The 58312-nt window shown below is 42.7% G+C and overlaps 1 protein-coding gene across 3 annotated transcripts; it reads left to right on the forward strand.

Annotated features, from left to right (window-relative positions):
• Positions 1-7027: 7027 nt before the first annotated feature.
• On the forward strand, positions 7028-56720 carry LOC141131247 (uncharacterized protein HI_0077-like). Of its 3 annotated transcripts, none has more exons than XM_073618333.1 (12): positions 7028-7303; positions 9250-9335; positions 14082-14200; positions 17216-17318; positions 23624-23724; positions 28956-29105; positions 41578-41745; positions 43415-43484; positions 46495-46573; positions 47708-47861; positions 53104-53208; positions 56363-56720. In XM_073618333.1, the coding sequence occupies exons 1-12, from the start codon at positions 7083-7085 to the stop codon at positions 56432-56434; spliced, it is 1428 nt and encodes a 475-aa protein (XP_073474434.1). In that variant the 5' UTR covers positions 7028-7082; the 3' UTR covers positions 56435-56720. The 3 variants fall into 3 exon arrangements, with proteins under 3 accessions (XP_073474434.1, XP_073474435.1, XP_073474437.1); XM_073618334.1 differs by having other exon boundaries at positions 53148-53208; XM_073618336.1 differs by lacking the exon at positions 53104-53208.
• Positions 56721-58312: the final 1592 nt, after the last annotated feature.

Below are 58312 nucleotides of genomic sequence, written 5' to 3' on the forward strand. Positions count from 1 at the left end.
ACAATAAAGCATGTAAAATATGTATTGCTGACACTAATGCCGACGACTGGAAGTGATGCAAGAACGTGTGCTGACTCTGCCCTATGCGTTTCGTCACTCTGTCATCTGGAGCGTCTCTCTCCACCTCTCTCTCCCCCTTTTGCGCACCCTTTCTCTACCCCTCTCGCTCACCTTCTCTTTCTCCCCCTCTCGCTCACCCTCTCTCCCCCTCTCTCTCTCCCACTCTCCCTCCCCCTCTCTCACAATGTCTTGCTCCCCCTCTCACTCTCTTTCCCTCCCCCTCTTTCTCTCTCCCTCCCCCTATCGCTCACAATCTCTTGCTCTCCCTCTTTCTCCCCTTTTTCTCTCTCCCCCTCCCTCTCTCTTCCCCTCTTTCTCTCGTTCTCTCTCTCTCCCTTTCCCTCCCCCTCTCTCTCCCCCTGCGCTGTGCTGGGATCCTCCCACTCTACTTCCTCTGTGGATGTGGAATGACTCCGTGACTTCCCCTCCCCATTCTCCCAAGACACAGGAAATTCTTAGAGGGGTTGCCACCTTGCTGGGGTCCCAGATGTTTTATTGGCTGCATATGTCTGATGGGTGAGTAGGGTGCACTGGAAGTGGTGATGAACTGTGTGCTAGATCTTTTTGCAGGCAATTTTATTGCTTGAATTTTTTTTCCCATTACGGGCATAATTGGGGCCTCATGTGTAAGTTTCGCCTAAGGCCTCACAAAGCCTAGAGCCGCCTCTGCTCACAGATACTCTTGTTGAGAGTAGGAACAGGCCCTGCTGTGAAATATTACAGCAAATATTGGAATTGCATGCTCCTGTTAAGACTGGTGGTGGTGCCACAACACTGCAACTCCTCACAGATACTCTAGTTGAACGCAAGAACGAGCCCTGCTGCAAAATATTACAGCAAAAATTATAATTATACACCCCTCTTAAACAGGGGCAGAAAAATTGGGCCTTAGGCACTGGTGGTGGTGCCCTAAAACAAAAATGTTCTTAGAAGCTATCAACATGAACATTAAGGAGGAATAGGATAGTCACTCAGCATAACAGGATAGTCACTCAGCATAGGCAGTCTATGAATGATCTCACATTCATTGAAAAATTAATCAGTTAGATCAGCATCAGGTGCTTGGTAGCTGGTGATCCAAGACGGATTCATTTTTATGAAGGTGAGCTGATTAACTGAGTCTGTGGACAGGCGCACACTGTGATCGGTTACAAAGAAAAGAAATGGCGTTTGGGAACCTGCCACTGAGGTACTGCACATTCCACAAATTCACAAAAGGGGGCAGAGTCTACCAGCTGAAGGCAGCAGTTGGAGTGCTAGCAATTTTTACAATTTTTGATCTAATATTTCACAGCAGGGCCTGCTCCTGTGCTCAACAAAAGTATCTGTGAGGCTTTACAGTTTTGTGCCACCACCACCACCTAAGGCCCAATTTTTATGCCCCTGTTTAACGGGGGCGCGTAATTACAATTTTTGATCTAATATTTCACAGCAGGGCCCGTTCCAGCGCCCACCAAATGTAACTGTGAGGGCTTACAGTGTTCTGGTACCACGAACACCTGAGGCCCAATTTTCCACAGAGTGTATAGGGCAGTCCATATAGTATATACAGGCGGCCCCCTATTTTCAAACATCCGACTTACAAACGACTCCTACTTAGAAAGGGACAGAGGCAACAGGAAGTGAGAGGAAATCTACCCCTAGGAAGGGAAATTCTCTCCTGTAATGCCGTGTACACTAAAAGCTGAATGTCCGACAGAAAAAGTCCAACGGGAGCTTTTCATTGTATATTCCGATCATGTGTATGCCCCATCGGACTTTTTACGTCGAAAATTCTGACGGACCTAGAAAGAGAACATGTTCTAAATTTTTCCGACTGAACCAGTTCCTATCGGGAAAACCGATCGTCTGTATGCTGTTCTGACGTACCAAAAACGACGCATGCTCTGAAGCAAGTATGAGATGGAAGCTATTGGCTACTGGCTATTGAACTTCCGTTTTCTAGTCCCGTCGTACGTGCTGTACATCACCGCGTTCTGAACGGTTGGAATTTGGTGTGATTGTGTGCATGCAAGACAGCTTGAGCAGAATTCCGTCGGAACTCCGTCGGAAAAACCTTCAGAGTTTATTCCGATGGGAAAACCAGTCGTGTGTACAGGGCATAAGAGTTAATATGGGAAAAAGGTGTCTCCACTGATGCTTTATCACCAATCCTTGTTTCCCTAATAACCCCAAATTTTCTAAATCCAATTGTCATTGGGACAGAAAGTGAGGTGAAATCTTATGAACAAGGGCACAAACAGCAAAACAAATGTTACAGGGGCTTGAGCTACACTTACAAAATGTACCTGTTCCAAATTACAAACAGAGTCAACTTAAGAACAAACCTACAGTCCCTATCTTGTTTGTAACTCGGGGACCGCCTGTATACTGCTGCTGTTCAGAGTATATAGGGCATGGGCGCCTTTTTTTTTTAATTTGGGTGCGGGGTTCCCCTTAATATCCATATCAGACCCAAAGGGCCTGGTAATGGGCTGGGGGGGGGGGACAACATTATATTACAGCTGCAAGCAATTTTAAATGATTTTTGTTCCTTTAGAAATGTCATTTTGTGCAGGGACTGTTCTAAACTCGGGAAACATGCGGCCACTTACATACAGGCATACTATAGTCACCCCCCAGGTACGATATTTAAAGGACGATTTCACTTTTATTGTTTCACTTTAGGCATCATTAAAATCACTGCTCCCGAAAAAAAACGGCTGTGTTTAAAACTTTTTTTTGCATTGATCCATGTCCCCGGGGGCAGGACCCGGGTCCCCAAACACTTTTTATGACAATAACTTGCATATAAGCCTTTAAAATGAGCACTTTAGATTTTTCACGTTAGTGTCCCATAGACTTTAACGGTGTTCCGTGGCTTTCGAATTTGCCACGAACACCGTATATTGTTCGGTGTCCGCCGACCGTCCGAACAACCGAACTTATGCTCGGGCTGAACCGTTCGCCCATCTCTGAGCACCGGTTTAAATCACTGTGTACATATCGCACAATGCTTTTATAGCATAGGATGCTTTTGCACTGTTTGTTTCTCTCTTTCAGGTGTTGCTGAGTCTGTGCGTCTTCCTTGGCCAAGGAAAGATAGGGATCTAGCCGGATCACAACACTAAGAATGTGTACATTGTTACCAGTGTAAATATTAGATAAATAGCCAGGGAGCAATGCTATTGCCTTACTGCCTTGAAATGTAAATAATTATTTTTATATCTAAATGTCATACGTGACTATTTCATGTTTGATACTAATGCCTATTCATGTGGTACGCCACATGCATTTGTATACTGTTAACCCTTTCCTGTTTTCCCTGCCCATCCCAGTTTTTGCCAGGACATCCGCTCTCAGGCTTGGGAGCTCAAATTATTTTTTCATGCAAACTCTGAGACGTAGTTTCTTGGGCAGGGGGATGATGTGGCGCCCTGGGGTTTAGTCAGGGAGCTCCTCAGCTACTGTAGTTAATCGCTAGGGATCCTTTGGTCTCTCCCTAAGTTTGGCCTGGCTGTACTTTCCTCTTCTACCACTAGGTGGCCGGGCACTTGCAGATATTAGATTGAGAAGGACAAATCATGGTCAGGTTATAGGTATATGGGGTATCTGCCAATGGGCAGGGATTTTGTTGAATCCCTTGGCCTGCTGGAAGAGCCTATATATTCGGGGGAGGTCAGGTGATCCAGGTTCTTGTGTGCCATGTGTTGGGTGGACATGTGTCATCTGCCCCGGGCTGCTAGGCCAGAGATTGGGCCTATCCCAGGGACGTCAGGCTGCCAGGCCGTGTGAGGGCCTATCTAGAAGTAATAGGGCAGCGCAGGGTTGGGACTGCGGCGAGCAGTCCAACCAAAAAAACAAAAAGTGATGGTTCTGCCGGTCTGAGAATCTGTCAGTGGTCGGAGGCAGAAGGGAAGCTGTTGCCACGAAGGGACCAATCACCTTTACCAGGGACCACAGTGAGTAACTAAAGCAAGTACCGGACCAGCATTCTCACCAAAAGGGCACAGTGGAGAATCGGGAAACTTCAGGCGGTGACCCAGCCAGGGACCCAGCCAGCGGAGGTGATGCTTGCAGAGCAGCCTTGTGTGTCAAGCTAGGGATCGAGCCGGCCAGCAGGGGTGAAGCTTGAAGGTAACCAAAGTGTCAAGCTAGGGACCCAGCAGGGAATCGTGGGTGACGCTTGAGGGAGATACCACACCAAAAGCCTTGAGGAGCTCACGGGATTCAGAGTTAGTGAATCAAAAGGTCCAGTGAGAGACCAGGAGCTCAAGGGGCTGAAGAATTACAAGGAGAAGTTGAAGTACAGCTGAGAGAAATGTTACTTTGGGAATAAAGCCCCCAAAACCAGAAATCTCCTGCCTTTAATATTCCGTGATTATTATTATTATTAATAATATTATTTTAATATAAATAAAAATAATTAATAAAAATAATAATTATTAATAAAAATAAGCATAATACAAATAAAAAAGTATAACAATAATAATAATAATAGACTTCCATGTCTTTATTTGCAGAAGAAACCTTCCAGAACCAGAAATCTCTTCCCTTTAAAATTCATAGATTATTATTATTATTATTAATATTACGAGGAGAATAATAATAGTACAATATTAAAAAGGAAAACATAATAAAAATAATGATAATAGTAACTACAAATAAAATAAATATAATACAATTTGTAAAAGTGTAATAATAACAATAATAATAATCATAATCCAAAAATAATGTAAATAATTAAAAGTTAAGTAAACGTAATACAAATTTTAAAATAATAATAATAACAATAATTATTACTATAATTTAAAATGTTGTACTATATTATTTTTATATTGCATTATAATTATCACTAATATAATAATATAATAATATATAATTAATATATTTATTAATATTAATATAATTAATAATAATAATCTCTGATGATTAAATGAAGGAGATGACTGGTTTTAGGGGTGAGTGGGGTGGGGGTTTATTCTGAAAATAGAGCCTTGAAAGTTTTTAAATATATTATTATTTTAATGAAATCAACATAATAAAAATAAAATAATAATAATAATAATAATTATAATCTCTGAATATTAAAGAGAAGTGATTTCTGGTGGTGGTGGGGGGTGGGGGGAGTTATTCTGCAAATAGAGCCATGTTATTTTAATTAAATCAACATAATAAAAATAAAATAAGAAGAATAAATAAATAACTAAAACTCATCATAAATAAAATACATTAATAATATGTAATAGTAAATAAATAAATGACCATTAAATAAATCACCACCAGTGACTTCTGGTGGTGGTGGTGGGGGGAGTTATTCTGCAAATAGAGCCATGTTATTTTAATTAAATCAACATAATAAAAATAAAATAAGAAGAATAAATAACTAAAAATCATCATAAATAAAATACATTAATAATATGTAATAGTAAATAAATAATTAACCTTAAAAACATTTAATAAATGACCATGAAATAAATCACCACCAGCGATTTCTGGTGGTGGTGGTGGTGGGGAGTTATTCTGCAAATAGAGCCATGTTATTTTAATTAAATCAACATAATAAAAATAAAATAAGAAGAATAAATAAAGGCTTCCATTACTTTATTTGCAGATTAAAGCGGTTGTATACCTTTATTTGTAACTTTTACCTACAGGTAAGCCTATAATAAGGCTTACCTGTAGGTAAAAAAAATATCTCCTAAACCTACAGGTTTAGGAGATATTCCCCTCGCAATGAGCCGCTGACTGCAGCGGCGCATGTGCACAGGGGACTCTCGGCTGACAGCCCGGCAAACTCCGGCGCTTGCCGGGCAGAAGTCTCCCGCGCGCATGCGCGGGAGTGACGACATCGCGGCTCCGGGCCACTCACAGCGCCGGAGCCGCGATACCCGGAAGACATGCTGAGGGGAGATGTCGGCTCCCTCGGTGTGCACCAGGTGAGATGCCAGTGTCTTGCCGAATAAGTTCCTTTGGCGGATAAGTTCCCCCCTGTACTGCGCAGGCGCAGCGCCTGCGCAGTACGAACTCCTGACAGCTGCCGGAGATAGCCGAAGCTCAAGATCGACAATCAGCTGTTCACGGCGCCTGCGCCCTGGGTCCAGGTTCCTTCCCTACCATCCAAGTGGAACTAGAGGGGAAATCTAAAAGAGCCGAGCGAAGCGAGGCCGCGCCCGAAGCGTGGCGAGCGAAGCGAGCCCGCGAGGGGCCCTCTTTCAGCCGCCGTGTACAGCTGATTTTCAGCTATTCCGCTTCGGCTATTTCCACCGGATCCTACTGCGCAGTAGAGGGGGGAACTTATCAGCCGAGAGGAACTTTCTCAGCAGAACACCGGCGCCTCGTTCTAAGGTAAGTATCTCATAATGAGCTAGTATGCGGTGCATACTAGCTCATTATGCCTTTTCCCTTGCAGGTGTAAAAAAAAAAAAAAATGACAGCGGGTATACAACCGCTTTAACCTTCCAGAATCAGAAATAGTCTCCCTTTAGCACTAAGATTACTATTATTTTTACTTATTAATAATAATAGTAACATAATAAAAAAGACAATAAAAGTAAGCATAATAACAATATTCAAATCATAATAAAAATAATAATAATAATAATTTAAAAAAAAGAAAAAAATGATAGTGAGAATAAAAAGATAATAAACATAATACAATGTTTAAAATAATAATAACTATTGTTGATATGATTATAATAATATTGATAATGATAATATTGATGATGATAATATTATTATTGTTGTTATGGTAAAACTAGGTTGATTTTTATTTTTTACATTATTATCTTTTTTTTTTTTTTGTTATAGTATTATTAAAATTTAAAAAAAAAGCCTCTCCTGTCTTTATTTTTAGAATAGCCCCCCCATTCACTTCTCAGAGCCCCCCTTTTCCTCAATGACCTCATTACTCTTCTGTGTGACAATTGAGGGAGATAGAAGGCGGGGAGATGCTGAGGACAGTCCCAGGTACCCGGATGGAGTTGTGGTTGTCAAGGAAGCTCTGTTGCCATGAGGACGGGGAGGGGGCGGGGCCGTCAGCAATGACTCTGAAGGCCCGGAAGGAGGCTCCAGTGAGCAGGCCTCAGCCTCGGTCTGTAGTAGTTCCTCCTGCCGCCCCGGTGCCCCCTGTTAGCGGAGCGGTGAGGGGGGGAGGGATGGAGCGGTTCCCGGAGGAGTTGGTGAGCGCTCTGAAGGAAGTGGTGGAGAACAGCGGATGGCGGTGTGTGGGGGAGAAAGAGAAGTTCCGGGCTCCGTGTACTAAGTAAGAGCAAGCCACGCCCCCAGCCGGGCGCTTAAAGGACATGTCCGCTTTATTATCACCCTGACAGACCTCCTCTACCATCCCCCACCCCTCTTCCTGCACCCTGAGAATGAATGAAGAGGATTGGTTCTCCATGATATCTCATCATTGGGGCTCATTCACATTGTGACGTACCGCGTTGGTGTTGTCGCACATGCGGGTGTTATTACACACGTACCGCATACCATTCATTTCAGTCTGACGCGCCCCCCCCCCTCCCTATCAGCTTTTTTTTTTTTTTTTTAAACACCCAACCCCCCCCAAAAAAAAAAAAAATCATCAATAATATTATTATTATTATTATTTAGTATTAATACTAATTTATTTATTTTTTGTGTTCGGGTTAGGGTGTTTAGTTATTAATAATCTATGAATAAATAAATGTAAAATACACAAATAACTAAAAATCAGCATAAATAAAATAAATGAATAATATGTAATAATAGTAAATAAATAATTAACCTTAAAAAATAATTTAATAAATTATTATTGTTAATAATAATAATAATATTAATACTAATTTATTGATTTATTTTGTGTTCCAGTTAGGGTGTTAAGTTATTAATAATCTATGAATAAATGTAAAATAGATACACAACTAAAAATCTTCATAAATAAAACACATTAATAATATGTAATAGTAAATACTTTAACCGTAAAAAACATGAATACATTATTATTGTTATTATTATTATTAATAATAATATTAATGTTAATACTAATTTATTGATTTATTTTGTGTTCCGGTTAGGGTGTTTAGTTATTAATAATTTATGAATAAATAAAAGGAAAATAAATACACAAATAACTAAAAATCATCATAAATAAAATAAATGAATGATATGTAATAATAGTAAATAATTAACCTTAAAAAACATTTAATAATATTATTATTAATAATACTAATTTATTGATTTATTTTGTGTTCCGGTTAGGGTGTTTAGTTATTAATAATCTATGAATAAATGTAAAATAGATACACAACTAAAAATCTTCATAAATAAAACACATTAATAATATGTAATAATAGTTAATAAGTAATTAACCTTAAAAAAAATGTAATACATTATTATTGATAATAATAATAACCCCTTCAGCTCCGGAAGGATTTCCCCCCTTAATGATCCGGGGCCTTTTTATAATTTGGCACCGCACCGTGTTGCTTTAACTGACAATTGCGCGGTTGTGCAACCTTGCACCCAAATAAAATGTATGTCCTTTTTTTCCCCACAAATAGAGCTTTCTTCTGGTTGTATTTGATCACCTCTTCGATTTTTATTTATTTATTTTTTTGTTTTTTTGCACTATAAATAAAAAAAGCCTGAAAATTTTGAAAAAAAAAAATTATAATTTCTACTTTTTTGTTATATTTAAAAAAAATCCAATAAACTACATTTTAGTTATACATTTAGGCCAAAAAGCATTCAGACACATTTTTTTTTTCTTTATTAGTAATGGCGGCGATCTGCGATTTTTTTTTTTTTTTTTTTTTTTTTTTTTTTTTTTTTATCGGGACTGCGACATTATGTCGGACACTATTTTGGGACCATTGGCAGATATACAGCGATCGGTGCTATAAAAATGCACTGATTACTGTGTAAATGACACTGGCAGGGAAGGGGTTAAACACTAGGTGGCGATGAAGGGGTTAAGTGTGTCCTAGGGAGTGATTCTAAGTGTGTGGGGGGGGAGGGGCTTCAAGTCACATGACATGCGACATAAAATATTCCAACAATCGCCATTTTATTCTCTAGATTCTCTGCTAAAATATATATATATATATATAATGTTTGGGGGCTCTAAGTAATTTTCTAGCAAAAAATACGGATTTTAACTTGTAAACACCAAATTTCAAAAATAGGCTTAGTCATGAAAGGGTTAAATGTAACATTTGTGTTTCCTTACAGATTATATTGCGAGGACGGGGAGCATCTGGTTCTGATCCAGGCGGATGGGAAGTTCTACGCCATGGATTCTGCATGTCCACACGAAGGTCCGACATTTGTGAAATGTGTTCTTGCAGGAAATGTCTGTTGATTTTAGGCAGGCCATACACGGGTCAAATTTCAAACGAATTTTCTTTTCAAAATCAGAAAGTTTTTTTTTTTTTTTTGTTTTTTTTTATTGTGATCCGATGACGCCACCATTGATTTTCGAAATTCGGCCGACCAAGCCTTCAATTTCACCTCATGTTGCTACAGAAAAGAATTTTTGTGGCCGGGAATCTTCTTTTCTCTCCGTAAATTTTCTTTTCTTGCACATGCGCATTTTTTTTTTTTTTTCTTATTACATTTCACGATTCTCCCGTCATTGATTCGAAAATCGTTCGTTTTTCCAAAAAATTTCCAACATGTCCGATTCCTCAAATTTGATGGCCGCACGTAAAATCGGCCGTTGCTGCAGCCCACTAATGGTGCGAAATACGTGCGAAAATTCTTACCCTGTTTCCCCGAAAATAAGACCTAGCGTGATTGTCGGTGATGGCTACAATATAAGCCCTACCCCCCAAATAAGCCCTAGTTAAAGTCTTTGTAGGTCTTATTTTCGGGGGAAACAGGGTAGGGCTTATTTGGGGGGTGGGGCTTATATTGCAGCCATCACCGACAATCACGCTAGGTCTTATTTTCGGGGAAAAAGGGTAGATACGATTTTCGAAAGAAAATTCTTTCGAAATTCGAACCATGTATGGCCGGCATTAGGCTCTCTGCGAGTTGTTGTGCGACTTGGCACACGTGAAGTTGCATGACAAATCAAAATCCATGTATTTCATTGTTCCCCGTTCTAATTGGTGCGACTCAAGTCGCAGCGACTCCAAAAAAAAAAAGGTTTTTGCACTACTTTGTTCCGGCTTCGGTGCAACTTGTTCTCGCATGGTTCTCACCAGTCGCATGACATCGCATCAAAAAAAATTTGCTTTGCAAAGTCGCACTGTAAATTGCACGACTTTGGGGGTCGCAATGGTGGAAACCGAGCCTTAGGCACATAATGCAGAGAATTGATCAAAACTGGAGCAGACAGAATCTGGAGCAGCTGTGCAACCAATCAGCTTCTATCTTCAGTTTGTACCGTTAACCACTTGACTTTCACCCCCCCCTCCTGACCAGGCCATTTTTTGCGATACGGCACTGCGTTACTTTACCTGACAATTGCACGGTCATGCAACACTCTACCCAAATGACATTTATATCACCCCCCCACAAATAGAGATTTCTTTTGGTGGTATTTGATCACCACTGCATTTTTTTTTGTGATATAAACAAAAAAATCCAAAAAATTTGAAAAATAATTTTTTTTTTTTTTTTTTTTTTTTACTTTATGCGAGTTTTATGTTTTGCGCTATAAACAAAATAAAAAGACCGACAATTTTTGAAAAAATTATATATATTTTTTACCTTTTGCTATAAAACACACCTAATAAAATTTTATTTTAAAAAAATCGAAATTTCTTCATCAATTTAGGCCAATATGTATTCTGCTACATATTTTTGGTAAAAAAAAAAAAAAAAAAAAAAATTGGTTTGTGCAAAAGTTATAGCGTCTACAATTTTGGAAAAAAAAACAAACAATATTTTACTTTCTGCTATAAAACATCCAATTAAAAAAATGTAAAAAAATCGAATTTCTTCATCAATTTAGGTATATATATACTAACACTGGTCAACAGAGAAAAAATTGATAAACCTTTAACTGACAATTGTGCGGTCGTGCGACGCTGTACCCAAAAAAATTGATGTCTTTTCCCCCACAAATAGAGCTTTCTTTTGGTGGTATTTAGTTTTTATTTTTTATATAAACAAAAAAAAGACCAAAAAATGTGAACATATTTTTTTTTTTTTTTTTTACTTTCTGCTATAAAACACATCCAATAAAAAAAAATTTAAAAAACAAATTTCTTCATAAATTTTGGCCAAAATGTCTTTGATTGAAAAAAAAAAAAAAATCCCAAGTGTATCTTGATTGGTTTGTGTGAAAGTTATAGTGCCTACAAACTATGGGATATATAATGGAATTTTTTTTTTTTTTTTTTTACTACTAATGGTTAGAGCTGCACGATTCTGGAAAAAATGAGAATCACGATTTTTTTGCTTAGAATAAAGATCACAATTCTCTCACAATTCTCGCTGCGTAACATCATCTTTCACATTATACAAAAAAATTTGGCTAACTTTACGTTTTTTTTTGTTTTTTTGTTTTTTTTAATTCATTAAAGTGTATTTTTTTCCAAAAAAAAATTGCATTTGAAAGACCGCTGAGCAAATACAGCGTGACATAAAATATTGCAACAACCACCATTTTATTCTCTAGGGTCTCTGCTAAAAAAAAAAAATATATATATATATATATATATATATTATAATATAGTGTGTATAAATGTATGTTTTATGTTATTTTCTAGCAATAAATAATGATTTTAACTTGAAACCAACAAGTGTCCGAAAAACATTTAGTCTTTAAAGTATAACTAAAGGCAAAACTTTTCTTTTAGTTTTAGATGGAGTGGGGAGGGATTAGAACACCTGTCAGTTTTTATTGTTGTCTGTGCCCCCCATTATGTAGATTCACCCTCTCTATTTGTCCTGTTTACCATTATCATTGAAAGTTAAAAAAAAAATCCCAAATTTTGGGTTGTCCCCAGAAAAGTAATACAGGAGAAGTCTTCCAATGGGGGACACTAGTTCTGGTGACCTGGGGAGTCCCCAAGGAATTCCTTTAATTTGCAGGGATTTCCTCTCACTTCCTGTTTGGCTATGAGACAGGAAGTGACTGGAAATCTCCGCAATGAGGCACAAATGGCAAGGAAAAAAAAAAATCTGGCAGGGGCTGTAACCCTCCCTTACTCTAAAATGAGAAAGAAAGTTTTGCCTATAGTTCTACTAAGTGGTTAACCTTCCCTCATTTACAGACTGAAGTTCATTCCTTTGATCTAAAGAACAAAACGTTACAATGTTTATAGTTGGCTCAGTGGCTGAGGAATGTTGTGAAACTTGGCAGACTGCTTGCTTGATTTATTTATTTATTTATTTTTTATAGCTGTCGGCTTGAGCAGAGAACTTTGCATAGAATCAGGAAAATGCTCTGTTAAGATCACGAGGGGGAAAGAATCGCAATCTAATTCTTACCGATTTAATCATGCAGCTCTACTAATGGCAGTGATCAGCGATTTATAATGGTACTGCGGCGGTGAATCTGACACTAACTAACGCTGGGGGGGGGAACTGACTGACATTACCAGTGACACTAATACAGTGATCAGTGATAATACTATACACTGTCACTGTACTAATGACACTGGCTGGGAAGGGGTTAACATCTCAGGTAATCAAAGAGTTAAATGTGTGCCTGACTATGTGTAAAGTGGGCTTCTTTTACTAACTGATTGCTGCCTTTGTTCAGAGCTCTGTATTACTTATCAACACAGAGCTCTGGGCTGTGATTGGACACAGCCGATCAGCAGGTCTCAGCCATGAATCATTGGCCAGAACTTGCTTACAGAATCCTGCTGTGTACAAACGTCGGAACAATGGCAGCGGTGGGCAAATGGGCGTACCTGTACGTCCGCTTTAATTGGCGCGGCTAGTGGGCGGGTGCGCACCACGTACAGTGTGCCTGTGGGAGCCGAGGACTCGATGTCCGCCGGTGTCCCTGCGATCGACAGAGCCACAGAATGGGGAAGTGTCCATGTAAACAAGGCATTTCCCCTTTCTGCCTTGTGACATGACAGAGATCACTGCTGCCTGTCATCGGGAGCAGTGATCGCTGTCATGTCAGTGGAAGCCCCTCCCCCCCCACACTTAGAATCACTCCCTAGGACACACTTAACCTCTTGATCGCCCCCTAATGTTTAACCCCTTCCCTGCCAGTGTCATTTACACAGTAATCAGTGTATTTTTATAGCACTGATCGCTGTATAAATGACAATGGTCCAAAAATAGTGTAAAATGTGTCCGCCATAATGTCGCAATCACGATAAAAATCGCAGATCGCCGCCATTACTAATAATACATTTTTAAAAAATGTAATAATAAAAATGCCATAAAACTATCCCCTATTTTGTATTTTGTGACGTTATAACTTTTGCGCAAGCCAATCAATATACGCTTATTGCGATTTTTTTTTTTTTTTTTTTACCAAAAATATGTAGAAGAATACATATCAGCCTAAACTGAGGAAAAAAATTTTTTTTTATATTATTTTTTGGGGATATTTATTATAGCAAAAAAATTTTAAAAATTGCTTTTTTTTTTCAAAATTGTCGCTCTTTTTTTGTTTATAGCGCAAAAAATAAAAAACGCAGAGGTGATCAAATACCACCAAAAGAAATCTCTATTTGTGGGAAAAAAAAGGACGTCAATTTTTGTTTGGGTGCAACGTCACACGACCGCGCAATTGTCAGTTAAAGCGATGCAGTGCCATATAGGAAAAAGTGCTCTGGTCAGGAAGGGGGGGTAAAATCTTCCGGGGCTGAAGCGGTTAAGGTTCATATGGATTTTTTTTTTTTTTTTTTTTTTTTTTTTTACACCGGCTGTATCCAGAGTAGCAGAGTTGCAGGAAATGCACCCTTATGTTATCGCACCGGGTAGATCAATGATTCTAATACATTGTAACCGTTTATAAAATAAGTGTTATGTGTCCTTTTTGGGGTAAGTGAAGAATATTTTACAACTTTGAAGTCCTTTGATAGCTAATAAGAGGTATTCGGTGTTGGGGGGTGTTTATATTATTTGTCTTCATACAATAGGAGGACCGTTGGAGCAGGGGGACATCGAAGAACTGTGCGATGGTCGCTTAGCAGTAACCTGCCCCTGGCATTACTTTGAGTTCTGCTTGGATGATGGATCCTCCTCTTCTGGATTACAGGTCAGGTGCCATCTTTGTTACTGTGGAAGTGGGGTGACTGGGGCGTTGGGTTTTTAGAGATTGTGAACTAACAGCAGAAGTTTAATGTGATTGTAAACCCTTACAACACACTTTTTTCTACAGGTAAGCCTAGAATAAGGTTTACCTGTAGCTACCCCGGATATCCTTTAAACCTGCACGGTTTAGGAGATATCCCCTGTATTTGCATGTGCCGACGTCATCGGCACATGCGCACTGAAGCAACGGCACGTACATGCCGTTGCTTGAGTTAGACTGTGCCGTTACCGGCGGCCCCTGCGCCAGTCTTAATTTCGCTGATTAAAATGACTAAAACATTTTAGTTGACTAAATGAATATTATTTTAGTCGACTAAAATACGACTAAAAGTAAAACAACTGAGATTACTAAAATACTACTAAAACTAAAATGGCATTTTAGTCAAAAGACTAAGATTAAAACTAAATTGAAATTTGACTTCAAAATTTACACTGGTCTGTAGTGCATGTTCATACCACAATGTAATAATAAATAACATATTAGATTTTTTCACTCCAGCAGTATATAATGAGTTTGCAAATTGTAGAGAATTGTTATTTTGTTGTTACGCATTACAGTCGAATTACACCCATTAGATTTTAGACGACTAAAATGAGTTTTAGTCAACTAAAATGTACTGGAGATTTAGTCGACTAAATAAGACTAAAACTAAAACAATTGCAGAAGACTAAAATGGGACTAAAACTAAAATGCCATTTCAGTCCTAAGGCTAAGACTAAAACTAAATCGAAATTTGCTGCCAAAATTAACACTGCCCCGCGCGCAAGGGCGGGAGTAACGTCATTGCGGCTCTGGCCAATCACAGCGCCGGAGCCTGCGATACCCGGAAGTAACTCCGGGAGCGATGTCGCCGGCCGGAGCGGTGAGCGAGGACCGCTGCGGGGGCTTCGATCTAAGGTAAGTAATATATAATGCGCTAGTATGCTATGCATACTAGCGCATTATCCCTTTGTCTTGCAGTTTTTGTCTTGTTTTTGGGTTTACAACCACTTTAATAGGCTGCTGGCCTCCCAGGCTTCCAAAATGCCATCATCTGACACACAAGGCTAAACCGCCAGTATACATAAAGGCTTAAAGTATAAGGTCACCTTTTGTAACATGTTACACCCTTTTTTAGGGTGTAACATGTTACTGTGAAGCAGCCGTTTTACCTTAACTATGACACCGATGGGGGGGTTCCCCTCCCTGCATCTGCTGGCACATTTTAAAAGTCGCGCAGCCATTCCAGGCTCCACCCACACAACCACATCATTTATGCTTGTGCCAACGTCATCAGCGCATGCGCTGCGAAGAAACGGCCCTCCGTGTCGTTTCTTTACTAGCAAGTGCCGCGGGAGTGACGTCACGCGACTCCGGCCAGTCACAGAGCCTGGAGTCCGCGGCCCTGGAAAGAAGAGGGGCAAAGATGGATGCAGCCACCAGCGGGGACAACGCGGGCGGTGCATACTAGTCTATTGTGCTTTTACTTTTCAGGGGAAAGCAGGAGAAAAGAGAGGAAGTAAAACCCACCAGGGTTTACTTCCTCTTCAGCCCACGGAAGGATTTGCCCCCTTAATGAGCGGGCCATTTTTTGCGATACGGCACTGCGTCGCTTTAACTGACAATTGTGCGGTCCTGCGACGCTGTACCCAAACAAAATTGACGTCCTTTTTTACCCAAAAATAGAGCTTTATTTTGGTGGTATTTTTTGCTATTTCTTTCTATAGCTTTCTGCTATAATACATATCAAAAATATACAGTGTATATATATATAAATAAGTGTATATTGATTGCTTTGTGCAAAAGTTATCGCGTATACAAACTACGGGATAGATTTGGGGACTTTTCATTTATTTTCATTGTTTTTACTGGTAATGGCGACGATCTGCGATTTTTAGCGGGACTGCAACATTGCGGCGGACAAATCTGACCCCAAATTACACTTTTTGGGGACCAGTGACATTATTACATTGATCAATGTTATAAAAATGCGCTGATCAATGTATAAATGACACTGGCTGGGAAGAGGTTAACACTAGGGGGCGATCAAGGGGTTAACTGTGTTCCCTAGGTGTGTTCTAACTGTAGGGGGGGATGGGCTCACTGGGACATGACAGAGATCACTATTTTCAATCACTGGGAACAGAAGATCTCTGACATGTGATTAGTCAGAACGGGGGATTGCCTTGTTTATATAGACAGTTCCCGGTTCTGCCTCTGTACCCAGCGATTGCGGGCTCGCCGGCGGACATCGGACCGGCGGCGCACGCTATCCTCCCTGCACGGACCGATGTACAGGTATGTCAGTTCACACAGGAGAGCCGACCTGCCACAGTAAATGTACGTGATCTGGTCGGCCAGTGGTTAAAGACACCATGGTTGATGCCATTGCATTGTTTTCTGAGAATGAAGAACTAATGCCCACCCCGTGATATTTTGGTCTTGAGCTGCCATCTTTGAAAATCTGCGTGTGCAGAGATGTGCTGAAGATCTCTTCCCAGACTTTGGTGCCCAGCTGAGACCTGTGGCACATCTGCACATGTACAGTATGGGGGTTTCCCGTGCATTGCCCCACAATGCTGGTACCTTGATAACTGCCACGTCTGGGCACACACACAGGAAACCACCCACGTGTGTGCCGTAGGTCTCTGCCAGGTCTCAAAGACCCGTGGCCCATACAGAATCCCTCTCATGCGTCATTCAGTAAAGGTGTCTGAGATGTGTACTGTACATACTATCGGGGGGCCCTACATCATTCCCGCCTAGGTGTGAAAGAAGGAAGTGCTGCAATGCAACATTAAAGAGCTTAGACTTTTTTTTTTTTTTAAATTAGGAAATATTCTCCAATTGGAGAGAGAGAGGGGGGGAGGAGCCAGGAAGAAGAGTTATTATAATGGGTGAAGTTCCGCGTTAATGTTATGATTGCTAATCCTGGTTGGCTTTGCCATTTTGGCTGAACTATCTATATAATTCTTTTAGAATCAAGTATATGAAGTGAAGGTCTGTGAAGGGAAGGTATATATCAAGACTCCAAATGCATTGTCCCTTACTCCTTGGAAGAACGATAAATGTGAACGATCAGGTGAGAATCTACATCAGGGATCCTCAAACTACGGCCCTCCAACTGTTACTGAACTACACGTCCCATGAGGCATTGTAAAACTCTGACATTAACAGACATGACTAGGCATGATGGGAATTGTAGTTCTTGGAACAACTGGAGGGCTGTAGTTTGAAGACCCTTGATCTATATCATCTTTATTGAATGTCAACGTTTCTTCTTACTGATATATTAGGTGTTATGATTACAGAGACGGCATTTTCTTCAGTGCAGCTTAGTAAGAGGAGAAATGTTGCAAAAATTTTGAGATCAGTTATAGGAACCTTTTGTAGAATATATTTTTTAAAGCAGTAATGCGTATTCCGTGTCTATCACACTCATTTTTGTTCATTATTTTTTATTATTACTTTTAGTTAGCAACACATACCTTTTTGTATTCATTTATTTTTTTTCTATGTTGGCAGCTTCTCATATTCTTATTTCTAATCTGAGCGATTTTGGTTTTGCGCATTAGTTCTTTTCTCTTTCAATGCATATTCTATCTTTTGTATTAAAAAAAAAAAAAATAATGCACATTTATAATTTTTTGCATTAGAGCCTAGAAAGCATTATAACCGCGATTAATGCAACATTCGTTCATTGCACAAGCTCCTGCAGACTATTCCTTCACCCCCAGGTGCATACTATTGTAGAAAAATCCAGGCCACTCTCTTGTGTGGTGAAAATATAATCCAAGTTTACTGAACGTATACTGTGTGTATATGTGTGTGTGTATGTATATATATATATATATACACAGTGGCTTGCGAAAGTATTCGGCCCCCTTGAACTTTTCAACCTTTTGCCACATTTCAGGCTTCAAACATAAAGATATAAAATTTTAATTTTTTGTGAAGAATCACCAACAAGTGGGACACAATTGTGAAGTGGAGCGAAATCTATTGGATATTTTAAACTTTTTTAGCAATTAAAAAACTGAAAAGTGGTGCGTGCAAAATTATTCGGCCCCTTTAGGGTCGGTTCACACTGGGGCGACTTGGGATCCGACTTGTACGCCCTCAAGTTGCCCCAAGTCGCCCAAGAAATAGATTCAATGGGACTGAACGCTAGCGTCTTAATAGACACTACTGAAGTCGCTCCGACTTCAGAGCGTACTCCCTGTACTACTTTGATCTGACTTGGTAGGCGACCTGTACCATAGAAATCAATGGAAGTCGCCTCCAAGTCGGATCTCTCTGTAAAGTCAAGCGACTTTGCAGGGAAAAACCCCTCCCTCCCCCCTCCCTCCCAGAGAGCTGATTGCCCTGTGATTGGCCACAGCCGAAGTCGCCTGTCATGGAGGCGACTTCAAGTCGCCTTGTAATTTGCTGAAGTCGCGCTGAAGCCGCGTTGAAGTCGCGGTACAAAGTCGCGCTGAAGTCGTGTTGCCCCAGTGTGAACCGACCTTTACTTTCAGTGCAGCAAACTCAGTCCAGAAGTTCAGCGAGGATCTCTGAATGATCCAATGTTGTCCTAAATGACTGATGGTGATAAATAGAATCCACCTGTGTGTAATCAAGTCTCTGTATAAATGCACCTGCTCTGTGATAGTCTCAGTGCCGGTTCACACTACCGCGACTTGGGATCCGACTTGTCAGACCTCAAGTCGCCCCAAGTCGCTTGACATCTGAAAGTCCATGTAAGTGAATGAGAGCCGTCTATATGTACGCTACTGAAGTCGCTCCGACTTCAGAAAAGGTCCCTGTACTACTTCAAGGCGACTTGTAGGCGACTTGTACCCATTGCTTTCAATGTAAGTCGCCTACAAGTCGGATCGTGATCTATACTGAAGCGACTTCACAGGAAGAGAAGATGTTTTTTTCAAGCAAACCCCTCCCTCCCCCAGAGCGGATTGTAGTTTGATTGGCCACTGGAAAGTCGCCTGTCCTGGAGGCGACTTGAAGTCGCCTTGTAAGTCGCCCCAAGTCGCCCCAAGTCGCGCTGTGGTGTCGCCCTCGGGTCGCGTCCAGGTCGCCTCGCAAAGTCGCGGCCAGAGTCGTGTTGCCCCTGTGTGAACCGGCGCTCAGGGTTCTGTTGAAAGCGCAGAGAGCATCATGAAGACCAAGGAACACACCAGGCAGGTCCGTAATACTGTTGTGGAGAAGTTTAAAGCCGGATTTGGATACAAAAAGATTTCCCAAGCTTTAAACATCCCAAGGAGCACTGTGCAAGCGATCATTTTGAAATGGAAGGAGTATCAGACCACTGCAAATCTACCAAGACCCGGCTGTCCCTCTAAACTTTCAGCTCAGACAAGGAGAAGACTGATCAGAGATGCAGCCAAGAGGCCCATGATCACTCTGGATGAACTGCAGAGAACTACAGCTGAGGTGGGAGAGTCTGTCCATAGGACAACAATCAGTCGTACACTGCACATATCTGGCCTTTATGGAAGAGTGGCAAGAAGAAAGCCATTTCTCAAAGATATCCATAAAAAGTCTCGTCTAAAGTTTGCCGCAAGCCACCTGGGAGACACACCAAACATGTGGAAGAAGGTGCTCTGGTCCGATGAAACCAAAATCGAACTTTTTGGCCACAATGCAAAACAATATGTTTGGCGTAAAAGCAACACAGCTCATCACACTCAACACACCATCCCCACTGTCAAACATGGTGGTGGCAGCATCATGGTTTGGGCCTGCTTTTCTTCAGCAGGGACAGGGAAGATGGTTAAAATTGAGGGGAAGATGGATGCAGCCAAATACAGGACCATTCTGGATGAAAACCTGTTGGAGTCTGCAAAAGACCAGAAACTGGGACGGAGATTTATCTTCCAACAAGACAATGATCCCAAACATACAGCAAAATCTACAAAGGAATGGTTCACAAATAAACGTATCCAGGTGTTAGAATGGCCAAGTCAAAGTCCAGACCTGAATCCAATCGAGAATCTGTGGAAAGAGCTGAAAACTGCTGTTCACAAATGCTCTCCATCCAACCTCACTGAGCTCGAACTGTTTTGCAAGGAAGAATGGGCAAGAATTTCAGTCTCTCCATGTGCAAAACTGATAGAGACATACTACAAGCGACTTGCAGCTGTAATCGCAGCAAAAGGTGGCTCTACAAAGTATTAACGCAAGGGGGCCGAATAATTTTGCACGCCCCACTTTTCATTTTTTTATTAGTTAAAAAAGTTTCAAAAATCCAAAAGATTTCGTTCCACTTCACAATTGTGTCCCACTTGTTGGTGATTCTTCACAAAAAATAAAAATTTTATATCTTTATGTTTGAAGCCTGAAATGTGGCAAAAGGTTGAAAAGTTCAAGGGGGCCGAATACTTTTCGCAATATATATATATATATATAGTATATGTGTGTGTGTATATAATGTGGCGCTAATATATATAACATAACCCCCATTAACCACTTCAGCCCCAGCAACATACCAATACGTTGCATGGGGTTTAAATGGTTAAACCCGGGGTGATGCCTGCGGCATCGGGGAGACCGGGAATGAAGCCGGCGGTTCCACCTGATTGACCATAGAGTGACAAGGACCGGAACATCCCCCATCATTTCTCTGGTCTAAGAAACCAGAAGCGAGGAGTATTTAGTCCCTTCCTGTTTTGCTGGATGTAAACAAATCATTACTGGCTTAGGAAAGCATTGGATCAAACCAATCTTGGTTTGATATGATACTTTTAAAGCTGAGTTCCGGCGATAATTGATCCTAGCATTATTACTAATGAAATACAAAAACGAGTAGTATTGGAGAGGTGCATGCTGGGTAACCTCGAGCATGCGCGATTCACCGGCCATAGCGCCGAATGTTTCTAAAGTTGCCATAACAACGGGCGGCGACGGAGGAAGATCCCGCCCCGTTGTTATGGCAACATCACAGTACTGCCCACAGACTCCTTTCCCAGGAGCACAGGTGAGGGAGGAAGTGACGAGGAGCTCCGCCAACCAGGAAGTGGCAGATTAGGAGGACTACATAACAACAGGGCGATTCTGGTAGGTATAAAAAAATGTTTTCCTTCACATGTTTTTTAATAGGTTTAGAGGAGTCCGATTCTGAAAAAAAAATTTCAGGGTGGAATGGACAAAAGAGAGATTTGGGGTCTTATAGTACCTGTCACTGACCATGCTATCACAAGGAATGTTGTTCATCCCTTGTGATAGCAATAAAGTTAACTACTTGCCGCCCGCGCTATAGCCGAAAGACGGCTACAGCGCAGGCCTTAATTGCCGAGAGGGCGTCCATGGATGTCCTCCCTTGCATGAGCTGCCTGCGTGTCCCTGTGGGTCACGCACGGCACGCTCTGTGATCACCGGCCCCCTTACCACATAATCAGCTGTCAGCCAATGACAGCTGATCATGTAATGTAAACAGAAGATCGGTAATCTATCTTTTTTTTTCCTCACATTGTCAGCGTGAGGGGAAAAAAAAGCCGATCACGGCTTCTGTCAAAGGGACATGTCCTTCACACAGAGAGCCGCGGCTGCCTCATCAGTTCCACCTACCAGTGCCCACAGTGCCACCTACCTTTGCCCATCAGTGCCTCATCATCAGTGCCAACCAGCAGTGCCAGCTCTCAGTGCCGCTTCCATTGGTGAGTCGGAGAACAGATCCGCAGGCCCCGGATGTTTACCATAGAGATTTCCGGTGGACCAGATGGTCGCCGGAGTCTCTAAGATCGTTCGGAGGCCGGGCGCGATGTTATGACGTCACGCCTGGCCTCTGCATTCAAACAAATGTTGCCGCCTGGGCAGGGAAGCCGTGATCGTTTATTTTAATTTTTTTACTTCAGGCTTCCCAGCCTAGAGGTGAGATGAGGGGTCTTATTGACCCCAAATCTCACTGTAAAGAGGACCGATCGCGCCATATTCCTATTACAAGGGATGTTTACATTCCTTGTAATAGGAATAAAAGTGATCAAATTTTTTTTTTTTTTTTTAAAGTGTCAAACTAAAAAAAGAAAAGTAAAATTACCAATAAAAAAGTAAACCGCCCCTGTCCCCGTGTGCTCGCACGCAGAAGCGAACGCATACGCAAGTCCCGCCCACATATGAAAACTGTGTTCAAACCACACATGTGAGGTATCACCACAAACGTTAGAGCGAGAGCAATAATTCTAGCCCTAGACCCCCTCTGTAACTCAAAACATGTAACCAGTAAAAAATGTTAAAGCGTCGCCTATGGAAATTTTTAAGTACCGAAGTTTGGTGCCATTCCACGAGCATGTGCAATTTTGAAGCATGACATGCATAGTTGCCAACAGTTCCGATTTTCCCTGGACAATCCCGATTTTGGGACCCTCGTCCCAATTGGAGGCCGTCCTGATTCGGGATTTTGCCTTTTGTCCATGGAAAAACGGTAACGTTTGGCTCTGCAGCAGTCGTGGCTCCAACAAAATGGCCGCCGCAAGAGCTTAACCCTTGTGTTCAGCTACATGTCCTCTCGTTCCTCGTGTTCGGTGGAGAGGGGAGGGGCCGATCCGTGCAACCAATGAATCAGCTTCTCTCTTTACAATTCTCCAGCTGGGGATAGCTGCACTTATGGGCCCCTCCCCACTCCACTGAACACGAGGAACGAGAGGAGATGTAGCTTGACTGCAGCCAACACTCCGTCTGCAGCCAACACTCCGCTGGGGGCACTGATTTAAGAGGCACTCCGCTGGGGACACTGACAACTGGGGACACCTGATGTAGGAGGCACTCCGCTGGGGACACCGGATGTAAGGACAGACTCTGCTGGGGGCACCTGATGCAAGGACGGACTCTGCTGAGGGCACTTGATGGTATATGGTGGCAGGTGACGTGGCAGGTGACACGCTCAGGGGTCCCACTGATTCTGGATTATGGTGAGTTGAATGATTTAATGCTATATTACAATGTAATAATAGTAATAATGCACTTCAATCATCCTGACACCACAACAACCATGGTGCTGGGATGAATGGAGCGCTAACACCAGGTGTTTGGAGTATCTTTATCTGCTGATTTGTTAAACTCTGGAATACACATTTCTGTTGTGGTGTAGGATCTGGGCCTGCTGTCCCTCCATCTCTCTTTCCTTCCTTCTCTCTCCTTCCCTCCTTCTTTCCTTCTTTCTCTCTCCCTCCCACCCTCTTTTCCCCTTTCTTTCTCCATCTCTCAATTATCTCAGACTCTAACCACACCCCCATTTGAACCACGCCCATATAAGCCACTCCCACTATTCCATGTAAACAACGCCCATTTTTACATGTAGGTGAGAAATGTCAGAATTGGCCTGGATGGGAAGTGGTTAATTCATTTTTACAGACAACAAAAAGCTATAACAGATGTGTTTGTTTTTTTTTCCAGGTAGTACGGAATCTGGAGAAAGTGCTAAAGGGGTAGAAGACGAATGTTCCTTGACTTATTGGGCCTGTAGAATCCTTTGTACTGCAGATCCGGAAGAGAAGGTGAGATGGTGATTGTCTTATATGGCAGCATTCAGTGGCGGCTGGTGGTAAATTTTTTGCATAATTTCCTATGGGCCCTTAACGACCTTCCACCAACTCAAAAATGTACCTGACCCATTTATGGCAATGCAGAAAGTGTACTCACATGTATGCATTTTAGTGCTTTGAAGTGTCAGGTGTGTTGCTTTCTGCATTGATATGTCTTGGGGGGGCCCCAGGCAATTATTGGGATACTCCCCAAAGTATATAAATATGCACTAAAGGCAGGATAAATAAAGGCTTAAAGGATAAGTTCACCTTTCATAACATGTTACACTCGTATTTAGGGTTTAACATGTTACTAATTAAGCAGCCCCTGAGTCCCTGTTGTGACAGCGGACCGGGGATCTTCTCCTCGCACCCACTGTCACAATTAAGACCCCTTTCACACTGAGGTGGTTTTCAGGCGTTTTAGCCCTAGAAATAGCGCCTGTAAAGCGCCTGAAAATCGCCTCCCATTCACGGGACGTTAGGAAAAGTCTTGCAAGAAGCATCTTTGGGGCGGTTTGGGAGCGCTGTATACAGCGCTCCCAAAACACCCTGCCCATTAAAATGAATGGGCAGCGCTTCTAAAGCACCACAATAGGGGCGCTTTTAACCCCTCCTTTGAGGTTAAAAGCACCCAGATAGCGGCCGGAAAGCGCCGCTTAAACAGCTCTAAAGCGCCTCTAAGAGGAGCAGCGATAAAGTGCTAACAGGGCCATGGCCCCAGTGTCAAAGGGGTCTTAAAGAGAAAACAGATCTGTGAAGGAGAGAGAACTACAACCACCGCCAGCCACTGCGGTTGTCGGCTTGTAGTTCTCAATAAACTACCAGGGTGCTGGTGAGCGCTCTAGTAGTTCATTGATTCTTCCTGCCATTCCGTAACTGTCTGCCCATATGAGGTACAGGTGCCATACTGTTTACCTGTACCTCATATGGACAGGCAGTTACCTTATAATTAAGAAAAAGAAGGGTAGCAGCGCTTACGTCTCAGACCTAATAAGTCCAATTCTGGAGTCCTGCAGGTATCGGTGCTCAGGCTTTTTTAGTGTCGTCCTAATCACCAAATGCAGATAAGAGCCCTTTCACACTGGGGCGGGGGGCGGCGTCGGCGGTAAAACGCCGCTATTATTAGCGGCGTTTTACTGTCGGTATGCGGCCGCTAGCGGGGCGGTTTTACCCCCCGCTAGCGGCCGAGAAAGGGTTAAATACCACCGCAAAGCGCCTCTGCAGAGGCGCTTTGCCGGCGGTATAGCCGCGCCGTCCCATTGATTTCAATGGGCAGGAGCGGTAAAGGAGCGGTATACACTCCGCTCCTTCACCGCTCCGAAGATGCTGCTGGCAGGACTTTTTTTACCGTCCTGCCAGCACATCGCTCCAGTGTGCAAGCCCTCAGGGCTTTCACACTGGAATGAAAGCAGTGGCACTTTCGGGTCGGTTTGCAGGTGCTATTATTAGCGCAATAGCGCCTGCAAACCGCCCCAGTGTGAAAGGGCTCTAAGATATAGGAAGCCGGCTACTCGAGATTTCCGTGTTGAATCTTTATTTGCTACGAGGTGATAACAACAGATAAAACCAGCTTATATATTTCGGCCAATGGCCTTAATCATAACATAGTACTGACTGGACCTCAGTGTCAAGATATACACCCTCCACCCACATAGATACAGGTGTTGGGAAAAAATAAAAAAAATTATTTGATGGGAAAAAAAAAAAGATACAGGTGTTGGTGAGAAAATCACATTTAAAAGGATACGGATACACGAGCCTGTGCAGCAAAAATAGGACAAAGCATGCACACTGCAAAACCTAATCACAGTGTGAGCAGATGTTACAATATACAGCACATAAAATACAAATTAAATATGTAGCCAGATAACACAGGGATTACAATATTCCATAAAAAGTACTAATAAATTGACAAGCGGAATCTATCGTCTCATCCATCCCGGATTGTAATATATCATAAAGAGCAGGGCTTTTTTTCTCAAACAATAGGTGCTGGAACTCAGCCACGACCCCCCAAAACTGCTACCCTACACACACCCTCCAAATCACATCAAATAGTGGGAGGGTCTTACAGGTCATTAAATACCAGGATTGCATTACACACAGAGTGCAGAGCTGTCACTTGTAAACACAGAAACCAGACTTTTGTGTTTACAAGTGATTGTGGTGGGCAGGGAGCAGAGGGTCTCAGTCAGAGGTAGTGGAACTGAGTTCCACCAAGTTCCCCCTGAAAAAAAGCCCTGATAAAAAATACTAAGAGATCAACAAGTAGAATCCAAACTCTCATCCATCCCGCCCCTAAGATCGCTATGCAGCTAAACAAATCTAGAAAACAATAAGTGAAAAAAATCCAAAAGTATAAGTACAGTGCCTTGGGAAAAGTATTCATACCCCTTGAAATTTTCCACATTTTGTCATGTTACAACCAAAAACGTAAATGTATTTTATTGGGATTTTATGTGATGGACCAACACAAAGTGACAAATAATTGTGAAGTGGAAGGAAAATGATAAATGGTTTTTAAAGTTTTTTTACAAATAAGTGAAAAGTGTGGCGTGCATTTGTATTCAGCCCCCCTTTACTCTGATACCCCTAACTAAAATCTAGTGGAACCAATTGCCTTCAGAAGTCACCTAATTAGTAAATAGAGTCCACCTGTGTGTCATTTAATCTCAGTATAAATACATCTTTTCTATGAAGCCCTCAGAGGTTTGTTAGAGAACCTTAGTGGACACCATAGTCCATCCAGTATCCACCAAGGATGGGGAGGACTGGCCATTGGATGAACATCCATGTGGGTCTCCAGCGGAGGATTATAAGAGGGATGCTTCTTTCTTCTTTTGGTAGCCTAAATGATAAAAAATAACAACTTTGATCTTCCCCCTTCTTTGGCAGTGGTGATTCAGATTTCTGGATGATATAGCATTCCTTGTGTGTTGTTTATAGCGCTCTTTGGGTACATTATGCCTGTGGGACAGACACTCTAGTCAAGATACAAATACTATAGTGGTATACAGTCCCTGAGGAAGATATTGTTATAATTTATTGAAACGTGTTGGATTTCCCCAACTTCTGAAACCATTAACCATGTTCCATGGTGGTAGAGTATGATAGCAAGCAGCTGGGGGAATACCACTGTCTGTCTCATATATGATACATGTTATGCATAATCAAGTATAACTGAGGCACCTGCCCAAGCTATGTATTCTGTACAAATTAGAGATATATGTAACAAAATCCATTTTTTTTATTGAAAAGTAATTTCTTTTAACCAAGTAACTAAAATAAAGAAAGAATGACCTTTTTAAAAAAAAAATAAAATGGTAATTTGTCATTGCTTTAGTTGCCTTATAAAGTCCCATTCAATGTGAGGTCTTTCAAATGATTAATGTCTAATAGGGATGATGGCAACTACACCCTCAGTCACACAGACCTTATTTCTAGGTTATAACAAAAATATCTCAAGCTTTGAACATCTCACGGAGCTCTGTTCAATCCATCCTCTGAAAATATAAAGAGTATGACACAACTGCAAACCTACCAAGACATGGCCGTCCACCTAAACTGACAGGCCGGGCAAGGAGAGCATTCATCAGAGAAGAGCCAAGAGGTCCATGGTAACTCTGGAGGAGCTGCAGAGATCCACAGCTCAGGTGGGAGAATCTGTCCACAGGACAACTATTAGTCGTGTTCTCCACAAATCTGCCCTTTATGGAAGAGTGACAAGAAGAAAGACATTGGTGAAAGAAAGTCATAAGAAGTCCTGTTTTCAGTTTGTGAGAAGCCATGTGGGGGACACAGCAAACATGTGGAAGAAGGTCCTCTGGTCAGATGAGACCAAAATTGAACTTTTTGGCCTAAAAGCAAAACGCTATGTGTGGTGGAAAACTAACACTGCACATCACCCTGAACACACCATCCCCACTGTGAAACATGGTGGCAGCATCATGTTGTGGGGATGCTTTTCTTCAGCAGGGACAGGGAAGCTGCTCAGAGTTGATGGGAAGATGGAGGGAGCCAAATACAGGACAATCTTAGAAGAAAACCTGTTAGAATCTGCAAAAGACTTGAGACTGGGGTGGAGGTTCACCTTCCAGCAGGACAACGACCCGAAACATACAGCCAGAGCTACAATGGAATGGTTTAGATCAAAGCATATTCATGTGTTAGAATGGCCCAGTCAAAGTCCAGACCTAAATCCAACTGAGAATCTGTGGGAAGACTTGAAAATTGCTGTTCACAGACGTTCTCCATCCAATCTGACAGAGCTTGAGATATTTTGCAAAGAAGAATGGGCAAAAATGTCTCTCTCTCTAGATGTGCAAAGCTGGTAGAGACATCCCCAAAAAGACTTGCAACTGTAATTGCAGAGAAAGGCGGTTCTACAAAGTATTGACTCCGGGGGGCGCCATACAAATGTACCCCCTACACTTTTCACATATTTATTTGTAAAATATTTGAAAACCATTTATCATTTCCCTTCCACTTCACAATTATGTGCCACTTTGTGTTGGTCTATCACATAAAATCCCAATAAAATACATTTACATTTTTGGTTGTAACATGACAAAATGTGGAAAATGTCAAGGGGTGTGAATACTTTTTTTAGGCACTGTATATGGCTGTATAGTCATGTCATTTATTTGCTGCACAGACTCGGGGACTGCTGTGAAGGTGACAACAGCCACTAGTGTATAGATGAGCAATTTTTTTTGTTGTTGTTTTCTGTCCATTCTTGGAAATAAATTGTCACACCTCCTATATCTAACATAGAGCAGCATTGATGGTCTGTGTTCTAATAAACTGGTGATATAGTGGGGGTCATTTACAAAAGGCAAATCCACTTTGCACTACAAGTGAAAACAACAAGTGCAAAGTGCATTTGAAATTGCACTGAAAGTGCACTTGGAAGTGCAGTCGCTGTAGATCTGAGGGGTAGATCTGAAATGAGGGGAAGCTCTGCTGATTTTATCATCCAATCATGTGCTAGCTAAAATGCTAATTTTTATTTTCCTTGCCTGTCCCCCTCAGATTTACAGCGACTGCACTTTCAGTGCAATTTCAAGTGCACTTTGCACTTGTCATTTGCACTTGTAGTGCAAAGTGGATTTGCCTTTAGTAAATAACCCCCATAATGTTGAAGATTTCGCTGTGTACATTTTGAGTTAAATAAAAGTAAATATTCATCATCCTCTTCCAAGGCAAAGCTCACTCAGCAAGCACAGGAATTATGGAACACAGGAAAGATTGCAGACATCGGTCAGACACAACCACCAGCCCAACCAAAGAGAAAAGAAAACCTCACCATAGTACAACCTGGCAGGATCAAGAGAGGAAAAGGAGGAACATTGGTAAGATGTAATGACATTCCACGTATATTTATGAAGGGACATATGGAGGAAAGACACTTTACCATCATTATAAGATGGGTTCTTTAACCCTTTCCTGTCCGGCTTATTGTAAAATGATGTCTTCCCAGGATTGCACCTTACATGTGCCCCACAGGCAACACTCAAGCATGATCTGTTACCTGCTGTGTCCACCTGATCAGTGTACCGGTCCACTGCTGGTACCATGTGATCGCTGTGACCAATCACAACAGATCACATGACAATTATACACAATGAATGGCTTTGATTCATGCCATCTATTGTGTACTATTGTGTCGATCTCTGTGATTAGTCACAATGATCACATGCAGACAGGGCCAATCAGTACCATGCGATTAGCTGTGGCAAATCACAGCAAATCACCACAATGCACGCTGAATGAATCTATTTCATTCAGTAAAAATGGTTGTTTATGACAGTGATAGATATTCAGTCAAAATATATATATATATATATATATATATATATATATATATATGTATGTATGTATGTATGTATGTGTGTGTGTGTGTGTGTGTGTGTGTGTGTGTGTGTATATATATATATATATATATATATATATATATATATATATATATATATATATATATATATATATATATATATATATATATATATATATATATATATATATGTGTGAAAAAAAATTAAAGCATATTTATTATTTATTTGCAAAATGTTAGAACAGAAACAAAGAAAAATGTTTTTGTTTTGTTTTTTCTGTTTATTTACCAAAACATAAATCCAGTGGTGATTAAATACCACCAAAATAAAACTCTATTTGTGTGGAAAAAATGATAAAAAAATGTCATTTGGGTACAGTGTTGCATGACCGTGTAATTGTCATTCAAAGTGCGACAGCGCTGAAAGCTGAAAATTGGCCTGGGCAGGAAGGGGGTGAAAGTGCCCGGTATTGAAGGGGTTAAAGGAGAAGAATGGCCAAAGCTCTTTTGGCCATACTTCTCCTGTGGGTCAGAGAATTGCACTTAGTTCTGCACTCCTGTCGCCCGTATTCAGCCGACAGAGAGCCCTAGCTACATCCACTTAGGTGAGTATGAATTTTTATTTTATTTTTTTTTAATTCCGAACTTCTCGTTTAACGAGGAACTGCAGTCTGCTCACATAATTTGTAATAAAAACATCTTTGCCATTCTGAAGCTTCCCTCCAACCACTTTGCATATTATTTTATATATACTGTGATTCTGTACTTGCCAAATATGCTGCAGAAATCTCCCTCCACTGAGTCTGGCTGCAGCCATTTTAACTGTGGGCAGCTGAAGCTGCTGCCTATTGACTTCCTGGATTTACACAGACACACAGAGGTACACAGACACACACATACACATATATATATATATATATATATATATATATATATATATATATATATATATATATACAGACTTAGGATGAGCTCAGACGTGTTCGCAAACAGTACGTGCAGAGCCCGCCAGGAGGTCAGCACTGCACAACGCTAATCACAGGCAGTGAGACATTTCCCGATCTCTGCAGCCGGGCATCGGGACAATGTCTCACTGCTTGTGATTAGCGCTCCGCAGTGCTGACCTCCTGGCGGGCTCTGCACGTACTGTTTGCGAACACGTCTGAGCTCATGCTTAATACAGACATACACACACCACTGCTTGCCTGCACATTTCCCCTCTCTCTCAATGAATATATATGGATCTCTGCAGTCTCCTGTTATCTCTGTCCTCATCCAGCCCCCTCCAGCTCCGCAGCACTCTTTGGCCCTCTAATGACTCATCCCTCCTCCACTCTCCTAAACCCCCCCCCCCGCTGGCAAACTCTCACCAGAGTGAGTGAGAGAGAGAGCTGTGCATGTGCATATGCCTAGATTAAAAAGTTACTGAAGGTCCGCTTTAACCACTTCCCTCCCGCCATATAGTAGAATAATGGCCACAAAGTGGTTACGTTATCCCGACCGAGTAACATCATATGGCGTCCAGTGGGATAAGCCGCCTGCGGGGGGGCGCGCAGCGTGGCGATCGGTGGTGCAGTGTGTCGCTCTTGCAGACTGCATCTACAATCTTGGTATAGAGCCTATAATGTAGGCTCTTTACCATGTGATCAGCTGTGTCCAATCACAGCTGGTCACATCGTAACCAGGAAAGTGCCGTTTATTTGCTTCTCCTCTATTCACTCTGACAAGGCGCGGGTAGAGGAGAGCCAATCAGTGGCTCTCCTGACGGGGGGGTCTGCGCTAATAATCAGCGCATTGATTATCAGTGCAGACCCACCTGTGCCCACCAGTAATGCCAATCAGTGCCCATTAGAGATGCCCATCAGTAATGCCTGTCAGTGCCTCCTCATCAGTGCTGCCCATCAGTGGAGTCTATCAGTGCCACCTATCAGTGCTGCATATTAGTGCCCATCAGTGCTGCATATTAGTGCCCATCAGTTCCGTCTCATCAGTGCTGCTTATCAGTGCCCGTCAGTGAAGAAGAAAATGTACTTATTTACAGAAACGAAGAAAAACTTCTTTTTTTTTTTTTTCAAAATTTTCGGGCCTTTTTTTATTTGTTTAGCAACAAATAAAAAAAAACAGTGGTAATTAGCACCAAAAGAAAGCTCTATTTGTGGGAAAAAAAATTATAACAATTTTGTTTAGGTACAGTGTTGTCATTCAAAATGCGACATTGCTGAAAGCTGAAAAATGGCCTGGGCAGGAAGAGGGTATAACTGTCCGGTATTGAAGTGGTTAAAGCATTTGTTACCCACTTGTTTGTCAAAGTGGTTGTAAACCCGCATGAAAAAAAAAAAAGACCTGCAAGACAAAGGCATGCGCCGTAGACAACGGCGCGCAGGTGCACTGAGCGTGCCATTTCTAACGGCGATCGTGCTGTTAGTGGCGGCTCCCACGCGCATGTGCGGGAATGACATCATCGCGGCTCCGGCCAGTCACAGCGCCGGGGCCGCGATACCCGGAAGTCACTCCGGGAGATATGGCAGCAACGGAGGAGGGGAACAAGGACCGCTGCTCGGGCTTCGATCTCAGGTAAGTAATTTATAATGAGCTAGTGTGCTATGCATACTAGCTCATTATGCATTTGTCTTGCAGAGTGTTTATTTTTTCTTCCAGAGGGTTTACTTCCTCTTTAAGTCCTGCTAGATCACTTCAGGCTGGCCCCTTTTGCAGATGTAGTGTAAAGTAGTGAGTGTACAGCTTGTATAACAGTGTAAATTTGTTGTCCCCTCAAAATAACTCAACACACAGCCATTAATGTCTAAACCGCTGGCAACAAAAATAAGTACACCCCTAAGTGAAAATACCCAAATTGGGCCCAAAGTGTCAATATTTTGTGTGGCCACCATTATTTTCCAGCACTGCCTTAACCCTCTTGGGCGTGGAGTTCACCAGAGCTTCACAGGTTGCCACTGGAGTCCTCTTCCCCTCCTCCATGACGACATCACAGATGAATAATAGGGTTTAGGTCTGGAGACATGCTTGGCCAGTCCATCACCTTTACCCTCAGCTTTTTTAGCAAGGCAGCGGTTGTCTTGGAGGTGTGTTTGGGGTCATTATGTTGGAATACTGCCCTGCGGTCCAGTCTCTGAAGAGAGGGGATCATGCTCTGCTTCAGTATGTCACAGTACATGTTGGCATTCATGGTTCCCTCAATGATCTGTAGCTCCCCAGTGCCGGCAGCACTCATGCAGCCCCAGACCATGACACTCCCACCACCATGCTTGACTGTAGACAAGACACACTTGTCTTTGTACTCCTCACCTGGTTGCAGCCACACACGCTTGACACCATCTGAACCAAATAAGTTTATCTTGGTCTCATCAGACCACAGGACATGGTTCCAGTAATCCATGTCCTTAGTCTGCTTGTCTTCAGCAAACTTCAGGCTTTCTTGTGCATCATCTTTAGAAGAGGCTTCCTTCTGGGACGACAGCCATGCAGACCAATTTGATGCAGTGTGTGGCGTATGGTCTGAGCACTGACAGGCTGACCCCCCACCCCTTCAACCTCTGCAGCAATGCTGGCAGCACTCATATGTCTATTTCCCAAAGACAACCTCTGGATATGACGCTGAGCACGTGTACTGAACTTCTTTGGTCGACCATGGCGAGGCTTGTTCTGAGTGGAACCTGTCCTGTTAAACCGCTGTATGGTCTTGGCCACTGTGCTGCAGCTCAGTTTCAGGGTCTTGGCAATCTTCTTATAGCCTAGGCCAGGCATGTCCAAAGTCCGGCCCGCGGGCCAATCGCGGCCCGCGGTCCGGTTTCGGACGGCCCGCCTGGTAATTTTGACATATATATCTTTTGTGGCCCCCAACGAATCCCCGAGCGCCGGGGGCCATAAAAGATAGATATGCTGGCTGCCTTGGAGGGGGCGGGACAAGCGCCGTACAGGATACAGGAGAATTTCCTGTTTACACGGCGTCCTGTGTAAAAGGAAGTCCCGTCTCCTGCGCTGCCATTGGACAATTGTTTTGTCCATCATAGGAGGCGGGACTTTCAATTAAAGAGGCCGCCGTGTAAACAGGAATTTCTCCTGTATATCTGTTGGCGCTCGTCCCGCCCCCTCCCTGTCTCCTCCAAGGCTGCAGATGGACATGAATCAGGCTGCACTGACAGCAATGGTGAGTCTGCATTCATGTCAATGTGGTGGGGGCTGCCGTATTTATGTCAATGTGGTGGGGGCTGCATTCATGTCAATGTGGGGGCTGCATTCATGTGAATGTGGTGGGGGCTGCATTCATGTGAATGTGGTGGGGGCTGCATTCATGTGAATGTGGTGGGGGCTGCATTCATGTCAATACGGTGGGGGCTGCATTCATGTCAATACGGTGGGGGCTGCATTCATGTCAATACGGTGGGGGCTGCATTCATGTGAATGTGGTGGGGGCTGCATTCATGTCAATACGGTGGGGGCTGCATTCATGTCAATACGGTGGGGGCTGCATTCATGTCAATACGGTGGGGGCTGCATTCATGTGAATGTGGTGGGGGCTGCATTCATGTCAATACGGTGGGGGCTGCATTCATGTCAATACGGTGGGGGCTGCATTCATGTCAATACGGTGGGGGCTGCATTCATGTCAATACGGTGGGGGCTGCATTCATGTCAATACGGTGGGGGCTGCATTCATGTCAATGTGGTGGGGGCTGCATTCATGTCAATGTGGTGGGGGCTGCATTCATGTCAATACGGTGGGGGCTGCATTCATGTCAATACGGTGGGGGCTGCATTCATGTCAATACGGTGGGGGCTGCATTCATGTGAATGTGGTGGGGGCTGCATTCATGTGAATGTGGTGGGGGCTGCATTCATGTGAATGTGGTGGGGGCTGCATTCATGTCAATACGGTGGGGGCTGCATTCATGTTAATGTGGTGGGGGCTGCATTCATGTTAATGTGGTGGGGGCTGCATTCATGTCAATACGGTGGGGGCTGCATTCATGTCAATACGGTGGGGGCTGCATTCATGTCAATACAGTGGGGGCCACATTCATGGCAATGGAGTGGGGGCCGCAGATGGGCACTGATTAGGCTGCATTGATGGGCACTGACCCTTATTTTGCTTCACAGTTCTTTATTTAAAATTTAAGATTTTTTTTCCTGAAACTTCATTTTTAAAGTGAAGGTGCGTGTTATAAGCAGATTAAATCCGGTATATCCAAATAACACGCCCAAGCTCATCTATTCACCACACACAGCACAAAGGCAAGAGAATTCTTGTTGGGCCGTGTATTAGTGCTCGGATAGACACACTTAGACCAAATTTTAATGGTTTAAGAATGTCAGGCAAAATGGTCGGCCCTCAAGCATGTTCTATTCATCAAATCTGGCCCTCTTGGAAAAAAGATTGGACACCCCTGGCCTAGGCCATCTTTATGTAGAGCAACAATTCTTTTTTCAGATCCTCAGAGAGTTCTTTGCCATGAGGTGCCATGTTAAACTTCCAGTGACCAGTATGAGAGAGTGAGAGCGATAACACCAAATTTAACACACCTGCTCCCCATTCACACCTGAGACCTTGTAACACTAATGAGTCACATGACACCGGGGAGGGAAAATGGCTAATTGGGCCCATGTACTGACTTTTGTTGCCAGCGGTTTAGACATTAATGGCTGTGTGTTGAGTTATTTTGAGGGGACAGCAAATTTACACTGTTATACAAGCTGTACACTCACTACTTTACATTGTAGCAAAGTGTCATTTCTTCAGTGTTGTCACATGAAAAGATAGAATAAAATATTTACAAAAATGTGAGGGGTGTACTCACTTTTGTGAGATACTGTGTGTAAAACATATAAAATCAGTGCCTATACTGGGGGTCAACAACCAGTAGATCGCGGACAGGTGACTGGTAGATCTCAGTCTGGACTTGCTGACCCTCCAACCCAGAGCATCAAACAGAGTGCAATGCAGAAGAACTACTTGTAAAGTTGGAGGTGTAGTAGGAAGCAAGAGCTGCATAAGCCTCCTCTGTAGCGCTGTCCCATGGGGAGTGATTCCAGCTGCACTCCACCTCTTATAAGAGATCTTCAGGTCAGTGTGAAGAAATACACCGGGCATAATAGTATAGGGCTGCTTTCACACTGATGTGCTGCGGTTTACCCACACCCCGGGTGCAGTACAGTGTACCTGCAGCTTTCCTTCGGGTTTTCTGAGCTTAGCCATAGACCTCTACTATATCCCGCGCAGTGCATATGCAACTTTCCTGGGTTAGCTGCGCTTTGCTATAGACTTCTATTCTATCCTGCGGATTTGGTGCACTTTCTGAATGCAGGAGTTTTTGTGCGCTTTCAAAAAGTGAACCACACCTGCAGGATATAATAGAAGTCTATGGCAAAGCGCAGATAACCCAGGAAAGTTGCAGATGCACTGCGCCGCACCCACGGTGCTGGTAAACCACAGCACATCGGTCTGAAAGCAGCCTTATAGGGGGCTCAGAACATTAGGGTTTGTTTACATTTGCAGTTTGTGGGGGTGGTAAAACCCCATAGTTAAAGTGACATTAAAGGTTCATGTTTTAAAAAAAAAAAATAACAAACATGTTATACTTACCTCCACTGTGCAGCTTGTTTTGCACAGAGTGGCCCCGAATCTTGTCTTCTGGGGTCCCTCGGCGGCTCTCTTGGCTCCTCCCCCCATCAGATAACCCCCTAGGAGAAGTGCTCTCCCGGGGGGTTACCTTGCGGTCATTACAGGGCAGGACTCGGCCCTGCCTCCCGGGAGCCAATGGCTGCGCTGCTATCAATCTATCCAATCAACAGCAGAGAGACAGCGCATTCCCGTGGGACAAGTTTGAGGGTTCAGGTAAGTAAAACAGGGGGGCTGGGGGGTCGGTCACTCACAGCTGTTTTTTCACCTTAATGCATAGGATGCATTAAGGTGAAAACACACGAACCTTTACAAACCCTTTTAAGATGTGCTTTTATCACCCCCTCCCCAACCGCACCCCCCTTTAGCTGCAGTAGCCAGGGGTGTACACATGTTGCAGCTGCAGCAAGAGTTATAAGCCCTGTCATGGTTGGTGGGTGTAGCACCTGCCATCTGCAAGTGCCCTGCAACCTTGTGCAGTACAGCAAACAAGGGGTTAAAGCAGGCAGCGTCGTGTTGCTTTCTCACCACCTGCTTTAACCCCTTGGACCCCGCAGAAGCATGCAGTTGTCAGGCGCTTGCTGAGTGTTGCAGCTCTGCATAGAAACCAATCAGCTGCCAGTTTTTTTTTTTCAAAGCTTAAAGAGGAAGTAAAGCTTCTGAAAAAAAAAAAATACACCCTGCAAGACAAAGGCATAGCATAGCATACTAGCTCATTATGAATTACTTACCTGAGATTGAAGCCCCCCGCATCGGCCCTCGTTCGCCTCCTCCTCCGACGCCATCTATCCTGGAGTGACTTCCGGGTATTGCAGCTCCGGCGCTGTGACTGGCCGGAGCCGTGATGACGTCACTCCCGTGCATGTGTGCTGGTGCCGTGATCACCGTTAGAAACGGCACGCTCAGTGCGCCTGCGCCCGATTTCTACGGCTCAGTGCGCCTGCGCCCGATGTCTACGGCACGTGGTGCCGCTATTTCTGCAAATATCTCCTAAACCTTTTAGGTTTGGGAGATATATCTTGCACCTACAGGTAAGCCTTAATCTAGGCTTACCTGTAGGTTAAAGTGGTTGTAATGGGTTTACAACCACTTTAACTGAACAAGCAGAAGTTAGAAGCTGATTGGCTACCATGCACAGCTGCACCAGATTTTACACTCTCCACTTTTAGTAAATCGACCCCAATGGATAGTACCATGCGCACCAGAGTGAGAGCAACAATTCTAGGGCCATCACAGTTAACTCTAAACTGATGACCTGTTAAATCCTCACCTGTAGATAATTTGGGGTATCAAAGTTTGTCACTGTCTCACATGCACATGCAGTTTTAAGTCTTGACATGTTGGGTATCTATTTACTCGACACAACCTCATTTTTTATCATTTACCAAAAATTGGGTAATATATTGAACATGTGTGCACTAAAATTATCTTCCATGTATGTTTTACTGAAAATATGGGTTTGATAAACCATTGTGCTAACGTCATGTGACATTAAAAAAAAAAAAACTTTCAACTACCACCATTTTATTCTCCAGGGTCTCTGCTGTAGTGTTTGGGGTTTTAACTAATCTTCCGGTCTAAAATGTGTATCTTAACATGTACAAAAAAATTTGCAAAACCGGCTCTGGCAGCAAAAGGGTTCATCATCTCTCCAACATCTTCGACCTACACGATCGCACTCCCTTTATACCTTTTTTCGTTTTTGATTATATTTCTCTGCATACCTGTTTCTAGGATGTTGGATAAATGACCTTGTTTTGCGATTTTTGAAGTAAGTCTTAAAAGTTCCTTCCAAATATGTTCGTCTCTGCACAATCCAAGGAGCTGTCTGAGCGTCACGTAACACTTACTAATTTTGTATGGAACGATAAGTATCCCCGTATCCATAGCAACTCTGACGTTGTGTTCCGACAACACATTCCGGCTCGGATTTCTGATAAACCATCCAAAGACCCTCTTTAAATAAATCCAATGAACTGGTCAGTACAGTCTTGTCAGTATCAGGACATTGTTAGGATACCTTGGACTTGATGGATCTTTTTTTTTTTTTTTTTTTAGCTTTAAGGTAAAATGTTATTTATCATTTTATACATAAATGTCACACACAACCAGCCTATCCAAATGATGGAATTCATCTCCGAGGGCCCATCGCAGGAAATATGTAACACGGCATCACTTCATTAACTACACACTTCATCAACAGAGAGCTCAAGAATTTTATATATTTTTTTATATAAAGTTATCTTTTCCCTAGGTGGGGGCCAGACCAGCCCCCTCCCACCATCGTCCTTGTTTGCCTATGCCTGGGAGTCTCCAAACTTTTCATTAGAAGGGCTATATTGTATATTTTACAAATAAATCAAAAAAAATCTGCCAAAAAAATAAATAAATAAATATACATACATTTATATATATATAAATGAAAGAAGAAAAAAATTTTCATCCGAGTCCCCCCTCTACATGAGTCCCCACTTTAAAACTGATTCCCCCTTTACATCCGAGTCCCCCCCCCCTTTACATCCGAGTCCCCCCCCCTTTACATCCGAGTCCCCCCCCCTTTACATCCGATTCCCCCCCTTTATATTTGAGTCCTCCCTTTTAAATCCGATTCCCCCTTTAAATCCGAGTTTCCCCTTTAAATCTGAGTTTCCCCTTTAAATCCAATTCCCACTTTACATCAGAGACTCCCTTTAAAGGAGATGTATAGCCAAAGTGATTTTGGCTATATTGTATATTTTACAAATATTCACAGGCCCCCCAAAAAAATCAGTTTTTAAACAAAAGATCAAGATATAGATTTACATCCGAGCCTCCCCTTTACATCCAAGTCTCCCCCTTTACATCCCAGTCCCCCCTTTACATCCCAGTCCCCCCTTTACATCCCAGTCCCCCCTTTACATCCCAGTCCCCCCTTTACATCCGAGCCTCCCCTTTACATCCGAGCCTCCCCTTTACATCCGAGCCTCCCCTTTACATCCGAGCCTCCCCTTTACATCAGAGCCTCCCCTTTACATCAGAGCCTCCCCTTTACATCCGAGCCTTCTCCTTTACATCCGAGCCTCCCCCTTTTACATCCTAGCCTTCTCCTTTACATCCGAGCCTCCCCCTTTTACATCCTAGCCTTCTCCTTTACATCCGAGCCTCCCCCTTTACATCCCAGTCCCCCCTTTACACCCGAGCCTTCTCCTTTACATCCGAGCCTTCTCCTTTACATCCGAGCCTTCTCCTTTACATCCGAGCCTCCCCCTTTACATCCCAGTCCCCCCTTTACATCCCAGTCCCCCCTTTACATCCCAGTCCCCCCTTTACATCCCAGTCCCCCCTTTACATCCGAGCCTCCCCCTTTACATCCGAGCCTTCTCCTTTACATCCGAGCCTCCCCCTTTACATCCCAGTCCCCCCTTTACATCCGAGCCTCCCCCTTTACATCCGAGCCTTCTCCTTTACATCCGAGCCTCCCCCTTTACATCCCAGTCCCCCCTTTACATCCCAGTCCCCCCTTTACATCCGAGCCTCCCCCTTTACTTCCGAGTCCCCCCTTTACACCCGAGCCTTCTCCTTTACATCCAAGCCTTCTCCTTTACATCCGAGCCTCCCCCTTTACATCCCAGTCCCCCCTTTACATCCCAGTCCCCCCTTTACACCCGAGCCTTCTCCTTTACACCCGAGCCTTCTCCTTTACATCCGAGCCTCCCCCTTTACATCCCAGTCCCCCCTTTACATCCCAGTCCCCCCTTTACATCCAAGCCTCCCCCTTTACATCCGAGTCCCCCCTTTACACCCGAGCCTTCTCCTTTACATCCGAGCCTTCTCCTTTACATCCGAGCCTCCCCCTTTACATCCGAGTCCCCCCTTTACATCCCAGTCCCCCCTTTACATCCGAGCCTCCCCCTTTACATCCCAGTCCCCCCTTTACACCCGAGCCTTCTCCTTTACATCCGAGCCTTCTCCTTTACATCCGAGCCTTCTCCTTTACATCCGAGCCTCCCCCTTTACATCCCAGTCCCCCCTTTACATCCCAGTCCCCCCTTTACATCCCAGTCCCCACTTTACATCCGAGCCTTCTCCTTTACATCCGAGCCTCCCCCTTTACATCCGAGCTTCCCCCTTTACATCCGAGCCTCCTCCTTTACATCCGAGACCCCCCTTTACATCCGAGACCCCCCTTTACATCCAAGTCCCCCCTTATCCGAGTCTCCCCCCTTATCCGAGTCTCCCCCTTTACATCCGAGTCTCCTCCCTTTTACATCCGAGTCTCCTCCCTTTTACATCCGAGTCTCCTCCCTTTTACATCCGAGTCTCCTCCCTTTTACATCCGAGTCTCCTCCCTTTTACATCCGAGTCTCCTCCCTTTTACATCCGAGTCTCCTCCCTTTTACATCCGAGTCTCCTCCCTTTTACATCCGAGTCTCCTCCCTTTTACATCCGAGTCTCCTCCCTTTTACATCCGAGTCTCCCCCCTTTTACATCCGAGTCTCCCCCCTTTACATCCGAGTCTCCCCCCTTTACATCCGAGTCTCCTCTTAAATCCAATTCCTCCTTTACATTGGAACCTCCCCTTAAAGGAGAAGTAAAGCCAAAGCGATTTTGGTTATATAGTATATTTTACAAATATTCACAGGCAGAAAAAAAAATCTGTTTTATAAATTAAAGCATAAACATGCTCCAAGAAATAACTTTACAGCAGAAGTCCCCCTTTACATCCGAGTCCCCCATTTAAATTCAATTCCCCCTTTTACATCCGCGTCCCCTTAAAGGGGAAGTATAGCCAAAGCAATTTCACTACACTTCTCCTATGGATCACAGTTCGTTCTGCACTCCTGTGACCCATTTCCAGCCGACAGCAGGCTAGAGCCCGTTGCCGGCTGACTCCATTCAGCCGGTCCAGGCTCAGGAAAGATCTGGACTTTACAGGTGGGATCCACTCAGAAGCCTGGACCGGTAGCTGGCTCAGCCTCTCAACATGCTGCTGAGAGGCTGAGCCAGCCCCACCTGTCCCCTCCACAGCCCCACGCTCTCTGCACAGAGCGGAGGGGAGAACTGCAAGATCAACGGTCTTTGATCACTCTGTTGTCGGTGTAAGCCAGAGAGGGACAGCTCCAGCTGGGATCAGTGCTGCAGCCATCTAGGTAAGTATGATTTGATTTATTTTTTATTTATTTATTTTTATTTATTTTTTATTCCCATTTCCAGTAGCTCTGAGAGCTCAGCTTGCATAGGCAGTTTTTTGGTAAAGGTGAACTAACCCTTTTTTCGTTGTTTCCAAATTTTCCAAAATTCAACTGATATTTAGTGCAAAGGTTCCCTTGGCTTATTTTGGATTCGTGATTCTTCTGTCTTATGTTTTCTATAGGCCAGTAGGATTGCATTGCTGCACTCTCTAGCAAACATTGAACAGTGGGCCATAGACCTGTCCTGGGACATTATCGCACGTTTTGCTCACTTCCAACTGCAATCTGGAGAGAAAATTCCAAGAGAGTTCTTCTCAGACTTTGTAAAGGTGGCCGGAGATGAAGCAAAGGTTCGTAGTCAGAAAATAATCCACTTACTACAGTGCCTTGAAAAAGTATTCATACGCCTTGACATTTTACACATTTTGTCATGTTACAACCAAAAACGTAAATGTATTTTATTAGGATTTATATGATAGACCAACACAAAGTGGCACATCATTGTGACGTGGGAGGTAAATGATAAATGGTTTTCAACATTTTTTACAAATAAATATGTGAAAAGTGTGGACTTTACTCTGATACCCCTAACTAAAATCTAGTGGAACCAATTGCCTTCAGAAGTCACCCAATTAGTAAATAGAGTCCACCTGTATGTAATTTATTCTCAGTATAAATACAGCTGTTCTGTGGAGCCCTCAGAGGTTTGTTAGAGAACCTTAGTGAACAAACAGCATCATGAAGGCCAAGGAACACACCGGACAGGTCAGGGATAAAGTTGTGGAGAAGTATAAAGCAGGGTTAGGCTATAAAAAATATGCCAAGCTTTGAACATCTCACAGGGCTCTGTTCAATCCATCATCCGAACATGGAAAGAGTATGGCACAACTGCAAACCTACCAAGACATGGCCGTCCACCTAAACTGACAGGCCAGGCAAGGAGAGCATTCATCAGAGAAGAGCCAAGAGGTCCATGGTAACTCTGGAGGAGCTGCAGAGATCCACAGCTCAGGTGGGAGAATCTGTCCACAGGACAACTATTAGTCGTGTTCTCCACAAATCTGGTCTTTATGGAAGAGGGGCAAGAAGAAAGACATTGTTGACAGAAAGTCATAAGAAGTCTTGTTTGCAGTTTGTGAGAAGCCACGTAGGGGACACAGCAAACATGTTGAAGAAGGTGCTCTGGTCATATGAGACCAAAATTGAATTTTTTGGCATAAAAGCAAAACACTGTATGTGGTGGAAAACTAACACTGCACATCACCCTGAACACACCATCTCCACCGTGAAACATGGTGGTGGCAGCATCATGTTGTGAGGATGCTTTTCTTCAGCAGGGACAGGGAAGCTGGTCAGAGTTGATGGGAAGATGGATGGAGACAAATACAGGGCAATCTTAGAAGAAAACCTGTTAGAGTCTGCAAAAGACTTAAGACTGGGACAGAGGTTCACCTTCCAACAGGATAACGACCCTAAACATACAGCCAGAGCTACAATGGAATGGTTTAGATCAAAGCATATTCATGCGTTAGAATGGCCCAGTCACAGTCCAGACCTAAATCCAATTGAGAATCTGTGGCAAGACTTGAAAATTGCTGTTCACAGACACTCTCCATCCAATCTGACAGAACTTGAGGTATTTTGCAAAGAAGAATGGGCAGAAATGTCCCTCTCTAGATGCGCAAAGCTGGTAGAGACATCCCCAAAAAGACTTGCAGCTGTAATTGCAGAGAAAGGGGGTTCTACAAAGTATTGACTCCGGGGGGCGCCATACAAATGTACCCCCCACACTTTTCACATTTTTATTTGTAAACAATTAAGAAAAAAATGTATCATTTTCCTTGCACTTCACAATTATGTGCCACTTTGTGTTGGTCTATCACATAAAATCCCAATAAATTCCATTTACATTTTTAGTTGTAACATGACAAAATGTGGAAAATTTCAAGGGGTATGAATACTTTTTCAAGGAGCTGTAATATTCAATTTATCTAACATGTGGCTTCATCTCTTTCTCAGCATTATTGCCTTCTACAGAAGCGCCTTACAGAGCTGGGGAGTACATTTGGTGATCTTCCTGTCCACAATGGTATGTTCTTATCACACTATATCCTGTACTGTATGATTACGGGGTCTTTTAATTAAAAAAAAAATATTGGTGTGGGCACGTCTCAAGCATTTATACAGCTGTCACAAATAATCGCTGTAATTTGTGTAATACAAACTTTCTCAACCTTTTCACCCCAGAAAAAACCTCTACAACATGTGTCTCCAAGTGCGGCCCTTTGCCAGCCTTTATCTGTCTGTTGGTGCCCTTATGCCTCCCAATGACCGCTACAGTACTGAGGGGCTGGAAGGAAAAATCCTGGGGGGCCGCACACCGCTGAAGGCATCTTTATTGAAAGATTAAAATCCGAGAACATTCATATCTTAAGCATAGAACATAGGGAAGAACATCTAACGCATTTCACATCACAAACAGATGCTTAGTCATAGCTGAATAAACAAAGTCTGATCTGATGTATATATGGGGCTAATGAAAAATAGCCAATCAAATGCAAAGCAATGTTGGAAGAAACCTCCCCAGAAAATCAGACCTTGTTAATGCCCGAAATGAATTGCACCTGGAGGGGAGAAGCAAAGAGCTAATGAATACAATAAATTCAAATAAATGAATAACTAAAAAAATATATATACATATGTAATTGTAAGCTACATGCAACTTCCCCACATGGTGCAATCAAAGGCTAAAAAATAGTAAAGAAAAATGTGTAATAGATAAATATACAAATACAGATGTGAAAAATCACAAAACGACTATAAACAAAATCAAATTAATCATCATAAGGACCTGCAAAAGATTTGATATCAATCATTATACAAAAAGTAAAAAAAAGCATATACAGTGGGGACGGAAAGTATTCAGACCCCCTTAAATTTTTCGCTCTTTGTTATATTGCAGCCATTTGCTAAAATCATTTAAATTCATTTTATTCCTCATTAATATACACACAGCACCCCATATTGACAGAAAAACACAGAATTGTTGACATTTTTGAAGATTTATTAAAAAAGAAAAACTGAAATATCACATGGTCCTAAGTATTCAGATCCTTTGCTCAGTATTTAGTAGAAGCCCCCTTTTGATCTAATACAGCCATGAGTCTTTTTGGGAAAGATGCAACAAATTTTTCACACCTGGATTTGGGGATCCTCTGCCATTCCTCCTTGCAGATCCTCTCCAGTTCTGTCAGGTTGGATGGTAAACGGTGGACAGCCACGGAATGGTTGTGAAGCCACTCCTTTGTTATTTTAGCTGTGTGCTTAGGGTCATTGTCTTGTTGGAAGGTAAACCTTCGGCCCAGTCTGAGGTCCTGAGCACTCTGGAGAAGGTTTTCGTCCAGGATATCCCTGTATCCCTTGGCCGCATTCATCTTTCCCTCGATTGAAACCAGTCCTCCTGGCCCTGCAGCTGAAAAACACCCCCCACAGCATGATGCTGCCACCACCATGCTTCACTGTTGGGACTGTATTGGACAGGTGATGAGCAGTGCTTGGTTTTCTCCACACATACTGCTTAGAATTAAGGCCAAAAAGTTTTATCTTGGTCTCATCAGACCAAAGAATCTTATTTCTCACCATCTTGGAGTCCTTCAGGTGTTTTTTAGCAAACTCCATGCAGACTTTCATGTGTCTTGCACTGAGGAGAGGCTTCCGTCGGGCCACTCTGCCATAAAGCCCCAACTGGTGGAGAGCTGCAGTGATGGTTGACTTTCTACAACTTTCTTCCATCTCCCGACTGCATCTCTGGAGGTCAGCCACAGTGATCTTTGGGTTCTTCTTTACCTCTCTCACCAAGGCTCTTCTCCCCCGATAGCTCAGTTTGGCCGGATGGCCAGCTCTAGGAAGGGATCTGGTCGTCCCAAACGTCTTCCATTTAAGGATTATGGAGGCCACTGTGCTCTTAGGAACCTTAAGTGCAGCAGAAATTTCTTTGTAACCTTGGCCAGATCTGTGCCTTGCCACAATTCTGTCTCTGAGCTCTTCAGGCAGTTCCTTTAACCTCATGATTCTCATTTGCTCTGACATGCACTGTGAGCTGTAAGGTCTTATATAGACAGGTGTGTGGCTTTCCTAATCAAGTCCAATCAGTATAATCAAACAGAGCTGGACTCAAATGAAGGTGTAGAACCATCTCAAGGATGATCAGAAGAAATGGACAGCACCTGAGTTATATATATGAGTGTCACAGCAAAGGGTCTGAATACTTAGGACCATGTGATACTTCAGTTTTTCTTTTTTAATAAATCTGCAAAAATGTCAACAATTCTGTGTTTTTCTGTCAATATGGGGTGCTGTGTGTACATTAATGAGGAAAAAATTAACTTAAATGATTTTAGCAAATGGCTGCAATATAACAAAGAGTGAAAAATGTAAGGGGGTCTGAATACTTTCCGTCCCCACTGTATACTAAATACCATCAGATCTAAAACATTTCCATGTAAAAAATTAAAATTGACTATTGGTATATAATTATTATTCCAATATTTACCCACACGGACATGTACATAAAAAAAACATACAGAGACATGAGGGCAAGAAGTACTATGGGGCACTATTGGTTAAACTGATGCCAATGATGGGGCACTACTCCTCCTTCTGACCACCAACCCTGCAGCCATGTTTATTCTCACTGATGCTGGGCACAGAACATTTGCTACCCCAACTGGCCACAATCCGCCCCCCCTAAAGTCTACCCTTACTTGGCTTTGCCAAGTAGCTTTAGCCCTAGCACTATGAAGGTGCCATTAAATGAGAGGTCAGTAAGCCACATCTCATGGAATCCCTCTAGTGGCCATAATGCAATATTTTTCTGAAATACCCCAATCATGCCACTTGATGGAACTGACGATCTTCGGAAGCTACACTAAGTATACTAAGTAAAGAAAAAATATTCCATCAATTACGGAAATTATTTGTGACAGTTGTGTGACTGCTTGAGTCATGCCAGCAAATTGTGTGTATATATATATATAGACCTCAATGTGCATTTTTGGCAAAGTAGGGTCCTGTGATTTCATATTTTATGTTTCTTCCAGGATTGTGGCAGTCTGCTTCAGACACGGCTCTTGACCTCCTTGGACGTCTGGCTATTGTACATATGGTCCATGAAGCCAGGTAACATTGTACACTATGCAGTCTGGTTCTACACACTCTGGGGCCTTGAGCCTCATTTTTTTTCCAGGGTCACTATCTGCATGGAGTCTGTATGTTCTCCCCTAGGTTTAGACCATGGGTGTTCAACCTGCAGCCCTCCAGCTGTTGTGGAACTACAAATCCCATCATGCTTCTGCCTTTGGGAGTCATGCTTGTAACTGTTGGCCTTGCATTACCACACGGGACTTTCCTTGCAATGCCCCATGGGTAATGTAGTTTCGCAACAGCTGGAGTTCCGCAGGTTGGACACCTATGGTTTAGACCAGTGGTTCTCAACCTCAGTCGTCAAGGTTTTCAGGTTTTCCTTTACTCTGCACATCTGCTTTAAATCAATATCAATAACATGGTATTGATAAGAGTTATTTTATCTAAGGGAAGTTCCCAAAACATGGCCTATTGGGGGTATTTGAGAACCACTAGAAAAACTCACCCAAGCTCTACCGCTATATAGTATAGTTGGTGTGTAGAGTAGTCGGTGCTCTAGCTAAGCTTACAAAAGATCCATAGAAAGTACAGGCCGGCAACTCGACAGCTTCTCCATAGAAAATATTTATTTGAGCATTACAGCAACAACATCATCCAAAAAATACTGACGCGTTTCGGCCTTCATCAAAAGCATAAAAAAATGACATTAAAAACAAGTATATATATATAAGGGAAGCAGCCTTTGTGAAGTATGAAGGACATAAATTACTTCATTAAAAAATCAACCCCTTAATTGGTTACAGGTGAAGATGACCAGACCTGGGCCAAACAAACACACAAAAACAGGGGATTTCAAGATTTGAGAACAACTAGTTTAGACAAACCTTTCCACACTGCAAATCATACCTGCATGTGTAATATTCTGCTGTGTGGTCCATGAAATAGGGACTGTTGCACATATTATCAGTAGTATAAGGCCCACAATCCGTATCTGTTGTGTAAAACAGTTGTCAGAGTCCGCAGATTGCATCCCGTGGTGTGTAGATCAGGCGTATCTCTAATGTGAATAGTTCAGTGTGATTGTGGAATATGTTGGCATTCTGCAGCTTTACCGTGTGCCTCATGTTCTGTTCTCAGTAATTAATGAAATATTAATTGTGTGGTTTTTAGGGGTCTGGATGTCCACCCGCAGACATTACAGCGATTCTCAGCTCAGGGGGATGAAAGCTCAGCCCGGGTACTGGAAGTCATTTACACTGATGAGATCACTCACGTGGCAGCTGGCCTGAAGTGGTTCACTTACATCTGTGCCAAAGAGCAGCGGGTAAGTGATGAACCAGTCAGTCTCAGTAACACTAAAATCTGGTGCTGTCCTCCCAACTATTCATCAGCCATTAGGATTATGGGCCGTGTTCATCTCCCTATAAAGGTGTTTGTTATGTTGTGTTTTATGTATGTATTTGCCTGTTGCACATCACTATATGAATTTCACATATTCTACCTACACAATATAATAATATACTTAACCACTTGCCTACCGGGCACTTACACCCCCTCCCTGCCCAGGCCATTTTTCAGCTTTCAGCGCTGTCGCACTTTGAATGACAATTGCGCCGTCATCCTACACTGTACCCAAACCAAAATCACTGCTGAGTTTTTTATTTTTTACTAAAAAATTTTTTTACGTAGTTTCTGTCAGTAAATTTTGTAACTAAGTAATCTTTCTCCACTGATGTGCGCTGATGAGGCGGCACTGATGGGCACCGATAGGCTGAACTGATGGGCATTGATGAGCACAAAGGTGCGGGATATTACATGTAGATTGATGGAGGCTTCACCTCTCTTTTATTCAAAAACACAGGCGGGAGGGGCGTGACACGATGAAATCTGCCCACACCATGTTATTTCCACAAAATACAAATTTTATTTCAAATATAGATTTGTGTGCCAATTTAAAACAGTTTATTGATATTAATTATTTATTTTTACACTGTATTCCAAAGGCTGTTTTTTTTTGTTTTTTGAACATGTGACCAGCAGCAGAGGACTAGAAGCTCCTCCTGCTTATGTTTCCCTGCAGACAGGTTGGGAGAGAGCTGGGTCATGTGACAGCTGGATATCCATTATAAAAAGGTTCTTAGATGGTTTTTATTTTTTATTAAAATAATTACAGTGCCGTCATCCTCATACAGAAATAGAAGGAAGAATGTAATTGAAAGTGTGTGTGTGTGTTTAGTATCACTTTAAAGCTGAAGTTTATGCGTGGCCCAAGATTTGGCACATTTGTATATACAGTGCCTTGAAAAAGTATTCATACCCCTTGAAATTTTCCACATTTTGTCATGTTACAACCAAAAACGTAAATGTATTTTATTGGGATTTTATGTGATAGACCAACACAAAGTGGCACATAATTGTGAAGTGGAAGGAAAATGATAAATGGTTTTCAAAATTTGTTACAAATAAATATGCGAAAAGTGTGGGGGGCATTTGTATTCAGCCCCCTTTACTCTGACACCACTAACTAAAATCTAGTGGAACCAATTGCCTTCAGAAGTCACCTAATTAGTAAATAGAGTCCAGCTGTGTCTAATTTAATCCCAGTATAAATACAGCTGTTCTGTGAAGCCCTCAGAGGTTTGTTGGAGAACCTTAGTGAACAAACAGCATCATGAAGGCCAAGGAACACACCAGGCAGGTCAGGGATAAAGTTGTGGAGAAGTTTAAAGCAGGGTTAGGCTATAAAAAAATATCCCAAGCTTTAAACATCTCATGGAGCTCTGTTCTATCTATCATGTGAAAATGGAAAGAGTATGGCACTACTGCAAACCTACCAAGATATGGCCGTCCACCTAAACTGACAGGCCGGGCAAGGAGAACATTCATCAGAGAAGCAGCCAAGAGGCCCATGGTAACTCTGGAGGAGCTGCAGAGATCCACAGCTCAGGTGGGAGAATCTGTCCACAGGACAACTATTAGTCGTGCTCTCCACAAATCTGCCCTTTATGGAAGAGTGACAAAAGGAAAGTCATAAGAAGTCCTGTTTGTAGTTTGTGAGAAGCCATGTGGAGGACACAGCAAACATGTGGAAGAAGGTGATCTGGTTAGATGAGACCAAAATTTACCTTTTTGGCCTAAAAGCACACGCTGTGTGTGGTGGAAAACTAACACTGCACATCACCCTGAACACACCATCCCCACTGTGAAACATGGTGGTGGTAGTATCATGTTGTGGGGATGCTTTTCTTCAGCAGGGACAGGGAAGCTGGTCAGAGTTGATGGGAAGATGGATGGAGCCAAATACAGGACAATCTTAGAAGAAAACCTATTCGAGTGTGCAAAAGACTTGAGACTGGGGCGGAGGTTCACCTTCCAGCAGGACAACGACCCTAAACATACAGCCAGAGCTACAATGGAATGGTTTAGATCAAAGCATATTCATGTGTTAGAATGGCCCAGTCACAGTCCAGGCCTAAATCACATTGAGAATCTGTGGCAAGACTTGCAAATTGCTGTTCACAGACAATCTGACAGAGCTTGAGATATTTTAGAAAGAAGAATGGGCAAAAATGTCCTCTCTAGATGTGCAAAGCTGGTAGAGACATCCCCAAAAAGACTTGCAGCTGTAATTGCAGTGAAAGGGGGTTCTACAAAGTATTGACTCCGGGGGGCGCCATACAAATGTACCCCCCCACACTTTTCACATTTTTATTTGTAAAACAATTTTGAAAACTATTTATCATTTTCCTTCCACTTCACAATTATGTGCCACTTTGTGTTGGTCTATCACATAAAATCCCAATAAAATACATTTATGTTTTTGGTTGTAACATGACAAAATGTGGAAAATGTCAAGGGGTGTGAATACTTTTTCAAGGCACTGTACATACATGCAAGATAGATTCTGCATAGTGATGCTTCCAAAAGCAGTACGGCTGCATTTACATCACAGACAAGAATCACACATAACATATTCAAGTAGTAACTGTGTGGAGAAGTGGAACATATTTTTTTGTGAATAGTACAAGGTTAGGAGTATTGTGAATATTCATACATCTGAGTTTTATCTTCATATATGCCTCCATGATGTTATTTATTGTTAATACTTTTAAGATAGTAAATATAAAGTGATAGGAGTATGTCCTGCTCCTGGGACTCTTTCTGTGCCATGATCATTTTGCTGGCACATTGAATCTGAATAATGAGGACAGGCAGCTCTGACCAATAACTGTCTAAGACCCCATACACACTATTAGATTTTCTGCAGATTTTTGTCTTCAGATTTACCAAAACCATATAATATGAGGTCCAACCTTAAGAGTTTCAATTTTTATGAAATCAGGCAGGCCCTTGCACTACATGGTTTTGGTAAATCTGAAGACAAAAATCTGCAGAGAATCTAATAGTGTGTATGGGGTCTAAATCATGTCTATTATTTGAAAATGGGCTCTTTAGTACTTTTTGAAACATTAAAGTAGAATCCCGGGAAACCGCAAACTAATCTTAAAAATGCTCCCTCTCCCCTCCCAACACCTGTGCTTTTTTTGACCTGTAGAAGAAATATACATAAAAGGTACCTATTTTCAGGCAGCTCCAGTCTGGTCATGTGATCCCCTGTATCAGCCAGAGGATGGCTACGAGGGAGAGGGCGCTTGCCAACAGCTGGTAAAGCCTGGCGTGGTGAGGTCACCCATAGGCTTGCTATGGCCTATTCTGTTGTCGGCGCTCCATCCTGTCCCCCGAGGGTACCACTGCATGAGAACAGGAGAGCCAATTACATGACCAGACTGGAACATCATTGAAATGGGTAAATATATACATCTTTCTTACACAGGTTAGTAAGCATAGGTGTTGGGAGGGAGCATTTCTAAGCATTTTCCACCCGGTCGTTTATGTAGGATGGCCTCTTGTTCCCATACGTCCTCCCAGAACCCCCCCCCCCCCATCTGTGACCCACAGTGTGTCCACCGGAGACAGCTGATTATGGTACCGGGCTTCTGCAAGCAACCCTAGTACCATGTGATCACTGTGACCAATCAGTTACAGTAGTAGTAAGGTTGTCATTCACAATGCCATGCTTACTACTGTGTGATCTCTGTAATTGGTCACAGTGATCACATGGTACCAGGGCCAATCACAGTGGCCCTGTACCATTTGATAGCTGTGACCAATCACAGAAGTAAGCAAAGGTTTCATGAATGAAACCTTTGAACAGTGTTACTGATTGCTTTCTAAAGTGATGATCACTGTATAAGCAATCAGAGTGTAAGTAAAAAAAAAAATAAAAAAAAAATAAATATATATATATATATATATATATATATATATATATATATATATATATATATATATATATATATATATATGCACTTTTGTGAGATAGTGTGTGTGTGTGTATATGTGTATATATATATATATATATATATACATATACAGTATCTCACAAAAGTGAGTACACCCCTCACATTTTTGTAAAGTTTCTGGTTAGCAGAAACATAAGATCTCCATTTTCCTCTGTGAAAAAATGGCGATCTGCCTCTCCTTGGAAAGATCGGCGCGCCTCAGATCTCGTGTACAAAATCACCTACAGGTATGTGATTTTGTGCAGCCGGGCTGCTCTGCCACAATATATACAGTATCTGACAAAAGTGAGTACACCCCTCACTCACATTTTTGTAAATCTTTTCTTCTATCTTTTCATGTGACAACCCTGAAGAAATGACACTTGTCTACAATGTAAAGTAGTGAGTGTACAGCTTGTATAACAGTGTAAATTTGTGGGGCTTGTCATTTCTTCAGTGTTGTCACATGAAAAGATAGAATAAAATATTTACAAAAATGTGAGGGGTGTACTGACTTTTGTGAGATACTGTATATATCTCTGATCACCCTCCCTGTCTATGGTGACACTGCACGGATCGGGTGACCATATGTAAAAAATAAAAAATGTATTTTATATTAATTCTTTTTATACATATTGTCAGAGCAAGTGCAGTGTCACTATGGTGACATTGTACTGCGGTGGCGGTGATCATGTACAATAGCTGGCTGCCATAGGTGTGCGCAGCCTATTGCATTAGGGTGTGCACCCTTAAGCTCAAACACACATGCGTGTGCGGGTGTCTACATATATATGACCCCGGCACATTGATCTCCCTGCCGGCACAGTGAAAGAGAAGAGCATAAACACTTTTCTTATGGCAGAGACTGTAAGAGGGAGATCTTTCCCCTGTTTCTGCTGCTACACAGAGCGATAACACTAATGTGCACGGGGTGATTAGAGTGTGCCTGGGCACACCCGGCACACCCTGTGCGCACGCCTATGCTGGCTGCTCTGATATCATTGTATGTGAGTTCTGCCAGCCATTGTCTCTGATCACCTCCCGTATGGTGTGCGGTAGAACAGGGATGTACAGCCCCACGTTCCTCGCTTGTCCAAAACTCAACATGTAACCTGCCTGGCATCACATAACCTATGAATACACACACATGAAAGCTCCTGTGCTCAGCCACAAGCTGTAATTACTGTTATAAATATTTCTGGTGCCTTCTTTCTCTTCACTTAGGACTGCTTATCCACATTCCATGAACTGGTTCCACTTTATTTCAGAGGTTACCTGAAACCACCCTTCAACACCGAGGGCAGGAAATCAGCTGGGATGTCAGAGGAGGTAATGTTTTGCAATGCTGAACACGAGGGGGGAGGGGGTTCAATAAAGCATTTGGGACACTTTTTTTGTTGGTATGTTCCCTTTAAAAAGTCCTGCTGCTAATTCATGAAAGCCTTGCAGCAGTTACGGTTAGAGTTCTGACACTTTTAGATTAGGAAATAGATTCAGGTAATTACAGTGATGGGGAAAAAAGTATTTGATCCCCTTGCTGATTTTGTACGTTTGGCCGTTGACAAAGAAATGATCAGTCTATAATATTAATGGTCGGTTTATTTCAACAGTGAGAGGCAGAATAACAACAAAAATATCCAGAAAAACGCATTTGAAAAAAGTTATAAATTGATTTGCATTTTAATGAGTGAAAGAAGTATTTGAGCCCTTCGCAAACCATGGTGGCAAAACCCTTGTTGGCAATCACAGAGGTGAGACGTTTCTTGTAGTTGGCCACCAGGTTTGCACACCTCTCAGGAGGGATTTTTTCTGACTCCTCTTTGCAGATCCTCTCCAAGTCATTAAGGTTTCGAGGCTGACGTTTGGTAACTCGAACCTTCAGCTCCCTCCACATATTTTCTATGGGATTAAGGTCTGGAGACTGGCTAGGCCACTCCACGACCTCAATGTGCTTCTTCTTGAGGCACTCTTTAGTTGTCTTGGCTGTGTGTTTTGGGTCATTGTCATGCTGGAAGAGCCATCCATGACCCATTTTCAATGTTCTGGCTGAGGGAAGGAGGTTCTCACCCAAGATGTGACTGTACATGGCCCCATCCGTCGTCCCTTTGATGCGGTGAAGTTGTCCTGTCCCTTTAGCAGAAAAACACCCCCAAAGTATAATGTTTCCACCTCCATGTTTGATGGTGGGGATGGTGTTCTTGGGGTCATAGGCAGCATTTCTCCTCCTCCTCCAAACACGGCGATTTGAGTTGATGCCAAAGAGCTTGAATTTGGTCTCATCTGACCACAACACTTTCACCCAGTTCTCCTCTGAATCGTCAGTGTCACCTATCAGTGGAGCCTCATCAGTGTCACCTATTAGTGCCGTCTACCAGTGCCCATCAGTGCTGCCTGTCAGTGCCAATCGGTGAAGGGGAAAAATGACTTGTTTGCAAAATTTTATAACAAACTATGAAAGTATTTTTTTCAAAATTTCTGATCTTTTTTTGTTAGCAAAAAATAAAAAAAAAACCCAGCAGTGATTAAATACCACCAAAAGAAAGCTCTATTGGTGGGGGGGAAAATGTTGTTTGGTTACAGTGTTGCATGACCGCGCAATTGTCATTGAAAATCTAATAGCGCTGAAAATTGGCCTGGGCAGGAAGAGGGTGAAGGTGCCCGGTAGGCAAGTGGTTGATAACAAAAGTAGTTCTATTGTGTATTAGTTTCATTGGTTGTAGGACCCAGTCTGCCAGCTTCCTGGTAACCAATGACATGAGATGTAAAAAACAGAAGTCCACACTACAGGTCTGAAACTCTTCTAGGCAGACCAGTCCACAAAGAACCACAAAGGATGAATCTCGCATTTAGGACCTTCCACTGAGCTGTTGATGGATAACAATGACTGGAACCACCAAAGTATGCATGGATGCCTTGCTGCCCTCTTCGGTCCAGGAAAACCAAATCTAAAACACAAGTAAAGGAAGAAGTGCCCTGATTATCAGTGTAGATGTCCCTTTTAGAGAAGCTGGTTATCTGCTCTCTTCTCCTCTCCTCACACTGTCAGCACGAGGAAAGGAGTGTAGATAACCGCCACCTGTTTACCTCCGTGATTGGACACGTGATAAAGAGATGCTGATTGGCTTTTTAATCAATTTGTGATCAGCAGCATCCGGAGGACACTATAATCCCAGAGCGCGCCGCCCCCGTCCCAGCAGAGGGCGCTATAACGGGAAGTCATCATATCATGGCGTCCCAGAACTAGACGACCACGCTGCATCTGTCATTTGGCTATAGTGCGGTCGGCAAGTGGTTCAATCCACTCTCTCTATCCAGGAGTCTCCAAACTATGCTCCTCCAGTTGTTCAGGAACTACAATTCCCATCATGCCCAGTCATGTCTGTGAATGTCAGAGTTTTACAATGCCTCATGGGAAGTGTAGTTCCGCAACAGCTGAAGGGCCGCAGTTTGGAGATCCCTGCATGGAAACAAAAAAATGTTGTCCTGGTGCTTTAAATGCCTATTGCTTTAGTCTTTATGTATCCCATACCAAACAGAGAGAAGGTTTTGGTCGGCGGGACTTTAAATGAGGCCAATCACTATATAGAGTAAGCATGTGGGATATAAAACACAGTATTGCTTAAATGGGTTCCGACAAAAGAAAAAGGGGGAGTTTCTAGGGACTGTGAATGAGAGATGTATACCAAAAATCAGTCTTAGCAAAGAACATTTTATTACACCTTGTGAGATCGTGTACAGCAAACTGAATGACACAGAAAAAGAAGCATACACAAAATCGCATGAACGCAGGGCATGCTAAAAGCCACATATAAATATTGACGCCATGGTACTTGGCATATCATGGGGTAAGGACGAGTCCTGCACAACATGGGCCACTGGAAGGTACTGGAAAATCTAGAGTAAAACAATATAAAACACATCATCTGTATGGACATCATGCATCTATGTAAGCCCGACGCGTTTCGTTGGTGTACCAACTCTTCAGGGGTGAATGCAATGGTGATCTATAAAGAAACATAACCATATGGTATATTGTAGCTGAATAATAGGAATAAGTAATGGGTGTAAGGGACAGGATAGACATCCCCATAAATACTCACGTCAACTGCATAGATGTGAACAGAGGACCAGAGCTGTTAGAAATGTCTGGCATGGGAGCGGAGGTAGAGACACATGGACAAGCAGGGAGCACTTTTTGTCGGAACCCATATAAGCAATACTGTGTTTTATATCCCACATGCTTACTCTGTATAGTGATTGGCCTCCTTTAAAGTCCCGCCGACCAAACCTTCTCTCTTTTTGCTCAAGTTTGGGATGGAGGCCATTATGGTGCCTTGGACCACATCATTCTGTCATACCAAACAGAGAGGAAGACCATACTGATGTTTGGTTCTATAAAGTCACTTTAGATTTTTGTCTCTTCTATTCTGTGTGATCTGATGTTCTGTTTGTTTCCCCCCCCCCCCCCCCCTCTCTCTTCCAGTGGTATCTTCCTTTGGTGAAACCATCCAGTGAGGAGTCCGCTATTCTCGGAAAATCTCCTACGCTTATTTAAGGATCACATCACTGCTGCTCATCACTTCTATACTACTAAATACGACTCATTGCGGGACAATGTAGGATTGGGAGCGACTTACAACTTTTACTACTGCCTACACCTAATATTAATGCCAAACACTATTCAAGATAACCGAACACTGGTGTTTTTATACAGAGAAAATCAATGTATTTATTAAGTACAGAAGAGCCTTCGGTTAGTCTGGTCATTCTTCTTATGTAATCACAATAAAACAGGAATTCTGCATTTTAATTAAAAAATGTTATTAAACCATAAAATAAGATCTTTGCTTCTTTTTTTTTTTGTTTTAATTAAACAGACTTAACTTTTTGAACACAAATGTCTGAAAATTGTATTGTGAACATGATCATCAGAATATCTGAACAGGTGGAAGGGAAGTTTATTCATAATGTATTTCCATTATTGACTGACACTCAAGGTTTCTAAACACAATCATTTTACAAGGACTGGAAATTAAAGTTGGAACTGTGGAATAACTAATCTTAAACTGCCCCCTCCTGATACCTATGCCAATTAACCTGTATAAGAAAGATACAGAGGGGAAAATAATTATTTGATCCCCTGCAGATTTTATGAGTTTGCCCACTTACAAAGAAATTGAGGGTCTATAATTTTTTTTTATCATAGGTGTATTTTAACTGATAGAGACAGAATATCAACCAAAAATCCAGAAAAAACACATAATACAAATGTTATAAATGGAGTTGCAGTTCAGTGACAAAAATAAGTATTTGATCCCCTACCAACCAACAATAATTCTGGCTCCCAGAGACTGGCTACAGTAGGTGCTCATGTGGTAGACAGATTAGTCCTGTCAATTTAAGAAGGTGCTTCTAATGACAACTCGTTATGTGTATAAAAGACACCTGTCCACAGAATCTCTTTCTTCCATTCCAACCTCACCATCATGAGCAAGACCAAAGAGCTGTCAAAGGAAGACAGGGACAAGATTGTAGACCTGCACAAGGCTGGAATGGGCTACAAGACCATCAGCAAGAAGCTTGGTGAGAAGGAGACAACTGTTAGAGCGATTTTTCACAAATGGAAGAAATACAAATTAACCATCTATCGCCCTCAGTCTGGAGCTCCATGCAAGATTTCGCCTCATGGGGTGAGGATGATCATGAGAAAAGTGTGATCGGTAACCTGCACACTGCCTGATCACATAGACATCTGGAAGACACTGCAGCTGGCCAACAACATGTAACTGTGCTCCAGACGATCCTGTTGTTTCCATTCAGCCAGAGTTGTGTGTCCTGCAGAACTTGTATTGTTGTAGTCATACCTTCTTGTATCTCCCTCCTGCCCCCCCCCCATTCAGCACCGCTCCAGCACTTACAGTCAAATGGGAGCGGGCTGGAGAGGGGGAGGGCTACACTGCCTGCTGATTGGCTGTGGATGGAAGGGAGGAGGAGCAGGTCCTCCCTTGTACTCCCCTGCCAGAGATAATTTTCTCAGCCAGCCCCGCCTCCTGTTCACAGCTCCTAACTGACAGCGGCCCCAGCACAGCCAGCCTACCGGGAAATTTCCCACTATCCCGGTAGCCCAGTCCAGCCCTGGGCTCAAGAAGAAACACATTAAGGTCATGTAGTGGCCTAGCCAGTCTCCAGACCCTAATCCTATAGAAAATGTATGGAGGGAGCCGAAACTTCGAGTTGCCAAGTGACAGCCAAGAAACCTTAAGGATTTAGAGAAGATCTGTAAAGAAGAGTGGACCAAAATCCCTCCTGAGATGTGTGCAAACCTGGTCACCAGAAAGGTCTGACTTTTGTGATTGCTAACAAGGGTTTCTCCACCAAGTACCAAGTCATGTTTTGCTTGGAGATCAAATACTTATTTTATACTCAATTTATA

Source organism: Aquarana catesbeiana, linkage group LG03 (genome assembly GCF_042186555.1).
Source record: "Aquarana catesbeiana isolate 2022-GZ linkage group LG03, ASM4218655v1, whole genome shotgun sequence".
NCBI classification, from domain to species: domain Eukaryota; kingdom Metazoa; phylum Chordata; class Amphibia; order Anura; family Ranidae; genus Aquarana; species Aquarana catesbeiana.

Excerpts from the sequence above, each read along its gene's own strand:
- LOC141131247 (XM_073618333.1), top strand. The coding sequence starts at position 7,083 with ATGACTCTGAAGGCCCGGAAGGAGGCTCCAGTGAGCAGGCCTCAGCCT. Across the intron at positions 29,106-41,577 it reads GAGGAAAAGGAGGAACATTG|GCCAGTAGGATTGCATTGCT; the intron begins GTAAGATGTAAT and ends TGTTTTCTATAG. Across the intron at positions 41,746-43,414 it reads TGGCCGGAGATGAAGCAAAG|CATTATTGCCTTCTACAGAA; the intron begins GTTCGTAGTCAG and ends TCTCTTTCTCAG.